This window comes from Somniosus microcephalus, chromosome 23 (genome assembly GCF_052327205.1).
Source record: "Somniosus microcephalus isolate GS21.2 chromosome 23, FLI_Smic_1.0, whole genome shotgun sequence".
NCBI lineage: Eukaryota > Metazoa > Chordata > Chondrichthyes > Squaliformes > Somniosidae > Somniosus > Somniosus microcephalus.
The window spans coordinates 65,828,443-65,899,528 of NC_141009.1; the positions used below are offsets into that span (position 1 = coordinate 65,828,443).

Genomic DNA, 71,086 nt, shown 5'->3' on the forward strand with positions numbered 1-71,086 from the left:
ATGTGGGAATTCAGGGACACTGCCGGTGTCCCTGACGACCATGTGTGCCGGAAATGTATCCAGCTGCAGCTTCTAGCAGACCACATTGAGGCGCTGGAGCTGCGGATGGAAGAGTTTTGGAGCATTCGCAATGCTGAGAGGGTCGTGGATAACATGTTTAGTGAGTTGGTCACACCGCAGGTAAAGGCTGCACTGGCAGAAGGGAAATGGGTGACCATCAGGAGGAGCAGTAGAAGCAGGCAGGTAGTGCAGGGGACCCCTGTGCCCATCCCTCTCTCAAACAGGTATACCGATTTGGATAATGTTGAGGGGGATGACTTACCAGGGGAAGGCAGCAGCAGCCAACTTCCTGGCACCGGGGGTGATTCTGCTGCTCAGGAAGGGAGGAAAAAGAGTGGGAGAGCAATAGTGGTAGGGGATTCTATCGTAAGGGGAAGAGATAGGTGCTTCTGTGGCCGTAGACGTGACTCCAGGATGGTTTGTTGCCTCCCTGGTGCCAGGGTCAAGGATGTCACTGAACGGCTGCAGGGCATTCTGAAGGGAGAGGGTGAACTGTCAGAGGTCGTGGTTCACATTGGGACCAACGACATGGGTAGGAAGAGGGATGAGGTCCTGCAGCAAGAATTTAGGGAGCTAGGTAGCAGATGAAAGAGCAGGACCTCAAGGGTTGTAATCTCTGGATTACTCCCGGTGCCACGTGCTAGTTAGTATAGGAATAGGAGGATAGAGCAGATGAATGCGTGGCTAAAGAGTTGGTGCAGGAGGGAGGGCTTTAGTTTCCTGGATCACTGGGTCTGCTTCTGGGGAAGGTGGGACTTGTACAAGTCGGACGGGTTGCACCTGAACCAGAACAGGACAAATATCCTTGTGGGGAGGTTTGCTAGCACTGTTGGGGGGATTTAAACTAACTTGGCAGGGGGATGGGATACAGAGTGAAGCTATAATAGGGGGTGATGTACAGCCAAATATAGAGGAAAAAACAAGTCAGCTTGGAAGGCAGAGCAAATTTGTAATGGCACAAGGGAGTAGGGAAAGGCTGGATGGCATTTATTTTAATGCAAGGAGTCTTGCGAATAAGGTGGATGAATTGAAGGTGTTGATGAACACATGGGAGTATGATATTGTTGCTATCACGGAGACATGGTTGAGGGAGGGGCAAGACTGGCAGCTCAATATTCCGGGGTATAGAATCTTCAGGCGAGACAGGGGGGGTGGGGTAAAAGAGGAGAGGGTGTCGCAATATTAATTAAGGAGTCAATTACTGCTGTAAGGACGGATGATATATTAACAGGTTCCTCTAATGAGGCCATATGGGTAGAACTTAAAAACAAAAAGGGGGCAAGCACTTTGCTGGGAGTGTACTATAGGCCCCTAAACAGTCAGGGGGAGATAGAGGAACAGATATGTAGGCTAATCTCAGAGAAGTGTAGAAATAACAGGGTAATAATAGTGGGGGATTTCAACTTCCCCAATATTAACTGGGATAGTCAGAGTGTGAAAGGCTTAGAGGGTGCAGAATTCTTAAAGTGCATCCAGGAGGGCTTATTGAGCCAGCATGTAGAAAGTCCTACAAGAGAGGGGACGGTACTGGACCTAATTCTAGGGAATTTGACCGGGCAAGTGGAAGAAGTGTTAGTAGGTGAGCACTTTGGTGACAGTGACCATAATTCGGTGAGATTTAAGGCAGTCATGGAAAAGGACAGAGATGGTCCGGAAATAAAGGTTCAAAATTGGGGGAAGGCCGATTTTTAATATGATAAGGCAGGATCTGGCCAAAGTGGACTGGGATCAGCTACTTGTAGGAAAATCCACATCGGAGCAATGGGAGTCTTTCAGAAAGGGAATTGAGAGAGTACAATGGCAACATGTTCCCGTAAAGGTCAAGGGTGGGACCAACAAGCCCAGGGAACCTTGGATGTCAAGGGATATACGAGAATGGATTAGGAAAAAAAGGAGGGCTTTTGGCAGATACAAAGGACTAAAGACAGAGGAAGCCCTAGAGGGGTATAAAAAGTGCAGGGGGATACTTAAAAAAAATTAGGAGAGCGAGGAGGGGCCATGAAATAACACTGGCAAGCAAAATAAAGGAAAATCCTAAGGTGTTTTATAAGTATATTAAGGGCAAGAGGATAACTAGGGAAATAGTAGGGCCCATTAGTGACCAAAGTGGCAATCTGTGTGTGGAGCCAGAAGATGTAGGTGGGATTTTAAATGAATTTTTTGCATCTGTGTTCACTATGGAGACGGACGATGTAGACATAGAAATAGGGCAGGGGGACTGTGATATACTTGAACATATTAGCATCGAGAGGGAGGAGGTACTAACGGTTTTAGCAGGCTTAAAAGTGGATAAATCCCCAGGCCCGGACGAGATGTATCCCAGGCTGCTGTGTGATGCAAAGGAGGAGATTGCAGGGGCTCTGACACAAATTTTCAGAACCTCTCTGGCCACAGGGGATGTGCCAGAGGACTGGAGAACAGCTAACGTAGTACCATTATTCAAGAAGGGTAGTAGGGATAAACCAGGGAATTACAGGCCAGTGAGCCTAACATCAATGGTAGGGAAATTATTGGAAAAAATTCTGAGGGACAGAATTAGTCTCCACTTGGAGAGGCAAGGATTAATCAGGGATAGTCAGCATGGCTTTGTCAACGGAAGATCATGTCTGACCAATTTGATTGAATTTTTCGAGGGGGTGACTAGGTGTGTGGATGAGGGTAGTGCAGTGGATGTGGTATACATGGATTTCAGTCAGGCTTTCGATAAAGTCCCGCATAGGAGACTGGTCAAGAAGGTAAGAGCCCATGGGATCCAGGGTGCCTTGGCACATTGGATCCAAAACTGGCTTAGTGGCAGAGGGTGATGGTCAAAGGTTGTTTTTGTGACTGGAAGCCTGTGTCCAGTGGAGTACCACAGGGATCGGTGCTGGGTCCCTTGCTGTTTGTGGTCTACATTAATGATTTGGATGTGAATGTAAAAGGTATGATCAGTAAGTTCGCAGATGACATGAAAATTGGTGGGGTGGTAAATAGCGAGGAGGGTAGCCTCAGTCTGCAGGACGATATAGATGGGTTGGGCAGATGGGCGGAACAGTGGCAAATGGAATTTAACCCTGAAAAGTGTGAGGTGATGCATTTTGGAGGGACTAACAAGGCAAGGGAATACACAATGAATGGTAGGACCATAGGAAAGACAGAGGATCAGAGGGACCTTGGTGTGCATGTACATAGATCCCTGAAGGCAGCAGAACAGGTGGATAAGGTGGTTAAAAAGGCATATGGGATATTTGCCTTCATTAGCCGAGGCATAGAATATAAGAGCAGGGAGGTTATGATGGAGCTGTACAAAACACTGGTTAGGCCACAGCTGGAATACTGTGTGCAGTTCTGGTCGCCACACTATAGAAAGGATGTGATTGCTTTGGAGAGGGTGCAGAGGAGATTCACCAGTATGTTACCTGGGCTGGAGCGCTTCAGCTATGAAGAAAGACTGGACAGGCTGGGGTTGTTTTCCTTGTAGCAGAGAAGGCTGAGGGGAGACCTGATTGAGGTGTACAAAATTATGAGGGGCATAGATAGGATAGATAGAAAGGAACTTTTTCCCTTAGTGGAGGGGTCAATAACAAGGGGGCATAGATTCAAGGTGAAGGGCAGGAGGTTTGGAGGGGATTTGAGGAAGAACTTTCTCACCCAGAGGGTGGTTGGAATCTGGAACTCACTGCCTGAAAGGGTGTTAGAGGCAGGAACCCTCACAACATTCAAGAAGCATTTAGATGAGCACTTGAAATGCCATAGCATACAAGGCTACGGACCAAATGCTGGAAAATGGGATAAGATTAGAGAGGGCTTGATGGCCGGCGCGGACGCGATGGGCCGAAGGGCCTCTTTCTGTGCTTTATATCTCTATGACTCTATGACCAAAAGCTTGGTCAAAGAGGTAGGTGTTAAGGAGCGTCTTAAAGGAGGAGAGGTAGAGAGGCGGAGAGGTTTAGGGAGGGAATTCCATAATTTAGGGCCTAGGCAGCTGAAGGCACATCCACCAATGGTGGAGCGATTAAAATTGGGGGATGCTTAAGAGCCCAGAATTGGAGGAGCGCAGAGATCTCGGAGAGGTTGTAGGTCTGGAGGAGATTACAGAGATAGGGAGGGGCAAGGCCATGGAGTGATTTGAAAACAAGGATGAGAATTTTAAAATCGAGGCATTGCCAGACCGGGAGCCAGTGTAGGTCAGCGAGCACAGGGGGTGATGGGTGAACGGGACTTGGTGCGAGTTAGGACACGGGGCAGTGAGCACAGGGGGTGATGGGTGAACGGGACTGGGTGTGAGTTAGGACACGGGGCAGTGAGCACAGGGGGTGATGGGCGAACAGGACTGGGTGTGAGTTAGGACACGGGGCAGTGAGCACGGGGTGATGGGTGAACGGGGCTGGGTGTGAGTTAGGACACGGGGCAGTGAGCACAGGGGGTGATGGGTGAACGGGACTGGGTGTGAGTTAGGACATGGGGCAGTGAGCACAGGGGGTGATGGGTGAACGGGACTGGGTGCGAGTTAGGACACAGGGCAGTGAGCACAGGGGGTGATGGGCGAACGGGACTTGGTGCGAGTTAGGACACGGGGCAGTGTTTGGATGACCTCAAGTTTACGGAGGGTAGAAAGTGGGAGGCCAGCCAGGAGAATGTTGGAATAGTCAAGTCTAGAGGGAACAAAGGTATGGATGAGGGTTTCGGCAGCGGATGAGCTGAGGCAGGGACGGAGTCGGGCGATGTTACGGCGGTGGAAGTAGGCGGTCTTAGTGATGCTGCGGATATGTGGTTGGCAACGTTCCTTTTAAGATGCACAGTCGTGCAGCCACGCCGCGCTCTGCAGCTCCTGTGCAGCTGGTGAGCCGGCATTTAAATAGAAAAAAATCACGCATGTGCAGAATTTTGATTGGCCCATGCAGCCCATTAAAGGGGCCACGCAGACTAAAAAGAAATTAGAAGGAACATTGGTGGTCGGAAGCTCATTTCAGGGTCTAATATGACACCGAGGTCGGAAGCTCATTTCAGGATCTAACATGACACCGAGGTCGGAAGCTCATTTCAGGGTCTAATATGACACCGAGGTCGGAAGCTCATTTCAGGGTCTAATATGACACCGAGGTCGGAAGCTCATTTCAGGATCTAATATGACACCGAGGTCGGAAGCTCATTTCAGGATCTAATATGACACCGAGGTCGGAAGCTCATTTCAGGATCTAATATGACACCGAGGTCGGAAGCTCATTTCAGGGTCTAATATGACACCGAGGTCGGAAGCTCATTTCAGGGTCTAATATGACACCGAGGTCGGAAGCTCATTTCAGGGTCTAATATGACACCGAGGTCGGAAGCTCATTTCAGGGTCTAATATGACACCGAGGTCGGAAGCTCATTTCAGGATCTAACATGACACCGAGGTCGGAAGCTCATTTCAGGGTCTAATATGACACCGAGGTCGGAAGCTCATTTCAGGATCTAATATGACACCGAGGTCAGAAGCTCATTTCAGGGTCTAATATGACACCGAGGTCGGAAGCTCATTTCAGGGTCTGATATGACACCGAGGTCGGAAGCTCATTTCAGGGTCTAATATGACACCGAGGTCGGAAGCTCAGTTCAGGGTCTAATATGACACCGAGGTTGTGAACAGTGCGGTTCAGCCTCAGACAGTTGCCAGGGAGAGGAATGGAGCCTGCGGCTCGGGAACGGAGTTTGTGATGGGGCCGAAGACAATGGCTTTGCTTGTCCCAATATTTAGTTGTAGGAAATTTCTGCTCATCAGTACTGGATATCGGATACGCAGTCTGACAAATGACAGACAGCAGGCGGCACTGCGAGAGGTGGTGGCGAGGTAGAGCTGGGTGTCATCAGCGTACTTGTGGAAACTGATGCTGTGTTGTTGGATGAGGTCAACAAGGAGCAGCATGTTGATGAGAAATAGAAGGGGGCCAAGGATAGATCCTTGGGAGACACCAGAGGTAAAGATGCGGGAGTGTGTAAAGAAGCCACTGCAGGTGATTCTCTGGCTATGACTGGATAGATACGAATGGGGGTTGTGGAGAAGCTGGGGGTTGTGGAGAAGCTGGGGATTGTGGAGAAGCTGGGGGTTGTGGAGAAGCTGGGGGTTGTGGAGAAGCTGGGATTGTGGAGAAGCTGGGGGTTGTGGAGAAGCTGGGGGTTGTGGAGAAGCTGGGGTTTGTGGAGAAGCTGGGGGTTGTGGAGAAGCTGGGGGTTGTGGAGAAGCTGGGGATTGGGGAGAAGCTGGGGATTGGGGAGAAGCTGGGGATTGGGGAGAAGCTGGGGATTGGGGAGAAGCTGGGGATTGGGGAGAAGCTCGGATTGTGGAGAAGCTGGGGATTGTGGAGAAGCGGTCTGCACAGAGCGGGATTACATAGAGTGTTTTATTTGGGAATTTGGAAAGAGTGGGAATTCCTGCTAAGTATTGTAGGGAGGAGATGCCCTCTTTTGACACAATTTTCAAGCTGGACATTCAATCAGCATGCTTAGGGAGTCTGGGAACAGTGCTGATGGGGAAAAGCTTGTTTTAAATTGAAAACCTGCTGAGCTCTGGCAAAACAGCGAAACCAGACTGTATTATCAAGAAGGAACAAAGACATTGGCCGGTATTTTGCCAGCGCTCAGGGGGCGGGTTTGGAGGCAGGAACGCTGTCAAAATCGCAATGATTGACAGCGGGTAGGAAACCCGCGGTCCACTCGCTTCCAATCAATCTTCCCCTCTCATTCTTCTAAACTTTAGTGAATACAGGCCGAGTCGACCCAATCTCTCCTCATACGACAGTCCTGCCATCCCAGGAATCAGTCTGGTGAACCTTCGCTGCACTCCCGCTATGGCAAGTATATCCTTTCTTAGGTAAGGAGACCAAAACTGCACACAGCACTCCAGGTGTGGTCTCACCACGGCCCTGTATAACTGTAGCAAGACATCCTTGCTCCTGTACTCAAATCCTCTTGCAATGAAGGCCAACATACCATTTGCCTTCCTAACTGCTTGATGCACCTGCATGTTTGCTTTCAGTGACTGGTGTACAAGGACACCCAGGTCCCTCTGTACATCAACATTTCCCAATCTATCACCATTTAATTAATACTCTGCCTTTCTGCTGTTCCTACTGAAGTGGATAACTTCACATTTATGCACGTTATACTGCATCTGCCATGTATTTGCCCACTCACTCAACTTGTCTAAATCGCCTTGAAGCCTCTTTGCATCCTCCTCACAACTCACAATCCCACCAGGTTTTGTGTCATCAGCAAACTTTGAAATATTACATTTGGTTCCCTTATCCAAATCATTGATATATATTGTGAATAGCTGGGGCCCAAGCACTGATCCCTGCGGGACCCCACTAGTCACTGCCAGCCACCCTGAAAAAGACCCATTTATTCCTACTCTCTGTTTCCTGTCTATTAACCAATTTTCAATCCATGCCAGTATATTACCCCCAATCCCATGTGCTTTAATTTTGCACACTAACCTGTTATGTGGGACTTTATCAAAGGCCTTCTGAAAATCCAAATACACCACATCCACTGGTTCTCCCTTATCTATTCTATCAGTTACATCCTCAAAACACTCCAGTAGGTTTGTCAAACACTATTTCCCTTTCATAAATCCATGTTGACTTTGTCTAATCTCATTGATACTTTGGCTAATCCTGTTGATATTTTCTAAGTGTCCTGTTATCACATCCTTCATAATAGACTCTAGCATTTTCCCTACAATGGTCAGCAAGCCCACAGGGCGGTCTTAACAAGGCCAATTGATGTAAAATCACGTCCGTGGGCCGGATGCAGTTGGGGGCAGGACTGGAACCTGGAAACCAGCTGACCCGCTCTCAAGCCGCATCCAATGAGAAAATCGCGGCCTTTGTCTTAGGCAGCTTAAGGAGTAGCTGAAGGAGACGTCCGTGTGAACAATGAGGGATTAGGCCTTGACACGACAACACAGAACTCAATGGGCCTCTTCAATAAACAATCCTTATCAAAAAGTTTGCCAGCTAGACGGTTGAGATTTGAGTGAGCTATCCAGCCAATCAGCTGTTACTGTGGTCATCACATGATGGAAATTTACTGAAAAGGAGGTTTAAGATCATGCGGGCTTTAACATTTAAAAAAAACCCGCAATATATTAGTAGTTATCATGATCTAAGGCTATCATTGATAGGTTAATAAGACCTTGATGATGTAACACACATGAGTATTGTGTGCAGTTTTGGTCACATTATCTGAGGAAGGATGTTCTTGCCATGGAAGGAGTTCAGCGAAGATTCACCAGGCTGATACCTGGGATGGCAGGAATGACGTATGAGGAGAGATTGGGTCGATTGGGCTTGTACTCGCTGGAGTTTAGAAGAATGAGAGGGGATCTCATTGAAACTTTTAAAATTCTGACAGGACTGGACAGACTAGATGCAGGAAGGATATTCCCGAAGGCCGGGGAGTCCAGAACCAGGGGTCACAGTCTAAGGATAAGGGGTAAGCCATTTAGGACAGAAATGAGGAGGAATTTCTTCACCCAAAGAGTGGTGAACCTGTAGAATTCTCTACCACAGAAGGCAGTAGATGTCAATACATTAAATATATTCAAGAAGCAGTTGGGTATATTTCTTAAGGCTAAAGGGATCAAGGGGTGTGGGGAGAAAGCAGGGACCGGGTACTGAATTTGGATGATCAGCCATGATCGCATTGAATGGCGGAGCAGGCTCGAGGAGCCGAATGACCTTCTCCTGCTCCTATCTTCTGTTTCTATGTTTCTATGTTTCATCCGGTCCAGCATTGAGAAGAAAAGATACGAAAGAAGCTGTTAAGTTAACTTCATTACTGCAGTCAAGGGGCCGGACGGAGAGCTTCATTCAATAAGAAACTAACTCGACAGATCGTCGGGAGGAGAAAGCCGCAATTAGCAGGATCTGGCCACTTTGGGACAAACAGATTCGAGCTTTAAATGCGTGGATCAAAGAGTGGTGTGGGAGGAAGAGGTTTCAGTTCATGGGGCACTGGCACCAGTACTGGGGAAAGAGGGAGCTGTTCTGTTGGGACAGGCTCCATTTAAACCGGACTGGGTCCAGCGTCCTGCAGAACCGAATAATTCGGGCAGTAGACAGGGCTTTAAACTAATGAGGGTGGGAGGATTCAGGAAAGAGTAAATTTAAAAGCAGCGAGAGAAATGTCAAGGTTCTAGAGCAGAGGAGAGTTTTGGGTAAAAATAAGGAGAGAGGGTCAGGAAGGGACAGAGAGAGTAACAAAGATAATAGGGCATCAGTGACTAAGGTGACATCAGGGGAAAAATAGAAATAATCAAAGCTAAAGGCACTATATCTGAATGCACAAAGCATTTGCAACAAAATAGATGAATTAATAATGCAGATAGAAATTAACAGGTTTGATCTAATCGCCACTATAGAGACGTGGTTGCAAAGTGGCCAAGGTTGGGAACTAAATATTCCAGGATAGTTAACTTTTAGAAGAGATAGGCAAAATGGAAAAGGAGGAGGGGTAGCCCTGATAATAAAGGATGGGATAAAGACAGTAGAGAGAAAGGATCTTTGCTCTGAAAATCAACAAGTAGAATCAGTTTGGGTGGAGCTAAGAAATAGCAAGGGGCAGAAAACACTGGTGGGAGTTGTTTATAGGCCCCCAAACAGCAGCTGTAATGTAGGGCAGAGTATAAATCAGGAAATTAGAGGCACCAGTAACAAGGGTAATACAGTAATCATGGGGGACTTTAATCTACATACAGACTGGGCAAACCAAATTTGCAGTAATAGTGTGGAGGACAAATTCATGGAATGTATGCAAGATATTTTGTTTTGAACCTAGACCTTTAAAAACTGTGGTTAACAGAAGCTGCAAGCCACTGGCAGTTAACTGTTTGTCTTGATTAGGCACGAATCAGCAGGAGCAGGGGAGCAGGGTCATCACTTGTAAATTGGGTGAGGCTCCTAGAGTATAAGGTAAACATTGCTGCAGAGCCCAGAGCAGTCTGCACAAAGCAGGATAAAATGGAGTGTTTTATTTGGGAATTTGGAGAGGAGAGGGGAATGACTTGTTGCTTTTTGCCTAAACTACTTGCAGTGCTTTTTGTTACAGGTAGATATTTAATTCAGCACCCATAACGTAATCTAGATCAAGTAAGTAGTCAAGAAACTACACTGTAAACTAAGTTACCAAAATACAAATTTAATTAAATGTAATTAAATAAAACAAGGTCATAAAGGGATGGCAGTGCAGGTGGTGTACCACAACTGCAGCATGTGCGAGTTTGTGGAGAGCATTGTGATCCCGGACAACCACATTTGTAGTAGGTGCCTGCATGTTCAGGAACTTCATTGGATGATCAGCCATGATCTCATTGAATGGTGGAGCAGGCTCGAGGGGCCGAATGGCCTACTCCTGCTCCTATCTTCTATGTTTAGCTCAGTTTTTGAGCTGGAGTCTGAGGTGCAGACATTGCAGGCATCAGGGATGGGCAGAGTTACCTGGATACTTTGATCCAGGAGGCAGTGACACCTCTTAGGTTAGGGAATGGTACAGGGCTGGTTAGTAGTCACAGACAGGAGGGCATGACTACAACTCAGGCATGTATGGGGACCCCAGGTGCAGTGCTGGAGGAGCCTCAGCCTTTATCTTGTCCCACAGATATGAGGTTATAGAGTCAGAGTCATATGGCATAGAAGGGGCCATTCAGCCAATCGAGTCCGTGCCAGCTCTCTGTAGAGCAATCCAGTCAGTCCCATTCCCCCGCTCTATCCCCGTAACCCTGCAAGTTTATTTCCCTCAAGTGCCTAGCCAGTCTCCCCTTGAAAACATTGAGTGTCTCCGCTTCCACCACTTCCGTCAGCAGCGAGTTCCAGGTCCTCACCACTCACTGCGTAAAAATGTTTTTCCTCACATCCCCCCTGTACCTCTTGCCCAAAACCTTAAATCTGTGTCCCCTAGTCCTTGTACCATCAACCAGTGGGAACAACCTTTCCCCGTCTAGCCTATCCAAACCCGTCATAATCTTGTACACCTCTATCAAATCACCCCTCAACCTCCTTTGCTCTAATGAAAACAAATCCAGCTTCTCCAACCTGTCCTTGTAGCTAAGATCCTCCATCCCCGGAACCATTCTGGTAAATCTCCTCTGCACCCTCTCGAGGGCCTTCACATCCTTCCTAAAGTGTGGTGACCAGAACTGGACGCAATACTCCAGTTGTGGCCTAACCAACACTATATAAAGTTCAGCATAACTTCATTACTTTTGTACTCAATACCTCTATTTATGAAGCCCAAGATCCCATATGCTTTGCTAACCACTCTCTCAATATGTCCCGCCACCTTCAGGGACCTATGAACATTAACTCCCAGGTCCTTCTGTCCCTGCACACTCTTTAAAATTGTGCCATTAAGTGTATATTGCCTCTCCCTGTTCCATAGAAACATAGACGATAGAAGCAGGAGTAGGCCATTCGGCCCCTCGAGCCTGCTCCGCCATTCAATGAGATCATGGCTGATCATCCAAATTCAGTACCCTGTCCCTGCCTTCTCCCCGTATCCCTTGATACCTTTAGCCTTAAGAAATATATCCAACTCCTTCTTGAATATATTTAATGAATTGGCCACTATGGCCTTCTTTGGCAGAGAATTCCACAGGTTCACCTGGGTGAAGAAATTCCTCCTCATCTCTGTCCTAAATGGCTTACCCCTTATCCTTAGACTGTGACCCCTGGTTCTGGACTCCCCGACCATCGGGAACATCCTTCCCGCATCTAGTCTGTCTAGTCCGTTTAGAATTTTATAAGTTTCAATGAGATCCCCTCTCATTCTTCTAAACTCCAGTGAGTATAAGCCCAATCGACCCAATCTCTCCTCATACGTCATTCCTGCCATCCCAGGTATCAGCCTGGTGAATCTTCGCTGCACTCCCTCCATGGCAAGAACATCCTTCCTCAGATAAGGCAACCAAAACTGCGTACAATACTCAAGATGTGGTCTCACCAAGACCCTGTACAACTGCAGCAAGACATCCTTGTTCCTGTACTCAAACCCTCTCGCTACGAAGGCCAACATACCATTTGCCTTCTTAACCGCCTACTGCACCTACATGCTTACCTTCAGCGACTGGTGCACAAGGACACCCAGGTCTCGTTGCACTTCCCCTTCTCCCAATCTATTGCCATTCAGATAATAATCTGCCTTCCTGTTTTTGCCACCAAAGTGGATAACCTCACATTTATCCATGTTATATTGCATCTGCCATGCTTCTGCCCAGTCACCCAACATGTCCAAATCATACTGGAGTATGATGCCAAAATGCATCTCCTCACGCTTCTCTGCATTAAATTCCATCTGCCACTTGTCTGCCCATTCTGCTAGCCTTTCTATGTCCTGTTGCAGTCGATTGGTATCATCATCACTGTTTGCCACCCCCCCAAGTTTGGTGTCATCGGCAAATTTAGAAATTCTACTCGGTATTCCAATATCCAGGTCATTTATATATATCAAAAAAAGCAGTGGCCCCAGCACCGACCCTTGGGGAACACCACTGGCTACCATCCTCCAGTCTGAAAAACAGCCATTTACCACAACTCGCTGTTTTCTGTCCTTAACCTATTCCTTATCCAAGCTGCCACTGGCCCATCTATTCCATGAGCCTCAATTTTGTTAACCAGCTGTCTATGTGGTACTTTTGTAAAACACCTTCCGAAAATCCATGTAGACAACATCCAATGCATTCCCTTCATCAATCCTCTCTGTCACTTCAACAAAAAATTCAATTAGATTAGTCAAACACAATCTGCCTTTTACAAATCCGTGTTGGCTCTCCTTAATTAGCTTAAACCTCTACAAGTGCCCTTTAATGTTTTCTTTGATCATTGTTTCTAAAACTTTACCCACCACTGACCGGCCTGTCGTTACTAGAATTGTCCTTACACACTTTCTTGGACAAGGTTCTTGCTGCCTGTATGGATGAGGGAAAAGCCTGCAGGATGGATGAGCAAGCTGACCATGGCACCATGGTGCAGGAGGCTATTAAAGTGGGGGGAGTGAAAGGGAATGAAGATGCAGTAGGGGACAGTATAGTCAGGGGGATAGATACTGTTCTCTGCAGCTGCGACCGAGAGTTCCGAAGGTTGTGTTGCCTGCCTGGAGCCAGGGTTAAAGTCATCTCCTCATGGCTGGAGAAGGACTTGGAGTGGGAGAGAGGGGAGAGGACGAGCGAGGGGGAGAGAGGGGAGAGGACGAGCGAGGGGGAGAGAGGGGACAGGACGAGCGAGGGGGAGAGAGGGGAGAGGACGAGCGAGGGGGAGAGAGGGTAGAGAACGAGCGAGGGGAAGAGAGGGAAGAGGACGAGCGAGGGGGAGAGAGGGAAGAGGACGAGCGAGGGGGAGAGAGGGAAGAGGACGAGCGAGGGGGAGAGAGGGAAGAGGACGAGCGAGGGGAAAGAGGGAAGACGATGAGCGAGGGGGAGAGAGGGAAGAGGACAGGCGAGGGGGAGAGAAGGAAGAGGTTGAGCGAGGGGAAGAGAGGGAAGAGGACGAGCGAGCGGGAGAGAGGGAAGAGGACGAGCGAGGGGGAGAGAGGGAAGAGGACAGGCGAGGGGGAGAGAAGGAAGAGGTTGAGCGAGCGGAAGAGAGGGAAGAGGTTGAGCGAGGGGAAGAGAGGGAAGAGGACGAGCGAGGGGGAGAGAGGGAAGAGGACGAGCAAGCGGGAGAGAGGGAAGAGGACGAGCTAGGGCGAGAGAGGGAAGAGGACGAGCGAGGGGGAGAGAGGGAAGAGGTTGAGCGAGGGGAAGAGAGGGAAGAGGACGAGTGAGCGGGAGAGAGGGAAGAGGACGAGCGAGGGCGAGAGAGGGAAGAGGACGAGCGAGGGGGAGGGAAGAGGATGAGTGAGGGGGAGAGAGGGAAGAGGACGAGCGAGGGGGAGAGGGGGAAGAGGACGAGCGAGGGGGAGAGAAGGAAGAGGATGAGCGAGGGGGGAGAGGGAAGAGGACGATCAAGGGGGAGAGAGGGAAGAGGACGAGCGAGGGGGAGAGAGGGAAGAGGACGAGCGAGGGGGAGAGAGGGAAGAGGACGAGCGAGGGGGAGAGAGGGAAGAGGACGAGCAAGCGGGAGAGAGGGAAGAGGACGAGCTAGGGCGAGAGAGGGAAGAGGACGAGCGAGGGGGAGAGAGGGAAGAGGATGAGCGAGGGGGAGAGAGGGAAGAGGACGAGCGAGGGGGAGAGGGGGAAGAGGACGAGCGAGGGGGAGAAGGGGAAGAGGACGAGTTGGCGAGCATGAGAAGGGGAGAGAGGGAAGGGAGGAGATGAAGTGAGAGTTTCCATCAACATAATCTCTCAATGGAGGGAAGGAATTTTCTCAATGCTGCTGGGAGACAGGTCAGGGCGAAGAGCAGTGGAGCAGTAATATTTTTTGGGGTCGGGGTGGGTGTGTGGACAGCAGGGCTGGGTAGAAAGAGTAAAAACACTTAGTTACTCTCCTTTACCAAGGTGTCCAGCATAATCCAGCAAATGTATTGGAGCAGCGCCACCCTGGGGCAAATATTGAAACTGCCGGGAAACTTCGAATAAACAGGGTATCATCAGTTGATTGACGGGCAAGTAAGGTTGGGTGGGGGGAGGGCACTTTAATGAGTCACATCACGTTACCCTTAGAGTAACACCTACAGGCGCAATGCCAATAGAATGCTGTGGCCATCTGTTTTTGTTCATAGATTAGATCGATAGTTAGATTTCCATCTTCCAACATTTGGGGCACTGGCAGGACGATAGAGGGTGGGAAATCTGCCTTAACTGATTTCTATCAAACTCCTGCTCTGTCCTCTGGTCATACCGTACCAACTCTTCTGCCAGTGGAAACAGTTTCTCCCTATTTACTCTATCAAAACCCTTCAAGGTTTTGATGCGCTATCAATTCTAATAAGAGGCTGAGCAGAGTTCAGAACGACAGGCTTTTATTAACTACTGAATAGCACTTCAGACAGATCAGGACTATGCCTCTAGTGGACGACCGAATGCCAGGAGCTGCCATGTGGCCGTCCTTATACTCGGTAGCCGGGGGCGGAATCAGCTGAGGCATAGTCAGGCATAACAGTGAAACAAGAGTGAACAACAGCAACAACAACAACAACAACAAGTGAACACAGTGAACTACAGTGGTTTACCACATTCACCCCTCGTTTAAAATTAAGTCCGGCGGGGTGAAGTGTATCAAAAGTTCGAGTAGGCGAGTCTGTCGGGAGGCCTCGTTTGCCGTCGAGATCTTCGTGGCGACGGTTGCGATGGTACAGCTTCCAACGACGCGTCTTGAGCGGGGTCGGGCACCGGTGTATCGTCCCCTTTGGTGTCGGGTGGGCGAGCGGTCTCCGGCTGGTCCTGGGGTCGCGGCATGCCATCTACTGGGGTGGAATGGACAGGGGTGAGAATTTGGTCAACTGAGTTTTGGGCCGTGTCGAAGGGGGTCGTGGTGGAGGGCAATGGTGACGGGTCAGTGGACCCCGAGGGTGCCAGATCTCTAATGGAGACTGTATCCTCCCGCCCGTCCGAGTATGCCACGTAGGCGTACTGGGGACTGGCATGGAGGAGGTGAACCTTCTCTACCAGGGGAGCCGTTTTGTGGGACCTTACATGCTTCCTCAGCAGGACGGGCCCTGGGGACATCAGCCAGTGTGGTAGTGAGGTACCGGATGTGGACCTCCGGGGAAAAACGAACATTCGCTCATGGGGGGTGGTGTTGGTGGCCGTACACAGCAGTGACCGGATGGAGTGGAGCGCATCAGGTAGGACATCCTGCCAACGGGAGGTCGGAAGGCCCCTAGATTTTAAGGACCTTCCAGACCGTCGCGTTCTCTCTTTCAACCTGTCCGTTCCCCCGGGGGTTGTAGCTGGTGGTCCGGCTTGAGGCAATACCTCTCATGAGCAGGTACTGACGGAGTTCGTCGCTCATGAAGGACGAGCCCCGGTCGCTATGAATATAGCTGGGAAAACCGAACAGAGCAAAGAGGTTGTGCAGGCACTTAATGACCGTAGCGGTGGTCGTGTCCGGGCAGGGGATGGCGAAAGAGAAACGGGAGTACTCATCAACTATGTTGAGGAAGTACACATTACGGTCAGAGGAGGGGAGGGGCCCTTTAAAGTCGACACTCAGGCGCTCAAAAGGGCGGGTGGCCTTGATCAGGTTTGCTCTGTCAGGCGTATAGAAGCGCGGCTTGCACTCTGCACAGACTGGGCAGCTCCTGCTCATGGTCCTGTCCTCCTCGATGGAGTAAGGCAGGTTGCAGCCTTTAATGAAATGGAAGAACCTGGTGACCCCCGGGTGGCAGAGGTCGTTGTGGAGGCCCCGTAGTCTATCGATCTGCGCGGTGGCGCATGTGCCTCGCGATAGAGCATCTGAGGGTTCGTTGAGTTTCCCGGGCCGGTACAAGATGTCGTAATTGTAGGTGGAAAGTTCGATTCTCCACCTCAAAATCTTGTCATTTTTGATTTTGCCCCTCTGCTTGTTGTTGAACATGAAAGCGACTGAACGTTGGTCAGTAAGCAGGGTAAATCGTTTTCCAGCCAGGTAGTGCCGCCAGTGGCGCAGCGCCTCCACAATGGCCTGGGCCTCTTTTTCCACAGAGGAGTGTCTGAGTTCGGAGCCCTGGAGGGTTCGTGAAAAAAAGGCCATGGGTCTTCCCGCCTGGTTAAGGGTAGCGGCCAGGGCAAAGTCGGATGCATCGCTCTCCACCTGGAAGGGGATGGACTCGTCTACCGAGTGCATGGTGGCCTTGGCAATGTCATCCTTTATACGGTGAAAGGCTGAGCGGGCCTCCGCCGTCAGGGGGAAGGAAGTGGACTTGATAAGTGGACGGGCTTTGTCCGCATAATGAGGGACCCACTGGGCGTAATAGGAAAAGAAGCCCAGGCACCTTTTGAGGGCCTTGAGACAGTGGGGCAGGGGAAGTTCCATCAATGGGCACATCCGGTCAGGGTCAGGGCCGATGACTCCGTGTTCCACCACGCAACCAAGGATAGCGAGGCGGGCTGTGCGGAATATGCACTTTTCCTTGTTGTACGTGAGGTTTAGGAGTTGGGCCGTGCGAAGGAACTTATCAAGATTGGCGTCATGGTCCTGCAGGTCATGGCCGCAGATGGTCACGTTGTCCAGGTAGGGAAACGTGGCCTGTAACGCATTCTCGTCGACCATCCGGTCCATCTCCCTCTGGAAGACGGAGACACCGTTGGTGACGCCGAAAGGAACCCTGAGGAAGTGAAAAAGACGGCCATTTGCCTCGAAGGCTGTGTACTGGCGGTCCTGAGGGCGGATAGGGATTTGGTGGTATGCTGCCTTGAGGTCAATGGTCGAGAAAACGCGGTATTGTGCTATCTTATTAACCATGTCGGCTATGCGGGGGAGAGGGTATGCGTCCAACTGGGTGTACTTGTTGATAGTCTGGCTGTAGTCGATGACCAGGCGCTGCTTGTTGCCAGTCTTAGCGACTACCACCTGAGCTCGCCAGGGGCTGGTACTATCCTCAATAATCCCCTCTTTCAGGAGCCGCGTCACCTCAGATCTTATGAAGGATCTGTCCCCGGTGCTGTATCACCTGCTCTTTGTGGCGATAGGCTTGCAGTCGCGGGTGAGGTTGGCGAACAGGGGGGGGGGGGGTGATTTTGAGGGTGGAGAGACTACAGGTGGGGCGCGGCGGGCAATTTAAAAACTGCTGGTTGCAGACAGTGAGCGGGGGAAGAGGTCCACCGTATGTCAAGGTGATACTCTTAAAGTGACAATGAAAGTCCAACCCCAGCAGAATGGCAGTGCAGAGCTGTGGCAGGACGAATAGCTTTACATTTTTATAAACGCAGCCCTTCACCGAGAGGGTCACTACGCAGTAGCCGCCGACGTCTGCTGATTGAGATGTTGAGGCCATGGAGATCCGATGGCGCGTTGGCCGGACCGAGAGGGAATAATGCCGTACCGTATCAGGGTGTATGAAGCTCTCCGTGCTCCCGGAATCAAAAAGGCAAGTTGTGGCGCGGCCATTTACCTGGATGTCCATCTTGGACCTGGCTAGCTGATGGGGTCTGGATTGATCCAGCATAATGGAGGCCGCTGTGGAGTCGGGAGCGTCGCTGTAGGTGGGTGAGTCGGGGGCCCGTTGGCAAAATGGCGGCGTCGGAGAGGAAGGGCAAAATGGCGGCGCCCATGACGATCCCGATCCCCACGAGGCTGGAGGAAGGCAAGATGGCCGCTCCCACGAATCGCACGCGACGCTGCTGGAGGTAGGGGTCTTCTGACTTCTGCAGACGCCAGCGTAGTGTCCCTTCTTACCGCAGGCAGAGCAGACCGCGTTTTTCGCCGGGCAGCGCGCCCTGGGGTGTTTGGTTTGGCCACAGAAGTAACATTTCTGGCTCGGGTGGGACATCGCTGCAGCAGTTGAGGCCGGGGCCCGTGGCGGCGCCGCGTCCCAAGATGGCGGCGGCTGCGGCGTCCATGAAGCGGCCGCGCGGTCCGGGGAGTAGGCCTCCATGTTCCGGTGGGCTACGTCCAACGAAAGGGTGAGTGAAATCGCCTTCTTCAGGTCGAGCTCGCTACTTTCCAGCAGTCGTTGCCGCGTGTGAGTGGACCTGAGGCCCGCAACGAGGGCATCACGGATGAGCTCCTCCGTATGTTCCGTGGCTGACACTTGCTTGCATTCGCAGGCTTGGCCGAGTTCCTTCAGCGCCCGTATGTATGCTTCTGTGGGTTCCCCGGGCTGTTGTTTGCGGGACCCCAGGAGATGTCTTGCGTAAACATAGTTGACCGGGCGTGCATATTGCTCCTTCAACATGTCGAGAGCCCCCGGTAGCTCGTAGCGTCCCGGATAAGGGCAAAAGCTCGGTGGTTTATTTTAGAATTCAGCACCCTGAGCTTGTCGGCGTCGGTGGCGACGGTCGCGCCGGATGCAGCCAGAAAGGACTCGAAACAGTTCAGCCAGTGCGAGAACTTAGCAGTCGAGTCCGGTTCTTGCGGGTCGAGTTCCAGGCACTTGATCTTAAGTATCTGCAGCATCGTTATTTTTTTTTTTTTCAGTAGTTAATAAAATTGATGCGCTATCAATTCTAATAAGAGGCTGAGCAGAGTTCAGAACGACAGGCTTTTATTAACTACTGAATAGCACTTCAGACAGATCAGGACTATGCCTCTAGTGGACGACCGAATGCCAGGAGCTGCCATGTGGCCGTCCTTATACTCGGTAGCCGGGGGCGGAGTCAGCTGAGGCATAGTCAGGCATAACAGTGAAACAAGAGTGAACGACAACAACAACAACAACAAGTGAACACAGTGAACTACAGTGGTTTACCACAGTTTGGAACACCTCTATTAAATTTCCCTTTAACCTTCTCTGCACTAGTGAGAACAATCCCAGATTCTCCACATAACTGACGTTCCTCATTCCTGGTACCATTCTAGTAAATCTCCTCCACACCTTCTCCAAGACCTGGACATCATTCCTAAAATGTGGTCCCCACTATGTTTATTGACTTTGCCCCGAGCTCCCTTTATTAGGACCAGAGGGTTTGTTACCAGGAATCCTTTGCAGCCACAGGCCAGGACTAATAATCCAGAGGACGTGAGCTCAAATACCACCGAGACACTGAGAATTTGAATTAAATTTGAAATAAAAAGCTGGGATCAGTAAAAGTGACCATGAAACTGTCGGATTGTCATAAAAACGCAACTGGTTCACTAATGTCCTTTAGGGAAGGGAACCTGCCGTCCTTACCCGGTCTGGGACTTCGTGTGATTCCAGTCCAACACCAACATGGTTAACTCTCCCAATCACTGCCTCCCCAGCCCTGCTCTCCACTCACTGCCTCCCCAACCACGCTCTCCACTCACTGCCTCCCCAGCCCCGCTCTCCACTCACTGCCTCCCCAGCCCCGCTCTCCACTCACTGCCTCCCCAGCCCCGCTCTCCACTCACTGCCTCCCCAGCCCCGCTCTCCACTCACTGCCTCCCCAGCCCCGCTCTCCACTCACTGCCTCCCCAGCCCTGCTCTCCACTCACTGCCTCCCCAGCCCTGCTCTCCACTTACTGCCTCCCCAACCCCGCTCTCCACTCACTGCCTCCCCAGCCCCGCTCTCCACTCACTGCCTCCCCAGCCCCGCTCTCCACTCACTGCCTCCCCAGCCCCGCTCCCCACTCACTGCCTCCCCAGTCCCGCTCTCCACTCACTGCCTCCCCAGCCCTGCTCTCCACTCACCGCCTCCCCAGCCCCGCTCCCCACTCACTGCCTCCCCAGCCCGCTCTCCACTCACCGCCTCCCCAGCCCCGCTCTCCACTCACTGCCTCCCCAGCCCCGCTCTCCACTCACCGCCTCCCCAGCCCCGCTCTCCACTCACCGCCTCCACAGCCCCGCTCTCCACTCACTGCCTCCCCAGCCCCGCTCTCCACTCACCGCCTCCACAGCCCCGCTCTCCACTCACTGCCTCCCCAGCCCCGCTCTCCACTCACCGCCTCCCCAGCCCCGCTCTCCACTCACTGCCTCCCCAGCCCTGCTCTCCACTCACCGCCTCCCCAGCCCCGCTCCCCACTCACTGCCTCCCCAGCCCGCTCTCCACTCACCGCCTCCCCTGCCCCGCTCTCCACTCACTGCCTCCCCAGCCCCGCTCTCCACTCACCGCCTCCCCAGCCCCGCTCTCCACTCACCGCCTCCCCAGCCCCGCTCTCCATTCACCGCCTCCACAGCCCCGCTCTCCACTCACTGCCTCCCCAGCCCCGCACTCCACTCACTGCCTCCCCAGCCCCGCTCTCCACTCACTGCATCCCCAGCCCCGCTCTCCACTCACTGCCTCCCCAGCCCTGCTCTCCACTCACTGCCTCCCCAGCCCCGCTCTCCACTCACTGCCTCCCCAGCCCTGCTGTCCACTCACTGCCTCCCCAGCCCCGCTCTCCACTCACTGCCTCCCCAGCCCCGCTCTCCACTCACTGCCTCCCCAGCCCCGCTCTCCACTCACTGCCTTCCCAGCCCCGCTCTCCACTCACTGCCTCCCCAGCCCCGCTCTCCACTCACTGCCTCCCCAGCCCCGCTCCCCACTCACTGCCTCCCCAGCCCCGCTCTCCACTCACTGCCTCCCCAGCCCTGCTCTCCACTCACTGCCTCCCCAGCCCCGCTCTCCACTCACTGCCTCCCCAACCCCGCTCTCCACTCACTGCCTCCCCAGCCCTGCTCTCCACTCACTGCCTCCCCAGCCCTGCTCTCCACTCACCGCCTCCCCAGCCCCGCTATCCACTCACCGCCTCCCCAGCCCCGCTCTCCACTCACTGCCTCCCCAGCCCCGCTCTCCACTCACCGCCTCCCCAGCCCCGCTCTCCACTCACCGCCTCCCCAGCCCCGCTCCCCACTCACCGCCTCCCCAGCCCCGCTCTCCACTCACCGCCTCCCCAGCCCCGCTCTCCACTCACTGCCTCCCCAGCCCCGCTCTCCACTCACCGCCTCCCCAGCCCCGCTCTCCACTCACCGCCTCCCCAGCCCCGCTCTCCACTCACTGCCTCCCCAGCCCCGCTCTCCACTCACTGCCTCCCCAGCCCCGCTCTCCACTCACCGCCTCCCCAGCCCCGCTCTCCACTCACTGCCTCCCCAGCCCCGCTCTCCACTCACTGCCTCCCCAGCCCCGCTCTCCACTCACTGCCTCCCCAGCCCCGCTCTCCACTCACTGCCTCCCCAGCCCCGCTCTCCACTCACTGCCTCCCCAGCCCCGCTCTCCACTCACTGCCTCCCCAGCCCCGCTCTCCACTCACTGCCTCCCCAGCCCTGCTCTCCACTCACTGCCGCCCCAGCCCCGCTCTCCACTCACTGCCTCCCCAGCCCCGCTCTCCACTCACTGCCTCCACAGCCTCGCTCTCCACTCACTGCCTCCCCAGCCCCGCTCTCCACTCACTGCCTCCCCAGCCCCGCTCTCCACTCACTGCCTCCCCAGCCCCGCTCCCCACTCACTGCCTCCCCTGCCCCGCTCTCCACTCACTGCCTCCCCAGCCCCGCTCTCCACTCACTGCCTCCCCAGCCCCGCTCTCCACTCACTGCCTCCCCAGCCCCGCTCTCCACTCACTGCCTCCCCAGCCCTGCTCTCCACTCACTGCCTCCCCAGCCCCGCTCCCCACTCACTGCCTCCCCAGCCCCGCTCCCCACTCACTGCCTCCGAATCAAAGGTGTTGCCATGGGTACCAGCATGGGTCCTAGCTATGCCCGCCTTTTCGTGGGATATGTGGAACACTCTTTGTTCCAGTCCGACTCGGGTCCCCTCCCTCACCTCTTTTTCCGGTACATTGATGACTGTATCGTTGCTGTTTCCTGCTCTCGCCCTGAACTAGATAATTTCATTCACTTTGCTTCCAATTTCCACCCTTCCCTCACCTTCACATGGTCCATCTTCGACTCTTCCCTTCCCTTCCTCGACTTCTCCGTCTCCATCTCTGGGGATATGTTATTGACAAACATTCACTATAAGCCCACTGACTCCCACAGCTACCTGGACTACACTTCCTCCCACCCCGCTTCCTTTAAGGACTCTATTCCATTCTCCCAGTTACTCCGTCTCTGCCGCATCTGCTCTGACGATGCCACCTTCCATACCAGTGCTTCTGACATGTCTTCCTTTTACCTCTACTGAGGATTCCCCTCTACAGTGGTTGACACGGCCCTTCACCGTGACCGTTCTGTCTCCCGCACTTCTGCCTTCAACCCTGCCCCTCCCTCCCAGAACCACGATAGAGTTCCCCTTGTCCTCACCTTTCACCCCACCAGCCTCCACATTCAACGGATCATCCTCCACCATTTCCGCCACCTCCAGCATGATCCCACCGCCAAATGCATCTTCTGCTCACCTCCCCTTTCAGAATTCTGCAGGGACCGCTCCCTCTGTGACACCCTAGTCCACTCCTCTATCACCCCCCAACACCCCTTCGCCCGGCACCTTCCCGTGCAAGTGCAGGAGATGCAACACATGCCCTTATACCTTCGCCCTTCCCACTGTCCAGGGCCCCAAACACCCCTTCCAGGTGAAGCAGCGATTTACTTGTACTTCTTGCCATTTCGTGAACTGTATTCGCTGCTCACAATGTGGTCTCCTCTGCATTGGGGAGACCAAACGCAGATTGGGTGACCGCATTGGGGAACACCTCCGTTCAGTCCGTAAGGGTGACCCCGAGCTTCCGGTCGCCTGTCACTTTAATTCACTGCCCCACTCCCACTCAGACCTCACCGTCCTCGGCCTCTTGCATTGTTCCACGGAAGCTCAGCGTAAGCTCGAGGAACAGCACCTCATCTTCCGATTAGGCACTTTACAACCTTCCGGACTCAATATCGAGTTCAACAATTTCAGATCATAACCCCGGCCCCTATCATATATATATTTATTATCCACACTTTTTGTTTGTGCCTCCTGTTCTTCTCTCCCACATGGCAGCTGTCTTTCATTCTACCAACGCCATTTATACTTCATCTCGAGCCATCCTTTGTTTCTTAACCTGCCCCATTACCATCTCCTCTTGCCTTGAATATCTCTCAATGTCTCTTAACCTCTCCGGCCTTCTATCCAATCACAGACCTTCCCTTTTGTTCTTTCATCCGCTCCCCCATTTCCCAGCCCCTCCCCTTGCTTAAAAATCTGTTCCATTTCCTGCTTTTATCCAGTTCTGACGAAAGGTCATCGACCTGAAACGTTAACTCGGTTTCTCTCTTCACAGATGCTGCCTGGCCTGCTGAGTATCTCCAGCATTGTCTGTTTTTATTTCAGATTTCCAGCATCTGCAGTATTTTCTTTTTGGCTGGTTGACTCTTAACTGCCCTCTGAAGTAGCCCAGCGAGCCCTCAGTTTGGATCAAACTGCACAGCAATGGTTCAAGAAGAAGGCCCACCGCCACCTTCTCAGGACAAGGGATGGCCAATAAACACCGGCCTTGCCAGTGACGCCCACAGCCAGAGAATTGATTTTCTTAAAAATCTGGAACGCCAGGTGCATTTGACTGCTGATAGTGCTTAACGTCATCTCTTTCAGATGTGGAACGATCGGCTCAAGTTTACATATAAAAACATTCTCTTTTTCCTGCAATGGAATGGAGGGTCAATATGTGTTTATCGTCATCCCACGAAATAGAAAAATTCTGACCCTTTGTGAGGTTGAGGTCTATGGGTCGAAGGTCCCAGTGAGCGGACATTGTTAAAGTGAATCATTTCTGGTACGTCCCATTTTTATTGTTCATCGTATTACATTTATCCTTTGTGTCCAATTCAACAACTTGCCTTGATATAGTGCCTTTAATGAAGATAATCATCCCATGGCTCATTGCAGAATCAAACCAATGTTCACTTAGCCAAAGTAGATCATATTAGGAGGGGGACTGAAAGCTTGGTCAAAGAGGTAAAGTATCAGATTGCCTCAGTCTTCAGCACCTCAGTCAGAAGGTCGTGGATTCAAGTCCCACTCCAGAGTCGAGAGCCCATAATACAAGCTAACACATCAGTACAGTACTGAGGGAGCACCGCACTGTCAGATGGTCAGTACAGAGGGAGTGCCGCACTGTCGGCGAGTCAGTACAGAGGGAGCGCCGCACTGTGGGAAGGGGCAGCACTGAGGGAATGCTGCATTGTCGGAAGGGGGAATACAGAGGGAGTGCCGCACTGTCGGCGAGTCAGTACTGAGGGAGTGCTGCACTGTCGGAGGGTCAGTACAGAGGGAGCGCCGCACTGTGGGAAGGGGCAGCACTGAGGGAATGCTGCATTGTCGGAAGGGGGAATACAGAGGGAGTGCCGCACTGTCGGCGAGTCAGTACTGAGCGAGTGCTGCACTGTTGGAGGGTCAGTACAGAGGGAGCGCCACACTGTCGGCGAGTCAGCACTGAGGGAGCGCTGCACTTCCGGAAGGGGCAATACTGAGGGAGTGCTGCATTGTCGGAGGGTCAGTACTGAGGGACTGCTGCATTGTCGGAGGTGCTATCTCTTTGATGAGACCGTAGCCGAAGGTTCCATTTATGGTTCAGGTAAAGGACACTATTGGAAGGATAGGGAACATTCTGCTCTCCACTACCGCAAAACAAATACAGACCAACTGGTTTTACATCCCGTTGTTAACATTAGGATCTTGCTGTGCACCAATGACTGCCAGGTTTAACTGCACCAGTGTAAATACTTCAAAAGTGAGCCAGTGGTTGCGATGTTGGGCTATGATGGTGAAATCCTGCATCACGGCACGTCTGTTCTTTCTGCTGGAATTGAGGAAGCCAATTCTAACGCTCTTTATTTGTTCATTTCAGATCTCGGGGTGCGATTTCTCACAGGCAGCTGATTGGCTTGTGTTGGAAAGACCATTAACAGCAGCTGCATTTACTGATACATTGCAATAATTTAGTGTAACACTGACTGTAACTCTAAACTAATCCAAAATAAACTTCTTGAATGTGCTGTACCAGACCAATCGTGTCCTAATCAGTTTATCATTAAGTCTATAAAGGTTCAAATATCCACAAAGGAACACTTTCCCCTGGTATAATCCCATCGAGTCCCAAGTACCCCTATTGTCAGCCTTGGCTCAGTGAGTAGCTCTCTCACCCCTGAGTCAGAGTGTTGTGGGTTCAAGCCCCACTCCAGAGACTGAAGCCTATAATCCAGACTAACACTTCAGGGCAGTACTGAGGGGGTGCTGCACTGTGGGAGGGGCCATCTCTCTAATGGTGCCCTCTCAGGTGGGCATACAAGATCCCAGGGCACTGTTTCAACCAAAAGCAGGGGAGTTCACCCAGGTGCGCTGGCCCCACATTTACCCCCTCGACCTACATTGTGAAAGCAGATTCTCTCATTGCTGTGTGTGGCAGCTTGCTGTGCACAAATTGGCAGCTGTGTTACCTACACTTCAACAGTGACAACACTTGTAAAATAAAAGTACTTCTCTTGGCTGTAAATCACTTGGGACATTGTGAAAGGTGCTACAGAAATGTAAGTCTGCCCCTTTCCTGCAAGGACCCTTATTGTTTGCCAGTCAGTGCGACCAGCATCAGTCCTTCACCCTGCAGCCTCCGGTAGCCCCAGTCTGGGGGCTCCAGCAGGAACTTGGATGGTCAGTAGCCTGGGGGGGGGGTTAGGGAGCAGTGGGCAGGGTGGCGGTCAATGAGTTAGCACACCTAGCTTTCTCTTATGGGGCCCAGGACACTCAGCACCAGAGCTCTGAGGGAATTGGTTCCTGAATTATACGGCAGTGAGGCTGAAGCCCCTTCACCTGGACAAACACTGAAGGTCAAATTCTCAGCTTGAACTTTTAAATTTCATACAAACATTGTGCTTTAACAGCATTCTCTCTGCGCTTCTCACAAGAGCTTCCCCCTTGCCCATGGTGTAGCTTCTCTCCACTACTTACACTGGTCCCATGAGAAAGATTAGGGATTTTGAGCCTGTCCCAATGGGTGCAGCAAAAACCTGGTGGCACTACAATCCTCCCTTAGGGAGACTACTAGGAACGCTGGTGTGGGAAATTGAAAATAGGGTAGATGATGCTGAAGAGGGAGCTTTAAAAGCAGATTCCCATCCACTGGACAGCAAGTCCAAGGTACAAAGCCCTGTGCCATACTCGACCTGGAAGTGACTGATGGGACAGTGTAGAGGTTATTGTGCTGAAACTGGTGTACTGTGGCTGCAGTGTGTACCATCCACAAGATGCACTGCAGCAACTCGCCAAGGCTTCCTTGACAGCACCTCCCAAACCCGCGACCTCTTCCACATAGAAGGACAAGGGCAGCAGGCACAGTTTTGGGAGGCACAATTGTTGAGGCAGCTGTGAGAAGCGGCCCAATAGATTCTCAAAACAGACACCCAATTAACACAGGAAAGGACAGTGAAATCTACCCAGAATTTGGAACATAACGAGATCAGGTTTCATGTATAACAGGAGTTTATTGTCCAACAGACACATCTACAGTTCCATGGAGCTGCACTCGGAGCCCACCCTGCGGCGATGGTCCATTTTCCACATGGCAACAATCCCGACCAACAGGGCCACGGAGAGCAGAGCTACCCCAACCGCTACTCCAGGAAGAACACGGGAGGGGGAATCAGCAGCAGCATCTGTGGGGAGAAGGGAGGGTTAGATAGGCACCAGTTACTCCATCACTAGACAGTAGCAGGGGCCTCCTTTACCTTTCTCTTCCTGGTGGATCCCAGCAGCCAATCTCTCATCTTCCAGGAAAGTGATGGCTCCATCAGCAGTCACCAAGGACCCAGCCCGGTCATCGGCACTTCTTCACCTCTCTGGGGGAGACAGAGACAAGAGTTCAAGGTGGGCGATTCAATGTTCCGCTGTCTGAAGCCCCAAAATCAGATGGTCAATCCGATGGCCCAATGCAAAAACCCTCGGCCAGTGAGTACCAGAGAGAGATTGGACTGCAGTTAAATACGGTGCCCGCACTGTCAGACTAAGATTCACTCCCTATTCTCAGAAGGACCCGCTTCAACCCAGCAAGGTTTGCAGTCGTTGAGGTGCAAAGGTCAGTCTGGTCTGCTGGGGGTGGGGGGGGGGCTGGTAGAGACCCGTTTTAAGCACTAGTTTCACCAGTGGTTACTCTGGACATACACACATTGGTGGCGGGGGAGACCTGGGCAGATATCAGTTCGGTTCCACCATGGAACTCCCGGTGACAGCAGGATGCTGGATCAAAGTTCAAGGCCAGAGGTGGATTCCATTCAGAACCAGTGGAAGATGTGCTCAGAGCTGCTGAGCCAGATTACTATTCTGCTGTAGACTGTAACTGGGATAGAATTGAGCGGGCAGATTGAGGACACTGCTCCTGTGCCCAGTGTTGGGCCCTTGCTGAGTGAGCCCAGTGTCCAGATGCCCCACACCCACCCCTCCCCATCAAGGTACAGTTTCTAGTCAGATCCCAGCTACTTACTGGGGCTGCAGGGAGCTGTGCAGTTCTCTCGGGTGGAAGGGAAGCAAACCTCAGCACTGCAGTGGAAGTGAACCTGGAAAGAGACAGTGCGGTCTGGTCAGTGCCACAGCTCCCAGTCAGGAGATTCATGCTTCTACAGTCTAAGGGTCAACAGGGGCCTCCTCACTGTGAGCAAGACCCAGGGAACAAGTTCAACCAAGAGAGCCAGAGAGAAAGACTGAAGGAAACTCACCTCCCCGCTCAGAGCCCGGCCCGAAACTCGGTCCCAGAAAGCGAAAGTGCTGACTACAAACCGATTATGGCGAGTTGGGAATGGCGAATGGGAAGCGGCGTCTACCGGGAGGAGGCGGGTTTTGTCATTGTCACCAGGAAAGGGGCACCTGGAACAGAGAAAGAGCGGGTTTTATGGAGAGGACACCTGGAACTCCCAACTACAGAGTTACAGTGGCACATCAAAGCAAAGTCCCAAGATTAGACTAGATAAAGAAACCAGTCCATTCAAGTCACCAATCGTCAACCTGGAGCTCAGATTGGTTTGATTATCGGCCGTTCCTTCACCCAGTCCATGTCGCCCCCCCTCCCCAATCACCAGCCTGCCCCAAGGTCCCTCACTCGCTGCCTTACCTTACCAGGAGGTCCCATCGGAGCCCCGAATGCGGCTCGGGGGTGGGGGTCGCCCAGCAGTCATTGAGCACCAGCACAAGGGACGGATCGTTCCGGTTCAGGACTCGAACCTCCACAAACACGGGGTCCCGGAGCACACTCAGGATCGGGTAGTCACTGGCCACGTACCAGCTCCGGTAGCCACCATCTGGAAAGAGAAAGATGAAGGACGGCCACTATTTGGAGAGAGAGCCTGAAGTTGGACACTAACCATCAGCAGCACTCGCTACCTCTCCCTATTCTCAGCTCCAGAACCAGGATCCCGGCCTCAGTGGCAGGCAGTGGCGGAGAAAGGCTGTAAACTCGGGGCTTCACCTGCAGTTCAGACTCCTGGCTCCCCTTGTAACTGCACTGGACATGGAGCCTGCAAGAGAACGGACACGGCTGGAGAATTCAGCTCCTCACCTTCTCTACCCGCTCCATGTGCTCCCAGTCTCACCTGAAGGGGCTGTCCCGGGTCACCGATCCCAAAGCTCCATCCAAGATCTCAAACTGACCCAACACATCCGTTTCATAGACGACGTTCACCCCGTCCAGCTACAAGAGACAGAAGACCATCATTACAGAGGAACAGGAGTAGACTGATTGCATAGAAATTGAGCAAGTCTGCCATTGCCTGATCACATGTAGGGCTGGATATTCAAGTGTTAGCGCCAGTCTTTAGCGCCAAAATTACGGCGCTAGCAGCTTAGCACCCGTTCAGCGCCGGTTATGCGCCTACGCCGAAATTCACCTGTGTTTTAGCGCCGGCGCTAACTGTTAGCGCCCGTTCAGCTGCGCGCGCAACTTATGACGTCATCTGCGTGCGCAACGCTGTTTGAGCGCCCCAAACCGGAAATTCAGCCGCGCCCGTCCCATTCTGGCGTGGCGCTGTTAGGAAGTGTTAAATGCAACTCAACACAGGCCGTGTGGGATGCGGGGAGCGCTAATTAAAGGGCACATCCACTCAACCATCAAAGCCAGCCACTTCGCAGCAATGACGAGACTGCTCTGCATTTCTGGACAGATAGCAAGCCACAGACAAAACGGATTTCGGACACCATAGGAAAGGTATTTGTGGCTGCTAGCCACTGTTTTGACATTTGGATCCCTGTGAATGGTGTGCTGGAAAAGTTGTTATGGGGCCTGCATGGGGGGTCAACCCTCACTACCGAGATGCTTTGGAAAGGGCGCGCGGACGAATTGAGATAGGGCCAGGCATGGCTAGACGCCGAGGGGACATTCGGCGTGGCAAACCCCGGTTAACACAGCACACTTTTCAATCATGACACCTACACATGGTGATTAAATCAACATATTTATTGTGAAAACCCCCGGCCCTTCCCACACGAGCATCAGATCACAAAAGAAGTGCAAAAAACACACACGACCTTGTGTCACACACTCAACCTGGGGAGGAGCATCCCAGACAACAGAAACAAGTTGCCACAACATTCGGGTAACAGAAACAAGGAAGCCCCCCAACACAAGCACCCCCATATCACTAAGGAGCACCATGCCCCCCAGAGCCGGATAAACCGCTTCTCACAGCCCCTTGGCGAGAGGCTGAGTCTGGGGCCATGCGTCTTTGTCCCCGGCCCGTCCTGCTGCTGCGCCTCAAGCTGACCCCTGAGTCTGTGGGGAGGCTTGGGGAAGGGTCAGCAGGCCGGGAGGTCGTGTCGCCGGAAGCCCTGGCGGGTCGGCCTGCACGAGGGCGTCCCGGACGTGCAGCTATCGGGCCAATCTGGTGTTCGGCAGCCCGGTGTGCGGCAGCATGCTGGCGGCTGGCCTGTCGCTGCATCCGCGCCAGGGCAAGGGTGGCAGATGCGAGATTCCCCACTGCTCGGCCATGTGCACGCAAGTGCCGTGCCACAGTCTGGCCCACACCTCTCAGCTGGCGACTGGCCTGCTCTGCGGCTTCAAATTGATGGAGCAGCCTCTCCTGCGAGGCAAGAAGGAGCTCCTGCCCCCTGGCGTGTTCGGCGGAGAATTGCTCCATCAGCCTCGCCTGGGATTCCCCAAATGCCGCCACGCTTCGTGCAAGGTTGTCCACGGAGTCAGGCATGTGCGAGAACACCTGCATGAATTGCTCATGCTGGCACTCCGATGCCGCACACATCTCGGTCAGGACGCGAACCTCCTGGCCGACGTCACAATCGTGGCTCGAATGAGCCTCCCCCGTCTGCGGAGAAGGCTGCCGTGCCGGCCGAGCCCTGCCCCATGCGTCCATTCCACTAGGTCCAGCCTGGGGGCTCCCCTCCCCCTCCTCCTGCTGGCTCTCCGGAACGGCACAAGTCTCCCCCTCAGTGGCTTCTGCTGCTGGTGTTGCTGGTGCCGGCGAGGTGTCGCCATCTTCTTGCCCCGCGACGTCCTCCTCCTCCGAGGCCCTGGCTGCGTGGCCTTCAGGGAGCACATCCTCCTCAGCAGCAGCTGAAAGCAGCAAGGCACAAGTGTCGCGTTACAGTGACCACAGGCCTACAAGGAGGGAGGGTGAACGGATGATTTATGCGCTTTTTGCGGACAGTGGGGAAGGATGAACATGTGGTTGCGCAAGGGCAAGGAGAGACGTGCACCCAGTCAAGTCCTTACCAGTGGGTTGTAAGATAGGGTCTGCATCTCCTATCGCCACAGGCTCAATGACAGGGTGACGCATGAGGCGCACCACCCTCTCGTCCAGTGCTGTCAGCTCCCGGTAGTCCCGACGGCCTCCGCCAGTGGCACGCAGGCTCCTGGCGTTCATCGCCAGCTTTCCCTGCAAGAGAAAGGAGGCCGGCTAAGTACAGTGAGGTCCCCTGTTAGTGTGTGTGCGAGCCCTCCCATGGTGGAGAAGCTTGGAGAGTGAGGTCCCTGTTAGTGTGTGTGCGAGCCCTCCCATGGTGGAATAGCTTGGAGAGTGTGAGAAGTCCAGAAAGAGCTGCTGATTAACATGCAAGTGCGTTTGGAGCGGGGGGAGCCCTGGCCATTAGACCTTTGAGTTCCCTTTGGGCCTAATGGGAGGTGCAGATGCAAGAATGAGGGGGACAGTGCAAATGGTACTCACCTTCACCAGTCGGCAGAGGTCGTTAAACTTCTTGCGGCACTGGTCCGCACTCCTGGGCACATCGGTGTTGGACGACACCCTCCGCGCGATCTTTGTCCAGGCATCCCTGAACTGGCTCCTGGGAGCCTTCCTTCCATTAGCCGGGCAGAAGATGCGGCGTCTCTTCCACACTGCGCGAAGGAGCACATCCAGCGCTTCCTCAGAGAACCGCTGGCTTCTTTCGCGGGCCCCCTCCATCAGCTGCAGCAGTAGGTTTCTCTAAGATTCAGTGCAAAGGCCTACTTCCACGGCTGCAGCATGCAAGGTGTGGCTGCAGGCAAAGTTCACCCTTCCCCCTTTAAGAGCTCTACAGCGTGTGCCTGTCTGCTGACACTCTCACATGATCGCGCCTGCGCTGCGCCGGAAAACAGCGCTAAAACGCAGCATCGCTGGAATAGCGCCTGAACAGAGGCGCCAACGCCTATTTCAGCGCTCGCCAGAAAAGTGGCCAGAAAAAACTGAATATCGGCGAGCTGGGCTGCTAATTCCGGCGGGCGCTAAAGTTTCCCAGCGCCGGAGTTCAACGCCGGAACTGCGCCGGAACTCAATATACAGCCCGTAGTGTCTTTAAGGGCCCCCATTGCCCTTTAGACCCCCTCTTTCCCACCCGACTGACAGCCATTGATGGGGCTCCCAGCCCACAATACCTACCCGCTGAGTAGTGCCACACTCACTGACTGCGAACTGAAAGAGCACAGTGTCTGCAGAGGCCACGGTCGGACTGCACTCCGCTCCGTGTCCATCCTTCAGATGGACCGTTGTCAGGTCTACAGGAGGCAGCGTCAAATCCTTGGAGATGGCGATCAGGACCCGCCCATCCTTGGTGCACACTGCAAGAGAGTCAATGAAAGGCGGTTAGTTGCTGCACGGGGAATGGCAAGGGAACCATTACCGGGAGGGGGAGAAACTCCGCCCAGCTCAGCACCAGCTTCTAGTTTCCTTCTCTCCCCATCCACTCCCCAATTCTCCATCTAATGGAGACGGTTCACCAACTCCATCCCTACTGGACTGGTTACACAAGACCTGCATCAAATCCACAGCCTGTCTGGTCAGTGCCAGCCAGGGACTGATCTTCACTCTGCCCTCCTATCCTGGGGCGCAATTCAACCATCAGAAGTCCCAAGTCGCATAGAGAAGGAAGGAGAGATCGTGGGTCAGGATCTCAATGATCAGACTTTCAAAACTGTAGAACTGAACACAGTTCTTAAACCCGCCAGCTCCCGGACTGGAGAGGTTGGAGACTCCAGCTGATGTTTCAGGACAGGAGGAGAGAGGCTACTGTCCAGGGAATCCCCAGTGCAGTTGGATTGCGGCTGGTTCTGGGAAGCCCTGGCCCAGAATATAGGCGAGCCGAGAATACACCCACCTGGCAGATTGTGGAGTGAATAGAAACACGGCGGCACATCCCGGCTCCCGGCATCAAAGCAGCAGCCTCTCCGCACACACTCACTGCCTTCAATTCCCCCAAACCCGCAGTCTTGGCGGAATTTGGGAGACAGCCAACATTGATCGGCGGGGAGAAGGAGAGAGGGCGGCTGAGATGAACAGATTGTAAGAAAGAACAAGCCCAGAACCCGCAGCCCCTCCATTCTAACAAGCGAGGCTCCCAGGTAAGTGAGCCTGTAGAGCCGACTCCCCCTTTTTATCCCCTGTTTAACCCGCAGTAAATGAATGGTCTGATTGGCCCACGGGCTCCCCATGTGAACCCGCATTCCCACGGGGCACACGGAGATATTGGGGCCTTGTGTTTTCTGCTCCTTGAGTGGAGGGAACTGTGTTTTAACAAAATATAGATGTGTATTTATTTGAAGTTGTAAAGTATGATTAAATTTACATCGGTTGAACACAATGTCTGTTCTTTAAGAGTCTGTACATGTTTCTTTCCTTATATTCTGTTTCAGTTCATCAATAAAGAAACGCTGAACTTGTCTCGTTCCCACAGACCCAGATTGTCCATGTTTATACCGAGTGTGAGAGGTTGCAGCCTCTCTTCCATTATTTGAAGGGGCTGATCCTCGATTTTTGGCTGCACTTCAGTCCCACTCTCCTGATCTACGGCCACCCGGTGCGGAGGGGAGCGGGCAGGTCGGGGACCTCCTTGTGGGACTGCTCCTGGGCCTGTCCAAAGTGCCCATTAACTGGTCCAGGCAGCGGGCGGTCCAGGGGGTCATTCGGCCCACCTCTCTTCCGCGGCCATGTTCACCCCTGGGTGGCCCTGGAGATGGAGCACGCGGTGTCTGCCGGCACGCTCGAGGCCTTCCGAGACCGGTGGGCACCGCAGGGACTGGAGTGCTGCATCACCATAAGGAACAGTACTTTAATTTAATTTGTTCAATTTCCTTTTAACCTTTTTTAAAGTTACAGCACATGGTCATAGAATCATCGAATCATAGAATGGTTACAGCAGGGAAGGAGGCCATTCGGCCCGTCGAGCCCGTGCCGGCTCTCTGCAAGAGCACTTCAGCCAGTCCCACTCCCCCGCCCTTTCCCCGTAGCCCTGCACATTTCTTCCCTTCAGATACTTATCCAACTCCCTTTTCAAAGCTGTGATTGAATCTGCCTCCACCGCCCTTTCAGGGAGAACATTCCAAATCCTAACCACTCGCTGCGTAAAAAAGTCTTTCTTTCGTGGCCTTTGGTTCTTTTGCCAATCACCTTAAATCTCTGTCCTCCGGTTCTCCACCCTTCTGCCAATGGGAACAGTTTCTCTCTATCTACTCTGTCCACACCCCTCATGGATTTGAACACCTCTATCAAATCTCCTCTCAATTTTCTCTGCTCCAAGGAGAACAACACCAGCTTCTTCAGTCTTTCAACATAACTGTACTCCAGACTGGGGAATGAGGTTGGTCAGGTGGAGCAAGTTTCAATAGGTGAACATTTAGGGAACAGTAATCATAGTATCATAATGTTTTGGTTAGCTATGAAAAAGGACAGGGAGCAATCTAGAGTAAAAATGTTTAACAGGGGGAAATGCAATTTCAGTGTGATGGCCCGGGTAAACTGGAATCAAAGATTGGCAGGCAAAACTGTAATGAACAATAGGCTGCCTTTAAAGAGGAAATAGTTCAGGTGCAGTTGAGGTACTTTCCAACGAGGGGGAAAGGCAGGGCAACTAAAGTCAGGGCTCGCTGGATGATGAAAGAGATAGAGAATATGATGAAGCAGAAAAAGAGCAATTATGACAGATGTCAAGTTGCAAATGCATCTGAGAATCAGGCTACATATAGAAAGGTCAGAGGAGAAGTGAAAAATCAAATAAGACGGGCAAAGAGAGGGTATGAGAATAGAATTGCAGCCAACATAAAAGGTAATCCAAAAGTCTTCTTTAGGCATATAAATAGTAAAAGGGTAGTAAGAGGAGGGATGGGGCCGATTAGGGACCAAAAAGGAGACCTATTCATGGAGGCAGAGGGTATGGCTGAGGTACTAAATGAGTATTTTGCATCAGTCTTCACCAAGGAAGAGGATGCTGCCATAGACATAGTAAAGGAGGCGGTAGTGGAGATACTTGATAGAATAAAAATTGATAAAAAGAGGTATTAGGAAGGCTGGCTGTATTTAAAGTACATAAATCACCAGGAGCGGATGGGATGCATCCTACGATGCTGCGGGAATTTAGGGAAGAAATCGCGGTGACACTGGCCATAATCTTCCAATCCTCCTTAGATACAGGGGTGGTGCCAGAGGACTGGAGAACTGCAAATATTATTCCCTTGTTCAAAAAAGTGTGTAAAGATAAACCCAGCAACTACAGGCCATTCAGTTTGACCTCGGTAGTGGGGAAGCTTTTAGAAACAGTAATCAGGGACAAAATTAACAGTCGCTTGGAAAGTGTGGTTTAATTAAGGAAAGCCAGCACGGATTTGTTAAAGGCAAATCGTGTTTAACTAACTTGTTTGAGTTTTTTGATGAGGTAACAGGGAGGATTGATGAGGATAATGCAGTTGACGTAGTGAACATGGATTTCAAAAAGGTGTTCGACAAAGTGCCACATAATATGCTTGCCAGCAAAGTTGAAGCCCATGGAATAAAAGGGACAGTGGACATGGATACGGAATTGGCTGAGTGACAGGAAACAGAGAGTAGTGGTGAACGGTTGTTTTTTGGACTGGAGCAAGGTATACAGTGGTGTTCCTAAGGGGTCGGTTCTAGGACCACTGCTTTTCTTGATACATATTAATGACTTGGACATGGGTGTACAGGGCACAATTTCAAAATTTGTAGATGAGACAAAACTTGGAAGTATAGTGAACAGTGAGGAGGAGAGTGACAGAAGTCAGGAAGACATAGACAGGCAGGTGAAATGGGCGGACACGTGACAGATGAAATTTAGCACGGAAAATTGTGAAGTGATAGGTTTTGGTAGAAAGAATGAGGAGAGGACACATAAACTAAATGGTCCAATCCTGAAGTGGGTGCAGGAACAGAGCGACCTGGGGGTATGTGTGCACAAATCATTGAAGGTGGAAGGACAGGTTGAGAAAGCAGTTAAAAAGGCTTACGGGATTCTGGGCTTCATAAATAGAAGTATAGAGTACAAAAGTGTGGAAATTGTAGTTGACTTTAAATTGACAATTGCCAGTAATGAGAAGAGTCAGCTCCACAAGTGTCCCTCTTAAGGAGGCAGCACCAATAGAATTTAGACACCAAGACCTAGAAATTCAGTATAGCCACATTTGGGGCGCTACAGCATGGCGTTCGCTAACTTTTGCGCCCGGCGCAACTTAGCACCACCTTCGCCGATATTCAGTTGCATCGCCCCAAGAGGTTACTGCTGCGCTAAAGCAGGCGATGCATGACTATCATTAGGCGCTAAGCCGGCGATCCAGGGCGCAAACACCGAGGGCGGGCGCAGCGCAGGTGCGGCGAGTTGCTCATTGAGGGCAGACAGTCAGGCGCCGGTCAGCACTTAAAGGGGGAGGGTGGACTTGCTTGGCTGCCACACCCTGCACGCTGCAGCCCTAAGGCAAGGCCTGAACACTGCTTCTGGAACAGCTCCATGCCCAGGAGAATGGAGAAGGCCAGGGAGAGAGTGCAGCTCTTCGGCAAGGGTGACCTGAGGGTGCTGGTTGGTGCAGTGGACCGCAGGCGCCATATCCTCTTCCCTGAGGGTGGCAGGAGGCCGCTGCCCGCCGAATATCGGAAAGCATGGAGGAATGTGGCAAACAAGGTCATGTCCAACAGCGTGGTTGGCAGGACACCAACCCAGTGCTGGAAAAATTTCAACGTCCTCACTCGGGTTGTCAGGGTGAGTACCCTTTCCAGTATCCTCCTCATCCCTGCATGTGCACCTCACTTTATAGCCAAACGAGTCTGAAAGCTCTAATGGCCAGCCCTCATCCAGCAGCTATGGGACTGTCATGAAAAGCACTTGCACATTCAGGACTTTAGACACTGTCAGGGCTATTCGACCATGGGAGGCAGTGCGGGCAATATCAGGGCTTGACACTGTACTTAGAGGCGGTCCTTTCTCTTGCAGTCCAAGCTGGCGCATAACAGAAGACAGCAGCGACAGACTGGGGGAGGCCGTCCTGACCTGAAACAGCTGAGCGACCTCGAGCAGAGAGTGGAGCAGATCATGGCAGGCCGGCTGAGTGGCCCCGTCGCCACTGGAGATGCTGACCCTGTTCTGGGCACCAATGGTAAGGTCATCACCTTTTTGACCTCTCCCTTTCCACTTGCGCCTCACACCAGCATCCTTTGCCACTATCGAACCAATGCAGTGCACAGCAGCACTCATGCCTCCCTCGCTGCCGCCCTGTCCTCACAATAAAGCAACTCTTGTGCCTCCCTGCTTTCAGATGGTGACTCACCAGGTGAGAAGGCGGCCCCTCAAGCTGACACTGTGTCTGAGTCAGACATAGAGGAGGAGGAAGAGGTGATTGGGCAAAAGCATGGCAGATGCAGTATAATGTGGATAAATGCGAGGTTATCCACTTTGGTGGCAAAAACAGGAAGGCAGATTATTATCTGAATGGCAATAGATTGGGAGAAGGGGAAGTGCAATGAGACCTGGGTGTCCTTGTGCACCAGTTGCTGAAGGTAAGCATGCAGGTGCAGCAGACGGTTAAGAAGGCAAATGGTATGTTGGCCTTCATAGTGAGAGGGTTCGAGTACAGGAACAAGGATGTCTTGCTGCAGTTGTACAGGGCCTTGGTGAGACCACACCTTGAGTATTGTGTGCAGTTTTGGTCGCCTTATCTGAGGGAGGATGTTCTTGCCATGGAGGGAGTGCAGTGAATATTCACCAGACTGATACCTGGGATGGCAGGAATGACATATGAGGAGAGATTGGGTCGATTGGGCTTATACTCGCTGGAGTTTAGAAGAATGAGAGGGGATCTCATTGAAACTTATAAAATGATGACACGACTAGACAGACTAGATGCAGGAAGGATGTTCCCGATGGCCGGGGAGTCCAGAACCAGGGGTCTCAGTCTAAGGATAAGGGGTAAGCCATTTAGGACAGAGATGAGGAGGAATTTCGTCACCCAGAGAGTGGTGAACCTGTGGAATTCTCTACCAGAGAAGGCAGTGGAGGCCAATTCATTAAATATATTCAAGAAGGATTTAGATATATTTCTTAAGGCTAAAGGGATCACGGGATATGGGGAGAAGGAAGGGACAGGGTCACAACCTGAGAACTGTTTAAAATTAAGAATGTTTAAAACTAATATTGAAAGTAGCAAATGTAATACAAAGACTGTATAAAATTAATATTGTTTATAAGTAATACTGTATTTAACCAACAAATATCAAAAGAATATTTAGAAAACTGTAATTTTTTACTATGTTAGCTTTGGCAATATGTTTCTCTGTAAACTCTCATGCCAATAAAGCATTTAAATTGGAAATTGGGTACTGAATTTGGATGATTAGCCATGATCTCATTGAATGGCGGAGAAGGCTCGAAGGGCCGAATGGCCTACTCCTGCTCCTATCTTCTATGTTTCGGCGACTGTCTGCGAGGGGCGCTGCTGTAGATGAGGCTGCGGTACCGGCGACTGTCTGCGAGGGGCGCTGCTGTAGATGAGGCTGCGGTACCGGTGACTGTCTGCGAGGGGCGCTGCTGTAGATGAGGCTGCGGTACTGGATACTGTCTGCGAGGGGCGCTGCTGTAGATGAGGCTGCGGTACCGGCGACTGTCTGCGAGGGGCGCTGCTGTAGATGAGGCTGCGGTACCGGCGACTGTCTGCGAGGGGCGCTGCTGTAGATGAGGCTGCAGTACCAGTGACTGTCTGCGAGGGGCGCTGCTGTAGATGAGGCTGCAGTACCAGTGACTGTCTGCGAGGGGCGCTGCTGTAGATGAGGCTGCGGTACCGGCGACTGTCTGCGAGGGGCGCTGCTGTAGAAGAGACTGCGGTACTGGTTTATTTCTGATAGCAAAATACTGCGGATGCTGGAAATCCGAAATAACAACAGAAAATGGTGGAAAAACTCAGCAGGCCAGGCAACATCCATAGCGAGAGAAACAGAGTCAACGTTTCAGATCAAAACCCTTCGACAGGACTCAGAAAAAACACAGGAAATGAAACAAATTAAAAGGCCAGTTTGGAGGCTGGGAAATGGGGATAAAGAACAAAAGAGAAGTGAAGAGACATTAAGAGATATTTAAAACCAGACGAAATGGTGTTGGGACCAGTAAAGAGACAAAAGACGGCTCTAGATTAAGACATGTCGGAAGCACTGGTGTGGAAGGTGGCATCGTCGGAGCAGATGCTGCGGAGACGGAGAAACTGGGAGAATGGAATAGAGTCCTTACAGGAGGCAGGGTGGGTGGAAGTGTAGTCCAGGTAGCTGTGGGAGTCAATGGGCTTATAGTGAATGTTGGTCAATAACCTATCCCCAGAGATGGAGACGGAGAAGTCGAGGAAGGGAAGGGAAGAGTCAGAGATGAACCATGTGAAGGTGAGGGAAGGGTGGAAATTGGGGACAAAGTGAATGAAATTGTCTAGTTCAGGGCAAGAGCAGGAAACGGCACCAATACAGTCATCAATGTACCGGAAAAAGAGGTGAGGGAGGGGACCCAAGTACGACTGGAACAAAGAGTGTTTCACATATCCCACGAAAAGGCAGGCATAGCTAGGACCCATGCTGGTACCCATGGCAACACCTTTGATTTGGAGGAAATGAGTGGAGTCAAAGGAGAAGTTGTTCAATGTGAGAACAAGTTCAGCCAGGCAGAGGAGGGTGGTGGTGGATGGGGACTGGTTGGGCCTCTGTTCAAGGAAGAAGCGGAGCGCCCTCAGGCCATCCTGGTGGGGGATGGAGGTGTAGAGGGATTGTACGTCCATGATGAAAAGGAAGCGGTTGGGGCCATGAAAGTGGAAACTGTTAAAGTGGCGGAGGGTGTCAGAAGAGTCGCGGATGTAGCTGGGAAGAGACTGGACAAGGGGAGAAAAGATAGAGTCGAGATAGGAAGAGATAAGTTCCATGGGGCAAAAACAGGCTGAAACGATGTGTCTACCGGGGCAGTCCTGTTTGTGGATATTGGGAAGGAGGTAGAAGCGGGTTGTGTGGGGTTGGGGAACTATGAGGTTGGTGGCCACGGGGGGAAGATCTGAGGGAGTGCCGCACTGTCGGAGGATCAGTACTGAGGGAGTGCTGCACTGTCGGCAGGTCAGTACTGAGGGAGCGCTGCACTGTCGACGGGTCAGTACTGAGGGAGCACTGCACTGTCGGAGGGGCAGTACTGAGGGAGCGCTGCACTGTCGGCGGGTCAGTACTGAGGGAGCGCCACACTGTCGACGGGTCAGTACTGAGGGAGCGCCGCACTGTCGGAGGGGCAGTACTGAGGGAGCGCCACACTGTCGGCGGGTCAGTACTGAGGGAGCACTGCACTGTCGGCGGGTCAGTACTGAGGGAGCACTGCACTGTCGGCGGCTCAGTACTGAGGGAGCGCTGCATTGTCGGAGGGTCATTACTGAGGGAGCGCTGCACTGTTGACGGGTCATTACTGAGGGAGTGCTGCACTGTCGACGGGTCAGTACTGAGGGAGTGCTGCATTGTCAGAGGTGCTATCTCTTTGATGAGCCCGTAGCCGAAGGTTCCATTTATGGGTCAGGTAAAGGACACTATTGGAAGGATAGGGAACATTCTGCTCTCCACTACCACCAAACAAATACAGACCAACTGGTTTTACATCCCATTGTTGTCTGTGGGATCTTGCTGTACACCAATGACTGCCATGTTTAACTGCACCAGTGTCAATACTTCAAAAGTGAGCCAGTGGTTGCGATGTTGGGCTATGCTGGTGAAATCCTGGATCACTGCACATCTGTTCTTTCTTCTGGAATTGAGGAAGCCAATTCTAACGCTCTTTATTTGTTCATTTCAGATCTCGGGGTGCGATTTCTCAAAGGCAGCTGATTGGCTTGTGTTGGAAAGACCATTAACAGCAGCTGCATTTACTGATGCATCGCAATGATTTAGTGTAACACTGACTAACTCTAAACTAATCCAAAATAAACTTCTTGAATGTGCTGTACACAGACCAATCGTGTCCTAATAGTTTTATCATTAAGTCTATAATGGTTCAAAACCGCAAACAAAGGAACACTTTTCCCTGGTATAAGCCCATCGAGTCCCAAGTAACCCTATTGTCAGCCTTGGTTCAGTGAGTAGCTCTCTCACCCCTGAGTCAGAGTGTTGTGGGTTCAAGCCCCACTCCAGAGACTGAAGCCTATAATCCAGACGAACACTTCAGGGCAGTACTGAGGGGGTGCTGCACTGTGGGAGGGGCCATCTCTCTGATGGTGCCCTCTCAGGTGGGCATACAAGATCCCAGGGCACTGTCAACCAAAAGCAGGGGAGTTTAGCCAGGTGTGCTGGCCACACATTTACCCCCTCGACCTACATTGTGAAAGCAGATTCTCTCATTGCTGTGTGTGGCAGCTTGCTGTGCACAAATTGGCAGCTGTGTTACCTACACTTCAACAGTGACAACACTTAAAAAATAAAAGTACTTCTCTTGGCTGTAAATCACTTGGGACATTGTGAAAGGAGCTACAGAAATGTAAGTCTGCCCCTTTCCTGCAAGGACCCTTATTGTTTGCCAGTCAGTGAGACCAGCATCAGTCCTTCACCCTGCAGCCTCAGGTAGCCCCAGTCTGGGGGCTCCAGCAGTAACTTGGATGGTCAGCAGACTTTGTGGGGGGGGTGGTTAGGGAGCAGCGGGCAGGGCGGGGGTCAATGAGTTTGCGCACCTAGCTTTCTCTTATGGGGCCCAGGACACTCAGCACCAGAGCTCTGAGGGAATTGGTTCCAGAATTATACAGCAGTGAGGCTGAAGCCCCTTCACATGGGCAAACACTGAAGGTCAAATTCTCAGCTTGAACTTTTAAATTTCATACAGGCATTCTGTGCATTAACAGCATTCTCTCTGCGCTTCTCACAAGAGCTCCCCCTTGCCCACGTGTAGGGGCGTGTAGCTTCTATCCACTACTTACACAGGTCCCATGAGAAAGATCAGGGATTTTGAGCCTGTCCCAATGGGTGCAGCAAAAAGCTGGTGGCACTACAATCCTCCCTTAGGGAGACCACTAGGAACGCTGGTGTGGGAAAAGAAAAGGAGGGTAGATGATGCTGAAGAGGGAGCATTAAATCAGATTTCCCATCCACTGGACACGAAATGGACAGCAAGTCCAAGGTACAAAGCCCTGTGCCATACTTGACCTGGAAGAGACTGATGGGACAGTGCAGAGAGGTTATTGGGCTGAAAGTGGCGTACTGTGGCTGCAGTGTGTACCATCTACAAGATGCACTGCAGCAACTCGCCAAGGCTTCTTTGACAGCACCTCCCAAACCCACGACCTCTTCCACCTAGAAGGACAAGGGCAGCAGGCGCATGGGAACACCACCACCTCCAAATTCCCCTCCAAGTTACACTACCCTGACTTGGAAATATATTGTCGATCCTTCATCGTCACTGGGTCAAAGTCCTGGAACTCCCTAATAGCACTGTGGGAGCACTTTCACCACACGGACTGCAGTGGTTCAAGACGGCAGCTCACCACCTCCTCAAGGGCAATTAGGGATGGGCAATAAATGCCAGCCTTGCCAGTGACACCCACATCTCAAACACATTTTTAAAAACTGACCCGAGAATGCTGGCCATCAGTGTCATTTGCCATCGTCTCTCCGGCCCGTGTTCCAGTGCACCATCAGGAACCAATTAGAAATTAGTTTGCATTCCCTTCCTGGGTCCCTCTCAAGTTAGATATTTCATCAGTTTTGCACCAAAAGAGCAAATTGTATCAGTGAGTGAACACTGAACCGAGCCCATTCGATTTATATCCCTCATTACCAGAGTTAAACCTGAAGCTCAACCTTGGCCATTCCAATTGTCCTAACATTCGCAGCCCTGGGGGCATTGGAGGAAAGAAAGTTCAATGGCCTAGAAATTCAGTATCGCCACGTTTGGGGCGCTACAGCCGGGCGTTCGCTAAATTTAGCGTCCGGCGCAACTTAGCGCCACCTTCGCCGAAATTGAGTTGCATCGCCCCAAGAGGTTGCTGCTGCGCTAAAGCAGGCGATGCACGACTATCATAAGGCGCTAAGCCGGCGAGCCGAGGCGCTAACACCGAGGGCGGGCGCAGCGCAGGTGCGGCAAGTTGCTGATTGAAGGCAGACACGCTGGCGCCGGTCAGCTCTTAAAGGGGGAGGGTCGATTTGTTTGGCTGCCACGCCCTGCACACTGCAGCCCTGAAGCAAGGCCTGACCATTGCTGGTTCAACAGTTCAATGCCCAGGACAATGGAGATGGCTAGGAAGCGAGCGGAGCGCTTCAGCGAGGGTGCCGAGGCTACTGGTTGGCGCAGTGGAGTGCAGGCGACCTGTCCTCTTCCCTGACAGTGGGAGGAGGCTGCTTCCCAGCAAGTACCGAAAAGCCTGGAGGAAGGTGGCAAACAGGGTGACCACCAACAGCATGGTTGCCAGGACTCCAGTTCAAAGCAGAAAAAATTTCAACGACCTCACTCGGGTTGTCAGGGTGAGTACCCTTTCCACTATCCTCTTCATCCCGGCATGTGCACCTAAGTTTCTGGCCAAAGGGACCTGAAAACCCCAATGCCCAGCCCTCATCCAAGAGCTATGGGACTCTCATGAAAACCACTTGCACATTCAGCACTTTACACACTGTCAGAGCTATTCCACCATGGGAGGCAGTGCAGGCAAGATGAGGGCTTGACACTGTCAGGGCTATTCCACCATGGGAGGCAGTGCAGGCACGATCAGGGCTTGACACTGTCAGGGCTATTCCACCATGGGAGGCAGTGCAGGCAAGATCAGGGCTTGACATTGTACTCAGAGGCCGTCCTTTCTCCTGCAGGGCAAGCTGGCCCACAATCCCAGGCAGCAGCTACCGACTGGGGGAGGCCATCCTGACCTCAAACAACTCAGCGACCTGGAGCAGCGTGTGGAGCGCATTATGGCAGGCCGGCTGATTGGCAGCACAGGCTAGGAGTCAGCAGGATTTCGCTGCATCACAGGCGGCTTCCAGCCAAGTGCTCAGTCATGCCGTGCATTCACTGGCTGGTCTGATGCAGACACAGATCAGGGCCACACGGGCACTAACTGTGGCACCCTCACTGGATCGTCCAGGCCCTCGCCATGCCGCAGAAGCCCAGCAGTCTGTGCTTCAGCAGATTGCTGCGCATGCTGCAGTGCTGGCCCGTGCGAATGCCAGTGTATCAGCCGACCAGGGAGTGCCTGTGCTCTGTCAGGTTGGCAGCATTCCTCCTCCACTGCAGCTGCCATCACCCGTAGGACAGACTGCTGCCGCCCAAGCAGAGTTGGAGCAGACAGCAGCCGGGCCCTCCAAGCCCAGAGCTGGTCCAGGCCGTCCCCCAAGTGCATCTGCCGTCTCACCATCTGACCCTCAGCAGCCTTCCCCCAGCCTTGCTGCAGCCACTGGGGTCCCATTGAGGAGGAGCTGCAGGGCGGAAAGGGGCCACTCACGGAAGTGAGGCAGATCACCCTCGCAGAGAAAAAAGTAGGTGTGGCCAAATGTTGTGTTTACATATGAAGGCCGCGAATGTTTTTTTTATATATGAAGGCTGAGACTGTTGGGTTTGTTTTTTATATGAGGGCCAGGAATGTTGTGTTTGTTTTTTATATGCGGGGCAGGAATGTTTGTTTTTTATATGAAGGCCAAGGATCATGGTCATTTTTGTTTAACTGTTTTTTTGATTTTCTGAAGGTTGTGAGAGCCAGTTATGTCTCTGACTGTTTTTTGGGGGTTTTATCTGAATTAGTTTGTCATGCAGGAAGGGCACAGAGTTTACACAATAAAAAATTCCCTTTATTCACATTGTCCATGTTTGCACTTTGAACTAGTTGTTGCCTTAACCGGCTGAGGGCTTGCGGAGCGGCTCCATTCATGTTCTTTCATTGGCACAAGCCATTCCCGGAAAGGGGGCCTAGAACCCAGTTGCAATAAGCCACTGACGGACGGCCCTTGCACTTTGTGCCTCCCTGCCGCCTTGGTTCTCCTCCTCTGGTGGTCCTCCAATGTCTGCTGGCAGTGGCTGAGTCCTGAGGATAGCCAGGTTGTGCAGCATGCATCACACTACAATAAAATGGGAGACTCACTCAGGCGAGTATGGTAGGGCTCCTGTGGCACATAGAAGATAGGAGCAGGCCATTCGGCCCTTTGAGCCTGCTCCACCATTCAATGAGATCATGGCTGATCATCCAAATTCAGTACCCTGTCCCAGCCTTCTCCTCATATCCCTTTAGCCTGAATATATACAACTACTTCTTGAATATATTTAATGAACTGGCCTCCACCGCCCTCTGTGGCAGAGAATTCCACAGGTTCACCACTCTCTGGGTGAAGAAATTCCTCCTCATTTCAGTCCTAAATGGCTTTCCCCTTATCCTTAGACTATGACCCCTGGTTCTGGACTCCCCAGCCATCGGGACCATCCTTCCTGCATCTAGTCTATCCAGGCCTGACAGAATTTATAGGTATCAATGAGATCCCCTCTCAATCTTCTAAGCTCCAGTGAGTATAAGCCCAATCGACACAATCTCTCCTCATAAGTCATTCCTGCCACCCCAGGTATCATCCTGGTGAATCTTCGCTGCACTCCTTCCATGGCAGGAACAGTCTAGACAGTGGAACCGTTACTTGAGCATAGCGATTGTGTGCTCAATGATGTTCCTGGTAGCTTGATGGCTGTCATTGTATCGCTCTTCAGCAGGGGTGCTAGGCGCAGGAAGCGGGGTCATCAGGCAGGTGCACAAAGGATAGCCCTTGTCCCCGAGAAGCCATCCTCATGGGTGAGCCTGGGCTTCGAAAATGTATGCCACAGAAGTCTGGCGCAGGATGAAGGCATCGTGGCTTCTGCCTGGAAAGCAGGCATTGACAGCTAGTATGAGCTGCCTGTGGTCACACACCAACTGGACGTTGAGCAAATGGCAGCCCTTGCGGTTGCGGTAATCCTCGGCATGCTGTAGAGGTGCCCGTCAAGCCACATGCGTGCAGTCAATGGCGCCCTGCACCACGGGGAAACCCGCTATTCTCCCAAATCCCACTGCACGCTCTTGCTGCTTGTCCAGGGTCATGGGGAAGGACATAAGAAGTAGGAGCAGGAGTAGGGCATACGGCCCTTCGAGCCTGCTCCGCCATTCAATAGGATCATGGCTGATCCGAATCTAGATTCACATCCACTTCCCTGCCCTCTCCCCGGAACCCCTAATTCCCTTATCTGCTAGGAAATTGTCTATCGCCATTTTTAATTTATGTAATGTTGCAGCTTCCACAGCTCTCTGGGGTAGCAAATTCCATAGATTTACTACCCTGAGTGAAGAAGTTTCTCCTCATCTCAGTTTTGAAAGCGCAGCCCCTTATTCTTAGATTATTCCCCCTAGTTCTAGTCTCACCCATCAGTGGAAACATCCTCCTCGCATCCACCCGATCAAGCCCCCTCACAATCTTATATGTTTCGATAAGATCGCCTCTCATTCTTCTGAACTCCAATGAGTAGAGTCCCAACCTACTCAACCTTTCCTCATACGTCAACCCCCTCATCTCCGGAATCAACCGAATGAACCTTCTCTGAACCGCCTCGAGAGCAAGTATATCTTTTCTTAAATATGGAAACCAAAACTGCACGCAGTATTCCAGGTGTGGCCTCAACAATACCCTGTATAACTGCAGCAAGACTTCCCTGTTTTTATACTCCATCCCCCTTGCAATAAAAGCCAAGATTCCATTGGCCTTCCTGATCACCTGCATACTAACTTTTTGTGTTTCATGCACCAGGACCCCCAGATCCCTTTGTACTGTAGCACTTTGCAGTTTCTCTCCATTTAGATAATAACTTGCTCTTTGATTTTTTCTGCCAAAGTGCATAACCTCACACTTTCCAACATCATATTGCATCTGCCAAATCTCTGCCCACTCACTTAGCCTGTCTATGTCCTTTTGCAGGTTTTTTATGTCCTCCGCACTCATTGCTTTCCCTCACATCTTTGTATCGTCGGCAAACTTGGATATGTTGCACTCGGTCCCTTCCTCCAAATCGTTAATATAGATTGTAAAGAGTTGGGGTCCCAGCACTGACCCCTGCGGAACACCACTAGTTACCGATTGCCAGCCCGAGAATGAACCATTTATCCCAACTCTTTGTTTTCTGTTAGATAGCCAATCTTCCACCTATGCCAGTATATTACCCCCAATCCCATGATTTCTTATCTTGATCAGTAATCTTGTGTGGAACCTTGTCAAATGCCTTTTGGAAGTCCAAATGAACTACATCCACTGGTTCTCCTTTATCCACCCTGTATGTTACATCCTCAAAGAATACGAGCAAATTTGTCAAACATGACTTCTGTAATGAAATGTGTTTGGCTTGCCTGTATTCGTTTTGCACTCATGTATATTACCCTCCCCCACACGGTGTATAGTTTCACTTCCTCTTTCCTGACTAACCTGGAATGTTCCAGGTCTTGGCTCTTGGCTCCGCCCCTGACTTCTCTTACATAAAGATCCCAGGATCTGTATGACTCATTCCTGCGAGCCAGTCAGTCAGTGTGTTGAGATGTTAGCTCTGATCTTAGTGATTAAAAGCCAACTTGTTAAAGTCTAAAACTTCTAGTTTTGTGGTTATTGAAGGCACATCAACTTCCCCTTCATAAAACCATGCTGACTCTGTCCTATTAAATTATGTTTATCCAAATGCTCGGTTACAGTTTCCTTAATAATGGACTCCAACATTTTGCCAACCACAGATGTTAGGCTAACTGGTCTATAGTTTCCAGCTTTTTGGTCTACTTCCCTTCTTAAATAAGGGTGTTACATTAGCAGTTTTCCAATCTGCCAGGACCTTTCCTGAGTCCAGGGAGTTCTGGAAAATAATCACCAATGCATCCACAATCCCTACCGCCACTTCTCTCAAAACCCTAGGATGTAGGCCATCAGGTCCGGGGGATTTATCCGCCTTAAGTCCCATTATTTTACTGAATATCATCTCCTTAGTGATTTTAATCGTGTTTAGCTCCTCTCTCCCCCCTCATTGCCCCCTGTTTGTCCAGTGTTGGGATATTTTTAGTGTCCTCCACCATAAAGACTGATACAAAATATTTGTTCAGCATCTTTGCCATCTCCATGTTCCCCACCAGTAGTGTCCCGGTCCCATCCTCTAAGGGACCAACGTTCACTTTAGCCACCCTTTTCCTTTTTTTTTAAAAAAAATATAGCCGTAGAATCTCTTGCTATCTGTTTTTATATTTGTTGCTAGTTTACTTTCATAATCTATCTTCCCTTTCATAATTAATCTTTGTTATTGTTTGCTGGCTTTTAAATGCTTCCCAATCTTCTATCCTCCCACTAGATTTGGCTACTTTATATGCCCTTGTTTTCAGTTGGATACTATCCTTTATTACTTTACTAAGCCACAGATGGCTGTCTTTTCTTTTACTCCCTTTTTCCTCAGTGGAATATATTTATCTTGAAAGATGTGAAATATCTCCTTGAATGTAGACCACTGCTCTTGTACCGTCTTACACTTGAATCTGTTTTCCCAGTCCACTTTAGTCAATTCTACTCTCATACCTTCATAGTCTCCTTTATTTAAGCTCAGTATGCTAGTTTGAGATCCAACTCACCCTCAAACAGAATTTGGAATTCAACCATATTATGGTCACTCATTCCAAGGGAATCCTTTACTAGGACATTTTTTATTAATCCGGTCTCATTACACAGGACCAGATCTAAGATTGCCTACCCCCTGGTTGGTTGTTACATACTGCTCAAGGAACCCATCCCTAATACTCTCGATGAACTCTTCCTCAAGGCTGCCATGCCCAATTTGATTAGTCCAGTCCATATGAAAGTTAAAATCCCCCATGATTATAGCTGTTCCCTGATCATAGCCCCAACTATTTCCTGATTTATAATCCGACTGAGTTACAACTGTTAGGAGGCCTACAGACTACGCCCACTAGTGACTTTCCCCCCCCTTCTTATTCCTCCTCATCTCCACCCAAACTATTTCACTACCCTGATCCTTTGACCAAATATCATTTCTGACTATTGCAGTGATTCCATCCTTGATTAACATAGCAACCCCACCTCCCTTTCCTTCCTGTCTGTCCTTCCTAATTGTCAAATACCCTTGTATGTTTAGTTCCCAGTCATGATTATCTTGCAGCTATGTTTCCGTAATGGCCACCAGATCATACGCATGTGTAGTTATTTGTACCGTCAACTCAGCTCAATTTTGTTACGAATGCTGCGTGCATTCAGATAAAGAACTTTAATATCTTTTGGCAATTTATTCCTGCTTTTACCCCTTTTACTACTTTACCTTTATTATACATTCTGTCCCTTCCTGACACACTCTGGTTTTTAATTCCCCCACTGCTACCTTGCTCTATTGCCTTCTCTGCTGTCATTTTTCGCTCTTCAACCCTCCCCACCCCCCCTAATTAGTTTAAAGCCCTCTCTACAGCCCTAGTTATTCGATTCGCCAGCACTCTCGTCCCAGCACTGGCCAAGTGAAGTGCATCCCAACAGAACAGCTCTCTCCTGTCCCAGTACTGATGCCAGTGTCCAAGGAAGCAAAACCCATTTCTCCCTCACCAGGCTTTGGAGCCACGTATTTAACTAATTTTATTTACCCTAGCCAAATTTGCATGTGGCTCAGGTAGTAATCCAGAGATTATTACCCTTGTGGTTCTGCTTTTTAATTTGACCCCTAGCTGCTCAAACTCACTCAGCAGAACCTCTCTTCTGAAAAGGGCATTGGTCACCTGCTGGATGCAGCAATGTACCGCGAACTGGGAGATATTGGCAATGTCCCCAATAGCAGATTGGAAGGAGCCAGTGACATAGAAGTTGAGCCACCATCACCTTCACTGCCACCGACAGACATCCTGCTCCTCATCTGTGGCTGCAGATCTCTGCGAAGCAGGTGGCAGATCTCAGTGACCACCTCCCTTCTGCATCACAGCCTCCGAACACACTACCCCTCAGACATGTTCAGATATGAGAACTGCTGGCGGTATAGCCTGGGTAGGCAAGGCCTCCTGTGCCAACACCTGTTGGCCCTTCTGACTGGCCACGATTGGCACTCACGGCATTGGAGTCGTTTGAATGCAATGCAGAAAGCCAACGTTTCCACCCATTGCAGCCCCTATTAGATGTGGCGACTCTAGGCTGTGGCACTGAAAGTTAAATCCAAGTACAAAGCTCTGGCCTGAAGCCAGAAGTACCTGTGCGAGCACTGAGTCAAAGCAGAAAGCTCTCCCCTTGTCTCTCCCAGAAGGATTGGCACAAAATGGCTGCCACTTATAATGCAGGAAGAGTCCCCTTTAAATAGCACCCCCCACAGCAACTGGGACCAGTTCCCCCTACCAGTCGCTGGGGGCGCCAGGCGCACAGAGGGGGTGCCACTGAAGTTCCAGATCAGGGCGCACCAAGGGCGTTGCACCATGAAATGACTTCAGGATTTGTGCGTGCTTCTGAGTGGGCACTGCAGTTTTGCGCTGCCGCTAAATCTTGACTGAAGTTCACGAGAGGCGCAGATCGCGCCATGCCTGGGTGCTAGCTGCTTCGCGCCCCACTTCTCCGGCGCTAACAACTGAATTTCTAGCCCAATGTTTCCACTGCCGCTTTAGTGAGGCCCAACCCAACCATTTATTGTAGTTTATCTGTAGAGAATGCCAGTCACATGTACCCACATCACCCCTGACCAGTGAAACAATGGGAGCCTGGAGACCTGTATCTCTGCCAGGCTGCAGTCACAGATCCAGTAATCTCCAAGCATCTGGACTTCAAGACTAAGTGTGATGGAATACTCTCCACTTGCCTGGATGAGTACAGATCCAACACCACTTGAAGCACTACTCCATCCAGGACAAAGCAGCCTGCTTGATTGGCACCGCATCCACCATCTTACACATTCACTGCCCCACCGGTGCACTGTGGACCATCTACAAGATGCACTGCAGCAACTCGCCAAGGCTGCTCCAGCAGCACCTCCCAAACCGGTGACCTCTTCCACCTAGAATGACAAGGGCAGCAAGTGCATGGGAACACCACCACCGACAAATCACAACATCCTGACTTGGTAATATCGCCATTCCTTCATCACTGGGTCAAAATCCTGAAACTCCCTCCCGAACAGCACTGGGAGTGTATCTTCACCACAGACTGCAGCAGTTCAAGAAGGCACCTCACCACCACCACCACAAGGGCAATAAACGCTGCCCTTGCAGTGACACCCACATCCCAGGAACGAATAGAAAACTGCTCTGGAACTCAAATTTGGCTGATTTTTTTGGGGCAGGCACAATTGTTAAGGCAGCTGAGAGAAGCGGCCCAATAGATTCTCAAAACAGGCTACCAATTAACATAAGGACAGTAAAATCCAGCCAGAATTTGGAATATAACGAGATCAGGTTTCATGTATAACAGGGGTTTATTATCCGACAGACACATCTACAGTTCCATGGAGCTGCACTCGGAGCCCACCCTGCGGCGATGGTCCATTTTCCACATGGCAACAGTCCCAACCAACAGGGCCACGGAGAGCAGAGCTACCCCAACCACGACTCCAGGAAGAACACGGGAGGGGGAATCAGCAGCAGCATCTGTGGGGAGAAGGGAGGGTTAGATGGGCACCAGTTACTCCATCACTAGACAGCGGCAGGGGCCTCCTTTACCTTTCTCTTCCTGGTGGATCCCAGCAGCCAATCTCTCCTCATCTTCCAGGAAAATGATGGCTCCATCAGCAGTCACCAGGGACCCAGCCCGAACATCGGCGCTTCTTCGCCTCTCTGGGGGAGACAAGAGACAGAGACAAGAGTTCAAGGTGGGCGATTCAATGTGCAGCTGTCTGAAGCCCCAAATCAGGTGGTCAATCCGATGGCCCAATACAAAAACCCTCGGGCAGTGAGCACCGGAGTGAGATTGGACTAGTTAAATACAGTTCCCTCACTGTCAGACTAAGATTCACTCCCTATTCTCAGAAAGACCCGCTTCAACCCAGCAAAGTTTGCAGTCGTTGACGGGTCCAATGGCCAGTCTGGTCTCCTGGGGGCGGGGGAGGGAAAGAGACCCGTTTTGAAGCACTAGTTTGACCAGCGGCTACACTGGACATACACACATTGCCCAGGTCTCCCCCAGATATCGGTTCGGTGCCACCCTGGAACTCCCGGTGACAGCAGGATGCTAGATCAATGTTCAACGCCAGAGGTGGGTTCCATTCAGAACCAGTGCAAGATGAGCTCAGAGCCGCTGAGCCAGATTGCTATTCTGCAATAGACTAACTGGGATAGAGTTGAGCGGGCAGATTGAGGACACTGCTCCTGTGCCCAGTGTTGGGCCCTTGCTGAGTGAGGCCAGTGTCCAGATGCCCCACACCCACCCCTCCCCATCAGGGTTCTGTTTCTATTCAGATCCCAGCTACTTACTGGGGCTGCAGGGAGCCGTGCAGATCTCTCGGGTGGAAGGGAAGCAAACTTCAGCACTGCAGTGGAAGTGAACCTGGAAAGAGACAGTGCGGTCTGGTCAGTGCCACAGCTCCCAGTCAGGAGATTCATGCTTCTACAGTCAAAGGGTCAACAGGGGCCTCCTCACTGTGAGCAAGACCCAGGGAACAAGTTCAACCAAGAGAAAGACTGAAGGAAACTCACCTCCCCGCTCAGAGCCCGGCCCGAAACTCGGTCCCAGAAAGCGAAAGTGCTGACTACAAACCGATTATGGTGAGTTGGGAACGACGAATGGGAAGCGGCGTCTACCGGGAGGAGGCGGGTTTTGTAATTGTCTCCAGTAAAGGGGCACCTGGAACAGAGAAAGAGCGGGTTATATGGAGAGGGCACCTGGAACTCCCAACTGCAGAGTTACAGCGGCACATCAAAGCAAAGTCCCGAGATTAGACTAGATAAAGAAACCAGTCTATTCAAGTCACCAATCGTCAACCTGGAGCTCAGATTGGTTCCTTCACCCAGTCCATGTCGCCCCCCTCCCCAATCACCAGCCTGCCCCAAGGTCCCTCACTCGCTGCCTTACCTGCCCACCAGGAGGTCCCATCGGAGCCCCGAATGCGGCTCGGGGGTGGGGGTCGCCCAGCAGTCATTGAGCACCAGCACAAGGGACGGATCGTTCCGGTTCAGGACTCGAACCTCCACAAACACGGGGTCCCAGAGCACACTCAGGATCGGGTAGTCACTGGCCACGTACCAGCTCCGGTAGCCACCATCTGGAAAGAGAAAGATGAAGGACGGCCACTATTTGGAGAGAGAGCCTGAAGTTGGACACTAACCATCAGCAGCACTCGCTACCTCTCGCTATTCTCAGCTCCAGAACCAGGATCCCGGCCTCAGTGGCAGGCAGTGGCGGAGAAAGGCTGTAAACTCGGGGCTTCACCTGCAGTTCAGACTCCTGGCTCCCCTTGTAACTGCACTGGACATGGAGCCTGCAAGAGAACGGACACGGCTGGAGAATTCAGCTCCTCACCTTCTCTACCCGCTCCATGTGCTCCCAGTCTCACCTGAAGGGGCTGTCCCGGGTCACCGATCCCAAAGCTCCATCCAAGATCTCAAACTGACCCAACACATCCGTTTCATAGACAGCGTTCACCCCGTCCAGCTACAAGAGACAGAAGACCATCATTACAGAGGACCAGGAGTAGACCGATTGCAGAGAAATTGAGCAAGTCTGCCATTGCCTTATCACATGTAGTGACTTTAAGGGCCACCATTGCCCTTTAGACCCCCTCTTTCCCACCCGACTGACAGCCATTGATGGGGCTCCCAGCCCACAGTACCTACCCACTGAGTAGTGCCACACTCAGTGACTGCGAACTGAAAGAGCACAGTGTCTGCAGAGGCCACGGTCGGACTGCACTCCGCTCCGTGTCCATCCTTCAGATGGACCGTTGTCAGGTCTACAGGAGGCAGCGTCAAATCCTTGGAGATGGCGATCAGGACCCGCCCATCCTTGGTGCACACTGCAAGAGAGTCAATGAAAGGCGGTTAGTTGCTGCACGGGGAATGGCAAGGGAACCGTTAACGGGAGGGGGAGAAACTCCGCCCAGCTCAGCACCAGCTTCTAGTTTCCTTCTCTCCCCGTCCACTCCCCAATTCTCCATCTAATGGAGACGGTTCACCAACTCCATCCCTACTGGACTGGTTACACAAGACCTGCATCAAATCCACAGCCTGTCCGGTCAGTGCCAGCCAGGGACTGATCTTCACTCTGCCCTCCTATCCTGGGGCGCAATTCAACCATCAGAAGTCGCATAGAGAAGGAAGGAGAGATCCTGGGTCAGGATCTCAATGATGAGACTTTCAAACTGTAGAACTGAACACAGTTCCTAAACCCGCCAGCTCCCGGACTGGAGAGGTTGGAGACTCCAGCTGATGTTTCAGGACAGGAGGAGAGAGGCTACTGTCCAGGGAATCCCCAGTGCAGTTGGATTGCGGCTGGTCCTGGGAAGCCCTGGCCCAGAATATAGGCGAGCCGAGAATACACCCACCTGGCAGATTGTGGAGTGAATAGAAACACGGCGGCACATCCCGGCTCCCGGCATCAAAGCAGCAGCCTCTCCGCACACACTCACTGCCTTCAATTCCCCCAAAGCCGCAGTCTTGGCGGAATTTGGGAGACAGCCAACATTGATCGGCGGGGAGAAGGAGAGAGGGCGGCTGAGATGGACAGATTGTAAGAAAGAACAAGCCCAGAACCCGCAGCCCCTCCATTCTAACAAGCAAGGCTCCCAGGTAAGTGAGGCTGTAGAACCGACTCCCCCTTTTTATCCCCTGTTTAACCCGCAGTAAATGAATGGTCTGATTGGCCCACGGGCTCCCCATGTGAACCCGCATTCCCACGGGGCACACGGAGATATTGGGGCCTTGTTTAAACTTATTTTTTTCTTTTTTTGTGTCACTCTTTTATTTAAATCTAGTAATACTTGTTACAATACATCAACTTCATAATAAATCCATTACATTCATTAGCCGCAATAAAACAAAGCCTTAAAAATAGCTTTAGGACTAACAGTACAAATGCAGTGGTAAATTTTACAGACAAATCAACAATATTAACAGTACAGGTACCCATAGTGAAAAACAATTTTACACCAGTCCTATTGGCAATCTAGTAACTCTTCATTTTTGCTTGGTATTACCTGCTGTCCTTTTTTTAAATTTTAATATTCATGTACAACATTACTTATACAACTCATCAGTTACATAGTAAATCCATTACATTCATTGACCACAATAAAAAGGATAAAGCCTCGAAAACAGCTTAATGGTCAACAATATAAATACAATAATACATTTTTACAGGTAATTCAATAATGTTTACAGTACAAACTGCCACTGTTTAATAAACCAAGAAAAGAAAGAACCCGTATTCGCCAGTCCTACTGGCATCGTTGAATCATTCAATCATTCATTCCTCTGTTCATTCGCTCAAGTGTAAATTCCATTGTGAATGTCTGCGTGCGTGCGTGTCATTTGTCTCCCTGCGTGCATGCGTGCGTTCGTTCATCCGTCCAGACAGGCCTCACGCTCCCCCAATAGGATGCCGACCTTCATCCTGGGCAGCAAATTTGAAGGGGCTGCTCCTCGATTTTTGGCTGCACTTCAGTCCCACGCTCCTGATCTTCGGTCACCCGGTGCGGAAGGGAGCGGGCAGGTCGGGGGACCTCCTCGTGGGACTGCTCCTGGGCCTGGCCAAAGTGGCCATTAACTGGTCCAGGCAGCGGGCGGTCCAGGGGGTTGTTCGGCCCGACTGCCTGCCTCTCTTCCGCGGCCACGTTCACCCCTGGCTGGCCCTGGCGATGGAGCACGCGGTGTCCGCCGGCACGCTCGAGGCCTTTCGAGACCGATGGGCACCGCAGGGACTGGAGTGCTGCATCACCATAAGGAACAGTACTTTAATTTAATTTCTTCAATTTCCTTTTAACCTTTTTTAAAGTTACAGCACATGGTCATAGAACCATCGAATCATAGAAAGGTTACAGCGGGGAAGGAGGCCATTCGGCCCGTCGAGCCCGTGCCGGCTCTCTGCAAGAGCACTTCAGCCAGTCCCACTCCCCCGCCCTTTCCCCGTAGCCCTGCACATTTCTTCCCTTCAGATACTTATCCAACTCCCTTTTGAAAGCTGTGATTGCATCTGCCTCCACCGCCCTTTCAGGGAGAACATTCCAAATCCTAACCACTCGCTGCGTAAAAAAGTCTTTCTTTCGTGGCCTTTCGTTCTTTTGCCAATCACCTTAAATCTCTGTCCTCCGGTTCTCCACCCTTCTGCCAATGGGAACAGTTTCTCTCTATCTACTCTGTCCACACCCCTCATGGATTTGAACACCTCTATCAAATCTCCTCTCAATTTTCTCTGCTCCAAGGAGAATAACGCCAGCTTCTTCAGTCTTTCAACATAACTGCACTCCAGACTGGGGAATGAGGTTGGTCAGGTGGAGCAAGTTTCAATAGGTGAACATTTAGGGAACAGTAATCATAGTATCATAATGTTTTGTTTAGCTATGAAAAAGGACAGGGAGCAATCCAGAGTAAAAATGTTTAACAGGGGGAAATGCAATTTCAGTGGGATGGCCCGGGTAAACTGGAATCAAAGATTGGCAGGCAAAACTGTAATGAACAATAGGCTGCCTTTAAAGAGGAAATAGTTCAGGTGCAGTTGAGGTACTTTCCAACGAGGGGGAAAGGCAGGGCAACTAAAGTCAGGGCTCGCTGGATGATGAAAGAGATAGAGAATATGATGAAGCAGAAAAGAGCGCGTATGACAGATTTCAAGTTGCAAATGCATCTGAGAATCAGGCTATATATAGAAAGGTCAGAGGAGAAGTGAAAAATCAAATAAGACGGGCAAAGAGAGGGTATGAGAATAGAATTGCAGCCAACATAAAAGGTAATCCAAAAGTCTTCTTTAGGCATATAAATAGTAAAAGGGTAGTAAGAGGAGGGGCGGGATCGATTAGGGACCAAAAAGGAGACCTATTCATGGAGGCAGAGGGTATGGCTGAGGTACTAAATGAGTACTTTGCATCAGTCTTCACCAAGGAAGAGGATGCTGCCATAGACATAGTCAAGGAGGAGGTAGTGGAGATACTTGATAGGATAAAAATTGATAAAAAGAGGTATTATGAAGGCTGGCTGTATTTAAAGTAGATAAATCACCAGGAGCGGATGGGATGCATCCTAGGATGCTGCGGGAATTTAGGGAAGAAATCGCGGTGATACTGGCCATAATCTTCCAATCCTCCTTAGATACGGGGGTGGTGCCAGAGGACTGAAGAACTGCAAATATTATTCCCTTTTTCAAAAAAGTGTGTAAAGATAAACCCAGCAACTACAGGCCATTCAATTTGACCTCGGTAGTGGGGAAGCTTTTAGAAACAGTAATCAGGGACAAAATTAACAGTCGCTTGGAAAGTGTGGTTTAATTAAGGAAAGCCAGCATGGATTTGTTAAAGGCAAATCGTGTTTAACTAACTTGTTTGAGTTTTTTGATGAGGTAACAGGGAGGATTGATGAGGATAATGCAGTTGACGTAGTGAACATGGATTTCAAAAAGTCGTTCGACAAAGTGCCACATAATATGCTTGCCAGCAAAGTTGAAGCCCATGGAATAAAAGGGACAGTGGACATGGATACAGAATTGGCTGAGTGACAGGAAACAGAGAGTAGTGGTGAACGGTTATTTTTTGGACTGGAGGAAGGTATACAGTGGTGTTCCTAAGGGGTCGGTTCTAGGACCACTGCTTTTCTTGATACATATTAATGACTTGGACATGGGTGTACAGAGCACAATTTCAAAATATGCAGATGAGACTAAACTTGGAAGTATAGTAAACAGTGAGGAGGAGAGTGATAGAAGTCAGGAAGACATAGACAGGCAGGTGAAATGGGCGGACACGTGGCAGATGAAATTTAACGCAGAAAAGTGTGAAGTGATACATTTTGTTAGAAAGAATGAGGAGAGGACATATAAACTAACTGGTACAATCCTGAAGGGGGTGCAGGAACAGAGAGACCTGGGGGTATGTGTGCACAAATCATTGAAGGTGGAAGGACAGGTTGAGAAAGCAGTTAAAAAGGCTTACGGGATTCTGGGCTTCATAAATAGAAGTATAGAGTACAAAAGTGTGGAAATTGTAGTTGACTTTAAATTGACAATTGCCAGTAATAAGAAGAGTCAGCTCCACAAGTGTCCCTCTTAAGGAGGCAGCACCAATAGAATTTAGACACCAAGACCTAGAAATTCAGTATAGCCACATTTGGGGCGCTACAGCATGGCGTTCGCTAACTTTTGCGCCCGGCGCAACTTAGCACCACCTTCGCCGATATTCAGTTGCATCGCCCCAAGAGGTTGCTGCTGCGCTAAAGCAGGTGATGCACGACTATCATTAGGCGCTAAGCCGGCGATCCAGGGCGCAAACACCGAGGGCGGGCGCAGCGCAGGTGCGGCGAGTTGCTCATTGAGGGCAGACAGTCAGGCGCCGGTCAGCACTTAAAGGGGGAGGGTGGAATTGCTTGGCTGCCACGCCCTGCACGCTGCAGCCCTAAGGCAAGGCCTGAACACTGCTTCTGGAACAGCTCCATGCCCAGGAGAATGGAGAAGGCCAGGGAGAGAGTGCAGAGCTTCGGCGAGGGTGGCCTGAGGCTGCTGGTTGGTGCAGTGGACCGCAGGCGCCATATCCTCTTCCCTGAGGGTGGCAGGAGGCCGCTGCCCGCCGAATATCGGAAAGCATGGAGGGATGTGGCAAACAAGGTCATGTCCAACAGCGTGGTTGGCAGGACACCAACCCAGTGCCGGAAAAAATTCAACGTCCTCACTCGGGTTGTCAGGGCGAGTACCCTTTCCAGTATCCTCCTCATCCCTGCATGTGCACCTCACTTTATGGCCAAACGAGTCTGAAAGCTCTAATGGCCAGCCCTCATCCAGCAGCTATGGGACTGTCATGAAAAGCACTTGCACATTCAGGACTTTAGACACTGTCAGGGCTATTCGACCATGGGAGGCAGTGCGGGCAATATCAGGGCTTGACACTGTACTTAGAGGCGGTCCTTTTCTTGCAGTCCAAGCTGGCGCATAACAGAAGACAGCAGCGACAGACCGGGGGAGGCCGTCCTGACCTGAAACAGCTGAGCGACCTCGAGCAGAGAGTGGAGCAGATCATGGCAGGCCGGCTGAGTGGCCCCGTCGCCACTGGAGATGCTGACCCTGTTCTGGGCACCAATGGTAAGGTCATCACCTTTTTGACCTCTCCCTTTCCACTTGCGCCTCACACCAGCATCCTTTGCCACTATCGAACCAATGCAGTGCACAGCAGCACTCATGCCTCCCTCGCTGCCGCCCTGTCCTCACTCTAAAGCAACTCTTGTGCCTCCCTGCTTTCAGATGGTGACTCGCCAGGTGAGGAGGCGGCCCCTCAAGCTGACACTGTGTCCGAGTCAGACATAGAGGTGGAGGAAGAGGTGATTGGGCAAAAGCATGGCAGATGCAGTATAATGTGGATAAATGCGAGGTTATCCACTTTGGTGACAAAATCAGGAAGGCAGATTATTATCTGAACGGCAATAGATTGGGAGAAGGGGAAGTGCAGCGAGACCGGCGACTGTCTGCGAGGGGCGCTGCTGTAGATGAGGCTGCCAGGACTCAGAAAAAACACAGGAAATGAAACAGATTAAAAGGCCAGTTTGGAGGCTGGGAAATGGGGATAAAGAACAAAAGAGAAGTGAAGAGACATTAAGAGATATTCAAAACAAGACGAGATGGTGATGGGACCAGTAAAGAGACAAAAGACGGCTCTAGATTAAGACATGTCGGAAGCACTGGTGTGGAAGGTGGCATCGTCAGAGCAGATGCTGCGGAGACGGAGAAACTGGGAGAATGGAATAGAGTCCTTACAGGAGGCGGGGTGGGTGGAAGTGTAGTCCAGGTAGCTGTGGGAGTCAATGGGCTTATAGTGAATGTTGGTCAATAACCTATCCCCAGAGATGGAGACGGAGAAGTCGAGGAAGGGAAGGGAAGAGTCAGAGATGAACCATGTGAAGGTGAGGGAAGGGTGGAAATTGGGTACAAAGTGAATGAAATTGTCGAGTTCAGGGCGAGAGAAGGAAACGGCACCAATACAGTCATCAATGTACCGGAAAAAGAGGTGAGGGAGGGGACCCGAGTAGGACTGGAACAAAGAGTGTTCCACATATCCCACAAAAAGGCAGGCATAGCTAGGACCCATGCTGGTACCCATGGCAACACCTTTGATTTGGAGGAAATGAGTGGAGTCAAAGGAGAAGTTGTTCAATGTGAGAAGAAGTTCAGCCAGGCAGAGGAGGGTGGTGGTGGATGGGGACTGGTTGGGCCTCTGTTCAAGGAAGAAGCGGAGCGCCCTCAGGCCATCCTGGTGGGGGATGGAGGTGTACAGGGATTGTACGTCCATGGTGAAAAGGAAGCGGTTGGGGCCAGGAAAGTGGAAACTGTTAAAGTGGCGGAGGGTGTCAGAAGAGTCGCGGATGTAGGTGGGAAGAGACTGGACAAGGGGAGAAAAGATAGAGTCGAGATAGGAAGAGATAAGTTCCTTGGGGCAAAAACAGGCTGAAACGCTGGGTCTACCGGGGCAGTCCTGTTTGTGGATCTTGGGAAGGAGGTAGAAGCGGGTTGTGTGGGGTTGGGGAACTATGAGGTTGGTGGCCACGGGGGGAAGATCTGAGGGAGTGCCGCACTGTCGGAAGATCAGTACTGAGGGAGTGCTGCACTGTCGGCAGGTCAGTACTGAGGGAGCGCCACACTGTCGGCGGGTCAGTACTGAGGGAGCACTGCACTGTCGGCGGGGCAGTACTGAGGGAGCGCCGCACTGTCGGAGGGACAGTACTGAGGGAGCGCCACACTGTCGGCGGGTCAGTACTGAGGGAGCACTGCACTGTCGGCGGGTCAGTACTGAGGGAGCACTGCACTGTCAGAGGGGCAGTACTGAGGGAGCGCCGCACTGTCGGAGGGACAGTACTGAGGGAGCGCTGCATTGTCGGAGGGTCATTACTGAGGGAGCGCTGCACTGTTGACGGGTCATTACTGAGGGAGCGCTGCACTGTCGATGCGTCAGTACTGAGGGAGTGCTGCATTGTCAGAGGTGCTATCTCTTTGATGAGACCGTAGCCGAAGGTTCCATTTATGGGTCAGGTAAAGGACACTATTGGAAGGATAGGGAACATTCTGCTCTCCACTACCACCAAACAAATATAGACCAACTGGTTTTACATCCCATTGTTGTCTGTGGGATCTTGCTGTACACCAATGACTGCCATGTTTAACTGCACCAGTGTCAATACTTCAAAAGTGAGCCAGTGGTTGCGATGTTGGGCTATGCTGGTGAAATCCTGGATCACTGCACATCTGTTCTTTCTTCTGGAATTGAGGAAGCCAATTCTAACTCTCTTTATTTGTTCATTTCAGATCTCGGGGTGCGATTTCTCAAAGGCAGCTGATTGGCTTGTGTTGGAAAGACCATTAACAGCAGCTGCATTTACTGATGCATCGCAATGATTTAGTGTAACACTGACTAACTCTAAACTAATCCAAAATAAACTTCTTGAATGTGCTGTACGCAGACCAATCGTGTCCTAATAGTTTTATCATTAAATCTATAATGGTTCAAAACCGCAAACAAAGGAACACTTTTCCCTGGTATAAGCCCATCGAGTCCCAAGTACCCCTATTGTCAGCCTTGGTTCAGTGAGTAGCTCTCTCACCCCTGAGTCAGAGTGTTGTGGGTTCAAGCCCCACTCCAGAGACTGAAGCCTATAATCCAGACTAACACTTCAGGGCAGTACTGAGGGGGTGCTGCACTGTGGGAGGGGCCATCTCTCTAATGGTGCCCTCTCAGGTGGGCATACAAGATCCCAGGGCACTGTCAACCAAAAGCAGGGGAGTTTAGCCAGGTGTGCTGGCCACACATTTACCCCCTCGACCTACATTGTGAAAGCAGATTCTCTCATTGCTGTGTGTGGCAGCTTGCTGTGCACAAATTGGCAGCTGTGTTACCTACACTTCAACAGTGACAACACTTAAAAAATAAAAGTACTTCTCTTGGCTGTAAATCACTTGGGACATTGTGAAAGGAGCTACAGAAATGTAAGTCTGCCCCTTTCCTGCAAGGACCCTTATTGTTTGCCAGTCAGTGAGACCAGCATCAGTCCTTCACCCTGCAGCCTCAGGTAGCCCCAGTCTGGGGGCTCCAGCAGTAACTTGGATGGTCAGCAGACTTTGTGGGGGGGGTGGTTAGGGAGCAGCGGGCAGGGCGGGGGTCAATGAGTTTGCGCACCTAGCTTTCTCTTATGGGGCCCAGGACACTCAGCACCAGAGCTCTGAGGGAATTGGTTCCAGAATTATACAGCAGTGAGGCTGAAGCCCCTTCACATGGGCAAACACTGAAGGTCAAATTCTCAGCTTGAACTTTTAAATTTCATACAGGCATTCTGTGCATTAACAGCATTCTCTCTGCGCTTCTCACAAGAGCTCCCCCTTGCCCACGTGTAGGGGCGTGTAGCTTCTATCCACTACTTACACAGGTCCCATGAGAAAGATCAGGGATTTTGAGCCTGTCCCAATGGGTGCAGCAAAAAGCTGGTGGCACTACAATCCTCCCTTAGGGAGACCACTAGGAACGCTGGTGTGGGAAAAGAAAAGGAGGGTAGATGATGCTGAAGAGGGAGCATTAAATCAGATTTCCCATCCACTGGACACGAAATGGACAGCAAGTCCAAGGTACAAAGCCCTGTGCCATACTTGACCTGGAAGAGACTGATGGGACAGTGCAGAGAGGTTATTGGGCTGAAAGTGGCGTACTGTGGCTGCAGTGTGTACCATCTACAAGATGCACTGCAGCAACTCGCCAAGGCTTCTTTGACAGCACCTCCCAAACCCACGACCTCTTCCACCTAGAAGGACAAGGGCAGCAGGCGCATGGGAACACCACCACCTCCAAATTCCCCTCCAAGTTACACTACCCTGACTTGGAAATATATTGTCGATCCTTCATCGTCACTGGGTCAAAGTCCTGGAACTCCCTAATAGCACTGTGGGAGCACTTTCACCACACGGACTGCAGTGGTTCAAGACGGCAGCTCACCACCTCCTCAAGGGCAATTAGGGATGGGCAATAAATGCCAGCCTTGCCAGTGACACCCACATCTCAAACACATTTTTAAAAACTGACCCGAGAATGCTGGCCATCAGTGTCATTTGCCATCGTCTCTCCGGCCCGTGTTCCAGTGCACCATCAGGAACCAATTAGAAATTAGTTTGCATTCCCTTCCTGGGTCCCTCTCAAGTTAGATATTTCATCAGTTTTGCACCAAAAGAGCAAATTGTATCAGTGAGTGAACACTGAACCGAGCCCATTCGATTTATATCCCTCATTACCAGAGTTAAACCTGAAGCTCAACCTTGGCCATTCCAATTGTCCTAACATTCGCAGCCCTGGGGGCATTGGAGGAAAGAAAGTTCAATGGCCTAGAAATTCAGTATCGCCACGTTTGGGGCGCTACAGCCGGGCGTTCGCTAAATTTAGCGTCCGGCGCAACTTAGCGCCACCTTCGCCGAAATTGAGTTGCATCGCCCCAAGAGGTTGCTGCTGCGCTAAAGCAGGCGATGCACGACTATCATAAGGCGCTAAGCCGGCGAGCCGAGGCGCTAACACCGAGGGCGGGCGCAGCGCAGGTGCAGCAAGTTGCTGATTGAAGGCAGACACGCTGGCGCCGGTCAGCTCTTAAAGGGGGAGGGTCGATTTGTTTGGCTGCCACGCCCTGCACACTGCAGCCCTGAAGCAAGGCCTGACCATTGCTGGTTCAACAGTTCAATGCCCAGGACAATGGAGATGGCTAGGAAGCGAGCGGAGCGCTTCAGTGAGGGTGCCGAGGCTACTGGTTGGTGCAGTGGAGCGCAGGCGACCTGTCCTCTTCCGTGACAGTGGGAGGAGGCTGCTTCCCAGCAAGTACTGAAAAGCCTGGAGGAAGGTGGCAAACAGGGTGACCACCAACAGCATGGTTGCCAGGACTCCAGTTTGGAGTCACATATAGGCCAGACCGGGTAAGGACAGCAGATTTCCTTCCCTAAAGGACATTAGTGAACAAGGTGGGATTTTAGCGCAATCCAATAGTTTCATGTCATCATTACTGATGGTAGCTTTTTATTCCAGATTTATTTAAGTGACTGAATTTAAATTCCCCAGCTGCCATGTGGTGGGATTTGAACTCTAGTCTCACAGATTGTTTAATCTAAGTCTGTCCCTGGATTGCTAGTACTGGTAATATAACCACTGTGCTACTGTGCACAATTGCAGCTGTGAGCAAACCTGGGATAAAAGTCAACAGGGCATTAAAGAAAATGATTTTTCTCCCCATTTTCTTTCACCACTTTCATTCATTTATAAAAATATTGGAAACGGGGGAAAAAGGCGGTTGGATCCAGCAGGTCACATGATGAAAGCACCAGGAATACGTCCAATCAGAGATGGCGACCCGTGTTGTGTGACTCATGCGATTTATATACCACGACAAAATAAAATAATAGCACGCGTTGATAATTGTGGGTGGCACCAAGACACACACGTGCAGAATGTGAAACCTGTTGAATAATCACTGACCACTGAGGCACAAGTGGGTCTAAATAACACTTTAAAAAACAGAATGGCCGCACATTAATGGCACAGTAATTAACTTGTGATATAATAGGCTTTATTTTGGAAGTACTTAACTCCCAAACTCATTACCACACGGCTTGCCAAGAAACAACTGGATCTTCTTTCAATCACAGGTGTTAGAACTCACAACCAATCAGCACAGTGTTAACCCTTCGCTCCCCGGAAGTTTAAAGAACTTTCATTTTCAATTGACATTGAGAATGACTATTTTGGGAACTGCCTCCCCGGTTTAGCACCAGGATTCTCCCCAGATAACCTGGGTTTATAACACACTGTGCACATGGTTAGTGCCCCGAGGCACTTTAGAGAGTAGAATGAGATGCCAAAATAGTAATACTAAGAAAGAAGCAATGGACACAATTCAAATCAAATCAAATCAAATCAAATCAACTTTTATTGTCATTGTTAGTGCACAAGTGCAGTACAACGAAATGTAGGCTTGCGGCTCCCGAGAGTGTACAATTTGGATTAGGACACTTAAATATTTCAACATACATTTGTACATATATCTTAGCATAAATATGACCATAATAAAGTGCATCGGCAGATGTGCAGGCTTTAGAGTTTATTTGTGGAGTTCAGTAGGATGACAGCCCTGGGAAAGAAGCTGTTCCTAAATCTGGTCGTACGGGTGCGAATGCATCTGTAGCGTCTTCCAGATGGTAGGAGGGCGAACAGACTGTGGCTGGGGTGGGTCGGCTCTTTGATGATGGACCGTGCCCTCCGTAGGCAGCGTTTCTGATATATATGTTCTATGGTCGGTAGCCGGGTGCCGGTAATGCGTTGGGCAGTTTTGACTACCCGCTGCAGGGCTTTCCGGTCATGGGAGCTACAGCTGCCGTACCATACCGTGATACAGTTTGTCAGGATGCTCTCTATAGTGCAGCGGTAGAAGTTAGAGAGGATCGGGGGTGATAGATTACATCCCTTCAGCCTCCTCAAGAAATATAGGCGCTGCTGGGCCTTCTTCACCAGAGAGGAGGTGTTGAGGGACCAGGAGAGGTCTTCCGTGATGTGGACTCCGAGGAACTTAAAGCTGGCCACCCTTTCCACCTCCGCCCCATTGATGTGGATGGGGGTGTGACTTCCGCCTTTGGACTTCCTGAAGTCCACGATTATTTCCTTTGTTTTCTTGGTGTTAAGGGCCAGGTTGTTGTCGGCGCACCACTTCACGAGATGCTGGACCTCCTCCCTGTTGGCTGACTCATCGTTGTTGGTGATCTGGCCTACTACCGTGGTGTCATCTGCAAACTTGATGATGGTGTTGGAACCATTAACAGCCACACAGTCGTGGGTGAAGAGGGAGTAGAGGAGGGGGCTCAGCACACATCCTTGTGGGGCCCCTGTGTTCAGGGTCAGGGGGTGGGAGGTGTGGTTACCTAATTTGACAGACTGGGGTCTGTTTGTTAGGAAGTCCAGGGTCCAGTTGCAGAGGGAAGTGTTCAGGCCAAGAGTTTGGAGTTTGGTGGCCAGCTTGTTGGGGACGATAGTGTTGAATGCTGAGCTGTAGTCTATAAACAACATTCTGATGTAGGTCTCCTTACCATCTAGGTGATTCAGTGCCGAGTGTAGAGCAGTTGTGATTGCATCCTCCGTTGATCTGTTTGCCCGATAGGCAAACTGGTGTTGGTCAAGGGAGGCAGGAACACTGGCTTTGATGTGGGCTAAGACCAGTCTCTCGAAACACTTCATTATGATGGGTGTGAGTGCGACAGGTCGATAGTCGTTCAGACATGTCACAGCCGCTTGTTTAGGCACAGGAATGATGGTGGCGGTCTTGAAGCATGTAGGGACTACTGCCTGGGCCAATGAGAGGTTGAAGATGGCGGTGAAGACATCAGCCAGCTGATCAGCACATTCCTTGAGTACCCGTCCAGTGATGCTATCCGGTCCAGTAGCCTTTCGTGTGTTCACTCTGCGTAGAGCGCCCCTTACGTCGGAGGTCGACAGAGTGAGCACCTGGTCTTCCGGGGGTGGCAAGGCTTTGGTAGCCGTCTCCTTGTTGTCCCTGTCGAAGTGAGCGTAGAAGTTGTTAAGCTCCTCCGGAAGGGAGGCGTCGTTGACCGGGGGACTGGTGTTTTTGCCCTTGTAGTCAGTGATGGACTGGATGCCTTGCCACATGCGCCGGGGGTCCGAGTTGTTGCGGAAGTGATCCTCTATCTGCAGTGTCTGTTTCCATTTGGCAGTCATGATACCCTTTTTTAGGTTGGTCCTAGCTGCTCTGTAAGCCGCCGCGTCGCCAGATTTAAATGCTGCGTCGCGTGCTTTCAACAGTGAGCGGACCTCTCCGTTCATCCAGGGTTTCAATTAACACTGCACCTTCACTGGACAGCTGCTGAAGATAACCTTCAATCCGCCCTCACAACAGATGTCAAGCCAGCTTCCTCTTCAAGGTGAGAAATGACCCTGGATGATAATCCTGATATTTATTCTCCTTTTTGATTCTTATCCGGCTCCCGACATTAAATTACTTGGTTTAATTACCCCATTGTCTTCTATTTGCAAACGTGAGCTACTGGAGCTTGATAGACAAACATGCTCACCACACGTGTCGCCTAGAAACACAAACACATTGATTTTTTTAAAACAGTGAGGATATTGCACCGTGAGATCCAATCCATGTGCTGCCATCCAAAATGGGTGAATAGTTTAGGGTCTGGTCATTACAAGGACAATGTTGAAGGATAAAGGACCGACTGAAAGGTTGGTGCTGAATTTAGCAAAGACCAACTTTCCAATGTTGATACCAGGTAAACAATAGTACAAGGCAATTCTGATTTACACGCTCCAATTTCTCAGTGGTGCATCAAGAACTTGCATTGATAGACCTTTCACAACATCAGGATATCCCAAATCACTTTTCAGCCAATGAAGCATTTCCTTAAAGTGTAATCGCTGCTGCAATGTAGGAAACGCAGCAGCCAATTTGCGCACAGCAAGCTCCCACAAATAGCGATGAAATAATGACCAGATAATCTGTTTTTTTTAGTGATGTTGGTTGAGGGATAAATGTTGGCCCAGGAGAACTCCCCTACCCTTCTTCAAAATACTGGCCATGGGATCTTTTAAGTCCACCTGAGAGGATAGATGGAGCCTCGTTTTATCGTCTCATCCGAAAGACGGCACCTCCGACAGTGCCGCACTCCCTCAGTATGGCACTGAAGTGTCAGCTTAGAGTACGTGCTACCACTGGGCCATGCAGGCACCTAAATCAAACAGCTAGATGATTTTAAAAGCACGGGATAATGGAACAAGAAACCTGAATGGGTTTCAAGAAGGAACTAGACAGGTTCTTATCAACAAATGGGATTCAGGGTTATTAGAAACACACCAAGGGAATACAGTGGATAGGTGGGCTCATCAGAACATAGGAACATAAGATGTAGGAGCTGGAGTAGGTCATTTGGCCCCTCGAGCCTGCTCCACTGTTCAATATGATCATAACTGATCTGATCTTGGCCTCAACTCCACTTCCCTGCCGACTCCCCATAACGCTCGACTCCCTTATCGTTCAAAAATCTGTCTATCTCCACCTTCAATATATTCAATGACCCAGCCTCCACAGCTCTCTGGGGAAGAGAATTCCAAAGATTCACGACTCTCTGAGAGAAGAAATTCCTCCTCATTTCCGGTTTAAAAGGGTGCCCCCTTATTCTGAAATTATGCCCCCTAGTTCTAGATTCCCCCACGAGGGGAAACATCCTCTCTGCATCTACTCTGTCAAGCCCCTTCAGAATCCTATGTTTCAATAAGATCCCCTCTCATTCTTCTAAACTCCAATGAGTATAGGCCCAACCTGCTCAACCTTTCTTCATAAGACACCCCCTCCTTCATAGAAACATAGAAACATAGAAGATAGGAGTAAGAGGAGGCCATTCGGCCCCTCGAGCCTGCTCCACCATTCAATGAGATCATGGCTGATCATCCAAGTTCAGTACCCTGTCCCTGCCTTCTCCCCGTATCCCTTTAGCCTTAAGAAATATATCTAACTCATTCTTGAATATATTTAATGAATTGGCCTCAACTGCCTTCTGTGCTAGAGAATTCCACAGGTTCACCACTCTCTGGGTGAAGAAATTCCTCCTCATCTCAGTCCTAAATAGAAGCAAGGAGCAGGAGTGGACCATTCGGCCCTTCGAGCCTGCTCCACCATTCAATGAGATCATGGCTGATCATCCAAATTCAGTACCCTGTCTCTGCCTTCTCCCCATATCCCTTTAGCCTTAAGAAATATATCCAACTCTTTTTTGAATATATTTAATGAACTGGCCTCCACCGCCCTCTGTGGCAGAGAATTCCACAGGTTCACCACTCTCTGGGTGAAGAAATTCCTCCTCATTTCAGTCCTAAATTACCCCTTATCCTTAGACTATGACCCCTGGTTCTGGACTCCCCGGTCATCAGAAACATCCTTTCTGCATCTAGTCTGTCCAGACCTGACAGAATTTTATAGGTTTCGATGAGATCCCCTCTCAATCTTCTAAACTCCAGTGAATATAAGCCGAATCGACACAATCTCTCCTCATACGTCATTCCTGACATCCCAGGTATCAGCCTGGTGAATCTTCGCTGCACTCCTTCCATGGCAAGAACGTCCTTCCTCAGGTAAGGCGACCAAAACTGCACACAATACTCAAGGTGCGGTCTCACCAAGGCCCTGTACAACTGTAGCAAGACATCCCTGTTCCTGTACTCGAACCCTCTTGCTACGAAGGCCAACATACCATTTGCCTTCTTAACCGCCTGCTGCACCTGCATGCTTACCTTCAGCGACTGGTGCACAAGAACACCCAGGTCTCTTTGCACTTCCCCTTCTCCCAATCTATTGCCATTCAAATAATAATCTGCCTTCCTGTTTTTGCCACCAAAGTGGATAACCTCACATTTATCCACATTATAGTCCATTTGCCATGTTTCTGCCCAATCACCCAATCTGTCCAAATCGTACTGGAGTTTCACGACATCCTCCTCACAGCTTACCCTCCCACCCAGCTTTGTGTCGTCTGCAAATTTGGAGATATTACATCCAATTCCCTCGTCCAGATCATTAATATATATTGTGAACAGCTGGGGTCCTAGGACCGATCCTTGTGGTACCCCACTCGTCACTGCCTGCCACTCGGAAAACGACCCGTTTATTCCAACTCTTTGCTTTCTGTCTGCCAACCAGTTCTCTATCCAAGTCAATACCTTGCCCCCAATCCCATGTGCCTTAATTTTGCACGCTAATCTCTTATGTGAGACCTTATCGAAAGCCTTCTGAAAGTCCAAATACACCACATCCACTGATTCTCCCTTATCTATTTTACCAGTTACATCCTCAAAAAATTCCAGTAGATTAGTTAAGCATGATTTACATTTTGTAAATCCATGTTGACTTTGTCCGATCCTGTCACTGCTTACCAAGTGCTCTGCTATTACATCTTTTATAATAGATTCTAGCATTTTCCGCAGTACTTATGTCAGGCTTACCGGTCTGTAATTCCCCGCTTTTTCTCTACCACCTTTTTTGAATACTGGGGTAACATTAGCTACCCTCCAATCCATGGGTACTGTTCCAGAGTCTATCGAGTTCTGGAAGATGACCAGCAATGCATCTACTATTTCTAGGGCCACTTCCTTAAGTACCCTGGGATGTAGATTATCAGGCCCTGGGGATTTATCGGCCTTCAGTCCCATCAATTTTCCTAACACCATTTCCCTACAAATACTGATTTCTTTCAGTTCCACCCTTTCATCAGGCCCTATGTTCACCGGCATCTCTGGGAGGTTATTTGTGTCCTCCTTTGTGAAGACAGAACCAAAGTATGAATTTAGTTGGTCTGCCATTTCTTTGTTTCCCATTATAAATTCCCCTGATTCTGACTGTAAGGGACCTCTGCTTGACTTCACCAATCTTTTTCTCTTCACATATCTATAAAAGCTTTTACAGTCAGTTTTTATGTTCCCTGATAGCTTACTCTCATATTCTATTTTCCCTTTCTTAATTAATCCCTTTGTCCTCCTTTGTTGAATCCTAAACTCCTCCCAATCCTCAGGATTATTGTTTTTCTGGCCAATTTATATGTCGTCTCCTTGGATCTTATGTTATCCATAATTTCCCTTGTTAGCCACGGTTGAGTCACCTTTTTTGTTTTATTTTTATGCCAAACTGGGATGAACAAATTCTGTAGCTCATCCATTCGGTCTTTGAATGTTTGCCATTGCCTATCCACCATCAATCCTTTGAGTGCCATTCCCCAATCAATCCTACCCAACTCGCTC

General features: G+C 50.9%; 2 protein-coding genes across 2 annotated transcripts; both read right to left on the bottom strand.

Annotated features, from left to right (window-relative positions):
• Positions 1–28,540: 28,540 nt before the first annotated feature.
• On the bottom strand, positions 28,541–33,598 carry LOC147101930 (zona pellucida sperm-binding protein 4-like). The gene is made up of 5 exons (XM_085965156.1): positions 33,586–33,598; positions 32,293–32,471; positions 29,023–29,120; positions 28,814–28,947; positions 28,541–28,731 (listed from the first exon to the last, which is right to left on the bottom strand). The coding sequence occupies exons 1-5, from the start codon at positions 33,596–33,598 to the stop codon at positions 28,541–28,543; spliced, it is 615 nt and encodes a 204-aa protein (XP_085821282.1).
• A 17,946-nt stretch (positions 33,599–51,544) lies between these two features.
• Positions 51,545–54,854, bottom strand: LOC147101931 (zona pellucida sperm-binding protein 4-like). Its single transcript, XM_085965999.1, has 9 exons — positions 54,632–54,854; positions 53,925–54,103; positions 53,645–53,742; positions 53,436–53,569; positions 53,164–53,353; positions 52,788–52,935; positions 52,566–52,638; positions 51,816–51,929; positions 51,545–51,743 (listed from the first exon to the last, which is right to left on the bottom strand). The coding sequence occupies exons 1-9, from the start codon at positions 54,852–54,854 to the stop codon at positions 51,592–51,594; spliced, it is 1,311 nt and encodes a 436-aa protein (XP_085822125.1). The 3' UTR covers positions 51,545–51,591.
• Between the last annotated feature and the right edge of the window lie 16,232 nt (positions 54,855–71,086).

Coding starts and splice junctions, on each gene's coding strand:
- LOC147101931 (XM_085965999.1), bottom strand. CDS start 54,854: ATGGAGGGGCTGCGGGTTCTGGGCTTGTTCTTTCTTACAATCTGTCCA. Junction 53,570..53,644: donor ACCCGGGACAGCCCCTTCAG/GTGAGACTGGGA, acceptor GTTCTCTTGCAG/GCTCCATGTCCAGTGCAGTT. Junction 52,639..52,787: donor GCCGGGCTCTGAGCGGGGAG/GTGAGTTTCCTT, acceptor GTCTCTTTCCAG/GTTCACTTCCACTGCAGTGC.
- LOC147101930 (XM_085965156.1), bottom strand. Junction 28,948..29,022: donor ACCCGGGACAGCCCCTTCAG/GTGAGACTGGGA, acceptor GTTCTCTTGCAG/GCTCCATGTCCAGTGCAGTT. Junction 28,732..28,813: donor GGAGCTGAGAATAGGGAGAG/GTAGCGAGTGCT, acceptor TTCTCTTTCCAG/ATGGTGGCTACCGGAGCTGG.